The sequence below is a fragment of the Coturnix japonica genome, chromosome 5 (assembly GCF_054131305.1).
Source record: "Coturnix japonica strain WE chromosome 5, WE-NBRP24, whole genome shotgun sequence".
NCBI lineage: Eukaryota > Metazoa > Chordata > Aves > Galliformes > Phasianidae > Coturnix > Coturnix japonica.
This window is the reverse complement of record NC_140667.1, coordinates 56035953-56108041: the sequence shown is the minus strand read 5'-3', so window position 1 is coordinate 56108041 and position 72089 is coordinate 56035953. Positions and strand designations below refer to the sequence as shown.

General features: G+C 46.7%; 2 long non-coding RNA genes across 2 annotated transcripts; one reads left to right on the top strand and one right to left on the bottom strand.

Annotated features, from left to right (window-relative positions):
• Positions 1-53439: 53439 nt before the first annotated feature.
• On the bottom strand, positions 53440-63040 carry LOC146760869 (uncharacterized). The gene is made up of 2 exons (XR_014946212.1): positions 61965-63040; positions 53440-54360 (listed from the first exon to the last, which is right to left on the bottom strand). It is a non-coding gene; the product is annotated as an uncharacterized LOC146760869 (long non-coding RNA).
• On the top strand, positions 53994-55320 carry LOC116653535 (uncharacterized). The gene is made up of 2 exons (XR_004307587.2): positions 53994-54182; positions 54747-55320. It is a non-coding gene; the product is annotated as an uncharacterized LOC116653535 (long non-coding RNA).
• Positions 63041-72089: the final 9049 nt, after the last annotated feature.

The window sequence follows — 72089 nt, the reverse complement described above, 5'->3', positions numbered from 1 at the left end:
ATTCAGAGCACATCAGGAAACCCATTGCTGCTACAGCCAGGTTTCCTCTGTGAGCACTTGCTTTTGCATTGGTAGACATCCTGCTATCTAAAAATAGCGGTGCTTTATGTCATGCTTACCCAGGAAACATCTCCAGTGGCAGCAGATGAGCAGGGCAGTGGGAGGAGGAAGACACGGCAATCACCAGCGGGACAGGGCAGAGGCACCAGTGCCACATCTCTCCTGTGTTTAGCTCTCAGAAGCCAGTCAGGCTGGGCCGTGTGTTCTTGGCATCAAACTGAGGTGTAAAGATATTTATGCTGAGACTAAACAGAGATTAATTACATAAATTCAAGTTTAATAAATGATCTGGTCCCATAATAAAGAAGCTTATGACAGTTGATGTGAATGTAGGCCTACATACGTTGTATTTTTTCCCATAGAAATCCTTGGTTTTATTAAAGTCTTGGCAATCAAGATAAACTTGAATTGTTTTATTTATTAAGTCAAGTTATTCAACTTATATTTTGCTTTCAGTAAAGTGCTAAGGACATAGAATCAGTCCAGGTCCTTATCTCCATTCTGAAGCTTAGAAACAGATGAGCAGTACATAATTCAGTAGGGTTAGTTTACTCAAGTAGTTTAGAGAGCTCAGTGCCCTACGCAGAAGATCCTTATGAACATACCTGGCGTCAAGTCCTTTGAAAAGCCTCTTTTTCTTTCCTTCCACCTTATTCTTTTTTCTCTTCAATAGGTAGAAATTACTCAAAATCAATAATGAGAGTTGCAAGGTCAGGAAGAAGACCATCCCAGACCTGGGTCTTAATTTCAGGGCCAATTTGCCTCACATTCCAGTAATCCATTATTTGAGTTTTAGCAGATCTGACAGCTAATTAATTATAAAGGAAGATTGGACAGTGGACAGCAGCAGTGGCACCAGAGAATTCATCTTTTCTGTCAGGTTACTAATGTGTATCCATTCCCTTGGCATGGAAAGGAATACTTGTAGTAAATCTTTGTCCATCTCCCATCTCCAGAAAGAAAATCAAACATGACATAAACAATAGCTTCTGTATTCTCTGGGAAATTCACTCTTAAGAGCAAAACATGGAAATAAATTAACACTTCAACATCACATATTTCTTCCCAGCTATGTGGGTCGTGTTACATGGAAAAGAAGTATAGATAACTTTCTAACACAATCCCTAAGTGGACAGTGAGTTTCTGGCAGGGGTAAGTGCAGCACAGGGACAGGGCTATCCTGCTTCTAGAAGCTGCTTAGTCAGTAAGCCACAGAATTAGCAGCAGTATAAATCTGTGTGGCTTACATCAATTATGAACAAGTCCTGTGCATTGGGACGGGACTCTTTGCAACAACATGACAATCAATAAAGCTATCAAAGCAGCGTAGTAACGCGGTGACTGATCGTATCACTTGCTCAAGCTCTCAGAAATGCTGTAGGTATTTTCAGGCTCTGGAAAGCTGAACGTAGAGTGGCTGCATCCAGAGGCACTGCCACGTCTGCTGCAGCCTCAGCTTCTCATCTGTTCAGCTTTGCTCTTTGTGATGGCACATGGTAGTGGAGGCAACAGCCTCCTCCTGAGCGAGCAGCGAGCCCCTCACTTGCACAAACAGCACTGCGGCATTCCCCAGCAGCCAGCGCTGACTGCTATTGGATCTGAAGGGTTTCTGGTACTTTTCAGGAAATTCTCTCACACTTTATTATGAATAAATGAGGATACGGAGGTTTTGCAGAAGAATATATTGAAAACCAAGAGAAAAAAAAGGCGCAGCAAAAGCTTCACCAAGTGAGAGTTAAAAATAAGGGAGCTGGGTGCTCCCAGAGGTGTGTGTCCCTGTAGGCAAATGCTCAGTGGCAGCAAGAAGGATCTTTTGGACTCTCGGTCTGGCCATTAACTGGTGTGAATTCCTAACACTGGAACAGGAGCTCATCTTCTGCTCTAGGTCTGGGACAAAGAGCTTTCCTGCATTATCTTCCCTGAGGTTTTTATGTGACATCATTAATGTCCACAGAATATCTTGGCATCTTTTCACCCCCACGATCTTGGCCTTACTCCTTTCATCGTTGTCCAATATAAATTTTCTTTCCAATCTTTTAATGTGCTGCCTCGATATGAGACTCGGGTATCTTGGGACTACCTGCATCCCTAATTCAGCTGTGCTCACTGCTGGCAGGAGGAGCAGAGGCTGTGCTCCCCTTACAGCTGCTGGCTACAGATCACCCCCACCCCATGCAGCCCACAGAGCTGCACACAGCAATGCCCACAGTGCTGTGCCAGTGCTGCTGCTCCACTGCAGCACTCATCCCTTTTGCCTCGTGCTCCTGCTGCTACATCCCCACTCAGTCAGCAGTGAGAGGCTGAGAAATTAACCATGGCAGCAATGGGGAAAGGGAGCACCGAACTCAGCAGCACGGGAAAAGCCTTCTGCAAGACAAGGCAAAGGGAACTGCTGATTGAGCAGGTGTCAAAGCAAACACTGCTGAATGGAGGCAAAGGGCAGCCTGGGCAGGAGAGGAGCCATTAACTGTATGAGCTCCAAAACACTGAGTAGATGTTAGGCATTTCTCTTTCCCTCTGTTTTGCATTAACATGGGTGATGCTGCGGTGCACTGCCTCAATCCAACAGGATCTTTTTAACAGATGTAACTGGAGAAGGTTCTGAAATTCAGGGGAAAAAAAAAAAAAAAAAAGGAAAAAATAGATCTGATGTGAAAGACTGTCTGGAAAGTCAGCAGTTCCCTTCTGTACCGAAGAGAAGGCCAAAGGCTGCCACAGTCACCATTTTCTGTTCTTAAAAAGCGGATCCTGACTTTGATAGCCAATTTTTCAGTCCTCTTAATGAAGGGCAAAAAGTATCCAGGTGGGAAAGGAAGGTAAATGAATCCCTGTTAAAAATCCTTTGGGCTTCCAGGATAAATGCCTTTGTTTGTTTCTTTATTAAAATAATGAGAAATAACGTACAGAGAATTGCAATGTGTTATTTGTAAGCTGACCTGGTAAAAACAAATGAGATCTTATATGTTTAAAAGAATTGCTTACCGTGAAGCAGGAACATACAGAGAAGTTCTGCCGTCAGACCTAAATGGCAGGTAACTCTACATGCTCCCAAACAGGCCCCACAGCTTTGTGGCACATGTCTCTGCTGGGATGTGCTCTGCCTGCTGAAATCCTCAGACCGTGGATGAGGCACCACCAGACTTTTAACAGACCCAGGTTTGGGGGAAGCCAAGCCACGCTGGTCACCTCAGCCACCAAAAGGCCTCATGTGTAAGGCTCAGAGAAGGCAGCAGGTCCTGAGCTACAGTGTCCTGACTGTTGTCCATAGAAGGGACGAGTCCCCACGTCCCATGCTGCCTCCTTCACCCGTAGGAACTTCCCCCAACATCCAAAAATTGCACCTAACCTCTTCCTATGCAGGTCATGCTGCAGGTACCAGAGGAGGTTGTGTGATGGCAAACCAGGACCCATGAGAGGTGTTCTTTTCTGATGGAAATGTGAGCACTCTGGCTGGGCTATTGTAAAACCTCTCCATCAGCCTCCCTGTATTCTTATAATAACCTGCAAATACCAGATCGGTTTCATTTAAATGTATCAGCAATGGTTTTTAAGGACTCTGATAACAACTTGGCAATACAAAACAAACCAGTATTTGATCTGCTTGACAATGTATTGGGAATCTTAAGTTGATCTTAATTCATCATCGCTATAAAGTACAGTATTTATTACCTCTACAGATCGCTCTATAGAAATATCAAGTTCAGTTTCTATGACAACAAGAATCATAAATGCCAAAATTCTTCCTGTTCACTTTCTTTTTTCAGCTTGAGGATGAGTCATTTTTTTTTTCTTCCCAGTCTTTTGAATTAACCTTCTCCTTTCCCCTTGGAATTAATAACCCAGGCAGTGCATGCCTTCCTTCCCGTACATACGCTGCCCACTTGTTTCAGTGCAGCTAAGCTGTGCCTGGAGAATTTGGAAAAAATAATCTCAGATATCAGCAGTGATGGAATAAGTGGCCTCAGGGCCCTTCTGCTTCTCTCCCCAGGAGAGTCTGTGCTGAAGAGCTGTGCATCCATTCAACTACTGAAGGTCTGCTGATAGCACACAGGGCAAACGCAACGAGTCTGCACACTGTGGTCCCTATGACAGCTTCAGGGTGAAAAGGTCCTCAGGGAGAAACCTTTCCTCCATTCAGTGCTCAGATCCTGGCAGTGTGAAGAAAGGTGGCAAAGGAAAGCACAGCAGTAAACTCACAGCACCAGGGCTCCTCCAATGGCCCCGTCCCACGTGGTGACGCAGTGGTGACTGCGGGCTGGCCCTGCTGTTGGAAGCGTTGTCCCAGGCTTCTGCAGCTCATGTTCATTGCTGATGGCACAACCACAACCACAGGGGATCTCTGGAGCTTGGAAGAAAAATGCCTCATCAGCAGCTCTATCAGAGATGCAAGAGGAGGGTGTAAGGATGCAAGGATGTATTTCTTGCAGCTGCTTGGAGAGTACTGGGGTCAGGAGTGCTTTCAGGATCCACAGCTCCAGAACAGCAGCATTATGCTGGTGGAATTAAGTGGTCTGAAAAGGAATCAGACGTCTAGAAATGCACAGAAAAAAAAGCCCTTTATGAGCAGTTTCCCTGTTGTATAGAAGGAACTGACTTAGTTAAGCCACCCCAGAAGACACCTCATTTCAACAAGCCATGGTACCCCTTCCCCCCCCCCCCCCTTGTTTCAGAGCCCACAGCCCCACTCTGCAGCTCGTGTAAGCTGGGGTGCGCATCAGTAAGGAAACTTCACACACCAGCATTTCCAGAACATTCTATCCAAACTTCTGCTTCACAGAAAAAAATCTGGAGTACAAGTCAATGCAGCCAAATACGCCTGTTGTATTATTGCTCTTTTTGGACATTTATTTATTGCAATAATTTAAGGGAGAACACAGAGTGAGGTACCCCAGTTCTGAGCTGATGTGTTTATTCTTACGCTGTAGTGCAAATAATGCTTGGTCTGATTTGATCCAATGTTTTCTAAAGAACTATCTTCTTATAAAGGACAAACTTTGTCTTCAAGAGTCCCTGGAATAATTGGGGCTGTATGCCCCACCCATGGGCCATGCCCCAGCAAGAACGGACCGAGAGCATCACCATCCACGTCCAAGGGCCAGAGCACCAGAAGCAGCTTGCCTCTGGCCGAGCTGATTGTGGCTATGGGGCACAGCTCCTCGTTATGGTGCTTGAAGCTGCAGTGCCTCAGGACAGGGGTGGGGAGGGGAAGCAGGACCCTCCAGCATGAGCTCACACAGGCAGGTCTGAATCTCCCTGGGTAGAGAGGAACTTCTGTAGGGGCAGTGACAGCCATAAGCTGCAGGGGGGCATCGAGCTCCCTTGAGGGTGTGGTGAAAGAGGTGCGGGCTCCTTCGCTGAACAAAAGACCTTCATTGTAGGCGCTTAGAGCCTTTTGTACCCGTGCAACACAACAGTTGTCCCGAGCAACCAGGACTGGTTCCGTGTAAGGGCCGGGCGCCTTGTGCCTGTTTGTGTCCGGCTCAAGTGATTGCTGATCTTTCCCTCTCATTAGAAATACAACGAGCTTCTTTACCGCGCAGCCATACAGAAATCATTTGTCTGTGGTCCAAGAGTTCCCTTCGTGCTGTCGGCATTTCTTATGAAAGCCCTCTTGGCTCCAAAGAGTCCATGGATGCTGCAAACTCCCGCTGGGACCATGTGTGTCCAGGCTGGCACAGGCGCGAGCTGCCCTCTGTTCTAAGAAGCTGCACAGGCTGCGAGCCGCCCCACTGCGCTGATCCCAACCTCCCTCTCCCCCCACCTCCCGCTGCCATCCCTGGGAAGCTCTGCTGCTAGAGCCACAAAACCCATTTCCATCTTAATTATGTAGAAAGGCTATGCAAAGTACTGCAGCCGCGTGGTTTATGAGACCATACAGGACATATATTACATAAGCAGTGGCAGAACGGGGTCTCTTATTGCTTCTGCAGGCTGTAAATTGCAGAAATCATTTTAGAATTCCTCTTGTTCATCATTTTTCCCTCTCTTCTCTACAGGCCTGTCTTACTGCAGTTCTCCTTTCTGTGCACCACAAAGGCATTCCAAGTAAAACCACAGTATTTTCCAGATTTTGAGCGGAATACAGTGAGATATGGGGGCTCATAAAGCTGATACCCTTTACAACAGAGTTGAGCAACTGACATAGACCTTGGCACGGTGCTAAATCCCTTCCTTATATCATGACCCATTATTCGGATACTGGCTGTTGCAGCAGGACTCAGAATCACAGAATGACCTGGGTTGGAAGGGACCTCAAGGATCATGAAGTTCCAACCCCCTGCCTGGCAGGGCCACGAAACTTCCACATTTATTAGATCAGGTTGCCCAGGGCTCCATCCAACCTGGCCTTGAACACCTCCAGGGACGGGGCATCTCTGAGACTGCAGATGGTGTTGCACGGGTACTGAATTGTTCCTGGTCCTTATCTTCCTCTCTGAAACTTCTTGCCATTCCCATGTCTGTAATATTTTCAGCTGTCTCTTTCTTGCCCCTGGAAATATTTCTTCCCCTCCTAATTTGCCACTGCACTGGGGTCTCCATGGCCACGGGGCTGTGATTACAGTGACAGGGAACAGCTGCACTGTTCTGTTTGTTAAGTGAGGGTAAGAAAACTTGTTGGTTGTTTTTTTTTTTTTCCCAGTGGCTGTGTTGTTAGCTATGGAAACACAGAACAAAATGTTGACAATGTTTATATTGCAATTTACATCTTTATCCTTTCTTTGTACTGTTCTGGTCCACTGGCAGCAGTTAATTTGGAGCCTAACGAGTTGATTCTTATTATTATTTCTTATTCCCTTACTGCACTGAATATCCCAAGTTGAGGTGTTTCGGAATCATTGCGTGGAGCTATGACAAGCCTTTGAGTCCAATTGGTATTATCTCAAAATCAAACGTGAGATCACCTGTGGTGGCAGAGCAGTCCCTTTGCATACCCCTAATGCACTCTGGATTTCTGAGAGCAATCCTGGGCTGAAGGCAGGAGGTTTTCCAGGCAACCTCAGGGAGATGTGAGAGAGGAACAAAATGTGGTTTTGGAGTGGAGTGCTGTGTTGAGGAGAGCGCTGACAGGATGTGAGCAAGAACTCAGTGGTCCCGGGATTGAGGCTGCAGAAGGTTCTTCTGCCCAGGAAAGTCCACGTATAGGAATGGGATTTTGTGTTTCTGTAGGTTTAAGAATTGAGACCAATTGAGACTCAACCCTTAACTGATTTTTTTCCCCCACAAACTCCATTTTGGATCAGCTCCAGCTTACATTCCTGCTTTCACTGAATCTTCAGACTTATTCCAAAGCCTGGTCCGCATTGCCTTCCCCCCAAAATCCTCATCTAAAGCTGTCTGTGGTGCTTATCTTCATGCTCACAAAACTTCCTTTTCTTAACTCCCCTGGTAGGGATGTGGGATTTCACCACCCGGTAAGACTTTTATCTCTCTGCATTTCTTTTTCATCTCTGAAAAGACTGGAATTCGTTTCTATTGTTCTGCAGCTCCACTTCTCAGCACTGTTTACCAGGCATTACTGGATCTTTCCTTCCCAGTTTTAATAGTTGGTTGCTAATTGCAGTATCAGGGATACACATAATCTAAATCCACATTCAGCTTTATTCACAACAACACTTTCTCATTTCTCTTCCTGATAACAGAAGGGGTGAGGACACAGCAGGGCAATGATGTGCTCGCTGTTTTTATTCCGCTTTCCCATCCCTCAGTCTCAGATATCCCAACCCAGGCAGCAATGAGCTCCTGAAGGGGGATTTTATTGTTAGCTAGAGGGTGAAAAAAGTCATGCTTTTCTGGGTCTCAGTGAGCACTCAGCATATTGGGTTACATAATATTTAAAAATAAGCCTGAGGTGCTGTAAAACTGAAGAGGAAGGAATTCCCTACAGCGCATACACACCTCCCAGTGCAGAAAGGTAATGCATAAATTACAAGGGGGAATGGTTTGAAACTGAGACAGGGGAGGTTTAGGTTGGATCTTAGGAGGAAGTTTTTCCCCCAGAGGGTGGTGATGCACTGGAACAGGTTGCCCAAGGAGGCTGTGGATGCCCCATCCCTGCAGGCATTCAAGGCCAGGCTGGATGTGGCTCTGGGCAGCCTGGGCTGCTGGTTGGTGACCCTGCACACAGCAGGGGGTTGGAGCTGGATGAGCACTGTGGGCCTTTGCAACCCAGGCCATGCTGTGATTCTGTGCATGAAATGTCCCTATGGGGCAGAGATTTTAAGGTGCTCTGTTTCAGTTAACCAAAAGGAATTTCTAATGTTTATTATCAAGACCAAATCAAATCAATGAAGCCAGCAATAAGCATTTTAACTGAATAAAACCAATGCCCTTTTACTTCTAGGACTCTTTCTGGATCCAGAAGTGCAGCTGAAAACAGATCCTTGTAGTAAAATCAAAGCCAGACAAGAGCTGGCTAAGCCCAAGGCCCTGACTCTCACACAGTTGGAGTTACCTGTTCTGAGGGTGACATAGAGTGAGCATTCCATAGGAAGGACTCTCCATCACCTGCACAAGGGAAGTCCACTTGTAGGACCTTCTTACTAGTGGTGCTCTTGTACTATCAGCATGTGTGCTCAGAGGGCTTCTGAGAGATCGTGATGACTTTCTTTAGTATGGTAGAAAGTAGATCTCTGTATGTAGAGATAATTTGACCTCACAGTTTCTTGCCATTTGTAGAATGCAAAAAGATGAAGATAATGAAAAAGTATAAAAATGGGAAAAGAATGGATTCATGCCCGTAAGTTTTATATATGAGCAACAGATGTCAATGGAGATTGATGTTAATGTAAAATAAGGTGCAAACCTGGGAAGTGTGTCCAATCAATAACCTCCTTAGTTACTGAAGATAAATTGTCTGATGTATAGAATCCAAGAATGGTTTGATTTGGAAGAGACCTTTAAGATCATGTAGTTCCAGCCCCCCGGCTATATGCAGGGATACCTCACTCTAGACAAGGTTGCTCACAGCCCCATCCATGCTGTGTTCTAAGCAGTGTTTTGCTCCAGCAGTAGAGATTGTCCGTGCAGCTGTCAGCCAACATTTCAGGCTTTAGTTGTGCTTCATGGGGGTGAAGAGGACCTTCCCATGCAATGGCCATGGATAAGGTCTCCACTACTACTCTGAGCATCAGGCTTCCTTCAAGGCATGAGGGAGCTACAGAGAGCCTGAGAGCAGCATTAAGTATCACCAGGGCCCTTAAAGTTACTATTGATGGGGAAAGATGGAATGAAATATGATTATACAACCTAAAGATTGCAAAGAAAAGTAATAATGTTCTGCAAATAAGTAAAGCCTGATAGAAAGAGAAAGGGAATTTGAGATGCTAGATGTCAACATAGAGAAGAATGATGCATTTAATAACCAAAGTTTCATATAAACATTGTAAAAGCCTTCTGGTGACCTGGTCAGGGGTTGTGAGGGCAGGTCTCCACCTGCCAGGCCATTGGGGTACTTTGCTGGGGTCTCCAATGTAGGGGACGAAAGGCCCAAGGTAGCACAAGGAGCAAAATAATTCTTGTTTGTGGACGTGATTATGGTATCAACAGAGCATCCCCAGGGTGGGGATTATGGTACCATGAAGTTTATGACCACGAACATAAACGAAAGATATGTCTTTGCTCAAGAATTTTTACAATCCAAGTGAAAACGGTGATGAGGGAACTAGATTGAATTTAATGGCATAATCATTTTTATCAGATTTTGTATGTGTTATATCTCTCAATCCTTAAAACATGTTTACATCCTTAAATCATGACTACCAGAAGCGTAATGCACAGGCTGCCATGTGGCTGCCATGTGCATCAGTCTGAGCTTTAGGGTCAGTCTCAAAAGGGTTCTGAGCTGTACTTTTAAACTCTGTGCAAGAGCAGAGTCTGATCAAATGAGAATAAAGAAGCATTAATGTGTGAAAATGAATGTAATGTGAGGCTAAAATGTAGGTTGTGGATGCCCCATCCCTGCAGGCATTCAAGGCCAGGCTGGATGTGGCTCTGGGCAGCCTGGGCTGCTGGTTGGTGACCCTGCACACAGCAGGGGGTTGGAGCTGGATGAGCACTGTGGGCTTTTGCAACCCAGGCCATTCTGTGGTTCCGTGATTCTATGATTAAAACTTGTTTTAAATGGAAAATAAAGTGCTCATATAAATACTGCCATCAAAACAAAATCAGAAATTGAATTTATGGAGTTCTACTATGCTTACAGGTTTCAATGGAAAGTTTTACACATACCTGTAATAATTACCTGTAGCCAGATTGTCCTGATAGGATGTGATGGGATGAAATGGAATGGAATGGAATTAAAAAAAAATGTAGAATGGAATGGAACAGAATGGAATGGAATGGAATGGAATGGAATAGAATGGAACAGAATGGAATGGAATGGAATGGAACAGAATGGAATGGAACAGAATGGAATGGAATGGAGCAGAGCAATTGGAAGTCCAGCTGCCTGACCATTTAAGTGCTGACCAAAACTTAAAGCCCGTTATTGAGGTCATTGCTTCTTGAACACTGAAAGCCATGAGGCATCAGCCATCTCTCTGGGAATCCTGCTCCAGCCCTCTGCATTAATGTGCATGTTAGGTTCTTCACAGGGCAAACTCCATAGAAACAAACTATAGAAAAAAAGAGGATACTGCAGGGACTTGCCAGCACTGCCTGCCTCTTGGCTACACAGCCCTGCACTCTCAAGGAAGGTGAGGAGCCCAATCCCTGCCTGCTCCTCCTCCAATGATGCTGACTCTCCCTGCAGTCCCTCCAGCAGAACCCAGACTGTGTCACTCCATAGGATCCATGATCTGTAACATGCTGTTCTGCCATGGGAGGGGCTGCCAGGCACACGCACATAAAGGTTTGGGGTTATTTTTTCTTGACCACACAGGAATAGAAATTGCAAATATGCTGAGTATTTGAAAGTCGAACAGCTTCCTTTTAAGGCTGCTTACACAAAGGTGTGTTAAATAGGCTTTTCAGACACTGTGTCTGTAATGATCTGCAGTGGGCAGCCCTGGCTGCATCCAGGAGATTCTCTCTGTGAAACAGCTGATGGAAAAGAAAAACGGTGCCAGGGGATTTGTCAGGAAACAGTTCCTTACACATAAGCACTTCTGAACCATTGCACTCTTGCTTTTTGCAGCGGTGGGTGGAGCAGAAGGATCACGCATGTTCAAAACCACCTGACAATAAAGGTATTTTTTACTTTCCCTTATGCTGCAAGTATTCAAGGTCCACAAGACGCCTAAAAAAAGCTATCATGAAATGCTTGGGAAAAAAAATGAGCCAAGTCCAGGTTTAGTGCTGAGTAGTGTAGGTGGGAAATGCTGCCAGACAACATGGAGCCCACAGGTGCAGCAGGGAGCAAGGAGGGCTCAGCTTGGCAGTGTCCACTGGACTGTGCAGAGTGAGTGGTCCTTTACAGAGCCTCTCACTGCTCTTAAACATATCTCAGGTTAAGAGGCAGAGCCATAGGTCTATGGTGGTGACTGCACTGAAGCAGGCAACTTTCAAACAGTAGAAAAGCCCTGTGTGTAGATTTTCCTCATTTTTCACCTGAAGGAAATGCTCTTCAGTCCATGAAAATGGGGCATCAGGGACTGAGGGAGCTGCTTGGGGTGGTGACCCATATCCAGGCAATACATGGCCAAAGTACCTAGAGGTGATGGGGCGATTGGTCCCATGGCAGCGAGGGGACATGAAGAGGAGCTGCTCATCAGAGCTGGCAGCAAAGTGCCATTTTGGCTGAGTACTGAAGTGCAGAGATACTGAAACCTGAGCAGCTACCGCAGGAGCACCACCCCACTCTGCACCTCAGCAGGGCACCAGCACTAGGGTCAGACATGAGACAGAGCTGCTGAAACTGAAGCACTGGATTGGAATTTCAATGCGGTGGCATTTGATGTGCCACACATCCACAGGAGATTCTTCAGGAAATGTGGCTCAATTGAATGTTAACTGAGGAATTTTAGTGAGCAGAAACCCAGGGGAAAGTGTGGCAGAGGCAGCAGCACCACGAGCAGAGGGCAGGAACTCCTGGAGCCCAGCAGTGAGCTCGAGCCATATAAGAGCCTTGACTGACTGTGAAATAGGAAACGTAAAATGAAGAGCACATTACCCAAAACAGTGAAATGCAATGCTGCTTTTTACAAGACACAGGGCCTTGGTCTTCATTTTTATAAAGATTTATTCTGGCAAAGAAGATTCTGGTAGGATGACACAATGCTTTAAAATTATACATTGCCTTGCATGACCTGCGTGCGCACGTGCTGCATACATATGGCATGGCATATATTTAACATGATGCTCTATCTTGGTGCTTTCCAACATCAGAGCTGTGAGCGTTGCTGTGCACGACGTGCTAATTGCTGCAGCTGTGCCTTTGGCTGTTGTGTGACAGGACATGATTGCCCAGAGCCAGATGGGACTTCATGGCTTCCATCTCCACCCATGGACAAGCCATGGGAAACATTGAGACACGCAGTGCTGAGTTTTAGTGCTACCAGCTTGAAAGACCAAGTCTAGCGACTACTGCTGCTGAAAAAGAAGAGCTGAGCATGGCAGCAGCAGCAAGCAGTCACCAGCCCTCAGAAGTGAAGATGCAACTCAGAATCTCTCTCCTGCTTCTCGCATCCTTGAGAAAACACAATGTCAAACCTTCTGTCAAGAGCTGCTGACCCTCGGGCACGGAGTTGCCTGGAATCCAATGGGGAAGGGTTGGACCTGGGGCTGGGGAATAGAGCCCACAGGCAGGGCTGCCCCTGACCATTCAGCCCTCCCCTCCTGCCCAGCCCCTGGTTTGCTGCCCTGCCCAGGGCTCAGCATCTCCTGCCTCCATCTGGAATCGGGGCTGGACGTGCAGCCCTGAACTGACTAATAGCTCTGGAAGGAGATTTATGAGCCCTGCCAGAAGTCTTTCAACCTGTCCGTTATGACAGAAACCTAAATAAAAAAATGTACTTTAATACTGTGCTTCTTACCGCCCTATTATGCAAAACTGCTGCGTGGCTGTTTGGAGTGGGGGATGGAGGAGCAGGGAAGGAAGGCACTGGGACTCTGTGTGGGGTAAGACGTGGTTCAGTGGTCATCCCCTCTCCTGAGCAGAATATGTACTCAGGTACATCCTGAGTCCCTTATATGTACCTTGAGCTCCTTCTATGCACCCCAAACCCATTCTGTGCACCCTGAGCCCATTCTGTGCACCCCGAGCCCCTTCTGCCACCTCCCACATCCCGGCTGCCCCTCCTGCTTGCTCTGCACACAGAGAGCCCTGGGACGTGGGGCAGTGGTGTGTAAGTGACAGCAGCTCCCTGGGATCACCGCTTCCCACAGTGCAGGAGCAAAGAAACCTTGTTATTTCTGCTGGGAGGGTGGGCAGGGTGCTATGGAAGGAGCACCCAGAGCTTTGTTCAATGCAGAGTGACACCAGCAGGCACATATCATATCAATCCAGCACAGCAAGGAGAGGTTCTGCTCCTGGTTTTCTTCCCAGTGCCCAGATGCCCGTTAATGCTCACCCTGTGGTGTGTGCTCCTGGAGCCTGGAGCCACCATGCTGGGGAGGACTCCAAATGAACAACCACAGTTTGTATTAAATCTTCTCTGTTCTTAATGCTGCTTTTTGGATGTGTTTTTCTTTTTTTTCTTTTTCTTTTTTTTTTTTTTTTTTAAACTTTGGCCATAAAGGACTGTGAACCAACAACTCAGGCCAACAGAAATACAGCAGTTTTTGTTCTTGCATTCCTTCAGAAGAGGGAGAGACTCAGCCGGGCTGCAGTGAGGAGCAGCAGCACTTCAGTGTGGGAGCCAAGGGAGCCAAGGGATCCCAGGAGAGCAGAAGCACTGCTTGCTCAGGCTCTGAGATAAATGTATGTCAGTCCCTGTGCCTATGTGCCTGCCCTTATGGAGGGGGTATCTGCTGCATCACAGCCTTCAGTCTTTTGTCTGTGAGTGGTTTTTCCTCTCCTGTGAGTCTTTCTCAAAAAGAAAACTTCTCCTCCTGTGCTTTGCAGTGCAGTCTCAGGGGAGTGGTGTTGCTCCAGGGATGATATTTTTACATGCTCCAACCCCAACAATATGGTGTCTGCTTTCACCTTATTTGCATATTATGAAGGTGCTATTGAGTGGGGAATTTAGTGCTCTGACTCCATCCTCGGTGCTTTTCCATCTTCTCTGCATATGCAATAATTTGTACTCTAAGAGATGTGCCATGACCTCTTTTTTTCAGTGAGAGAAATGTTTTCATTAAAAATAAAACAGCAGATACATCAAGACATTTCCTCTCGTAAAGCCTCGTGTTCTGAATGCAAAGTAGGAGTAGCTGTCCCTACAATGCTTCCTTATCATGCTCTGCAGCTAGGAAATAAAGAGCAAGTGAGAGAGAGAGAGATTGGAGTAGTGCACAGAGCAGATAAGAGAAACTTTTTAGGCAGCTCTGCAATTTCCATAAATAGGTAATTAATAGCAGTAATAGTCGTACAAGCGGGAATGACAACAATAACAAAACCTTTCAGGCACATTCCTCCTTCCAGCATAGAGCAGAGCCCAGGACCTGCTGGTGTCCACAGCCCAGAGCGGTGCCCGGAGTGCTGCCCCACATCGGGCATGGCAGCGCGATGAGGTGTGCTGTTAAATAAGGCTCTCCTGTCCAAGTGAGCAAAGGGCAGAAAATGCATTACGAAGTGCTCATGTGAAGCAGCTTGCAGGGCATGTCTGCAAGGCAGAGGGACCAGGACATGGCTCTGTAGTGACTGGTGCTTACTTTAAACACATGACTAATTCCACTGAGGTCCGATGGAAATATTTATGGGAATTTTGGTTTTATGTTTTGGGGTTGTTTTCTTTTTCCTTTTTTTTTTAATTTATTTATTATTTTTTTTTTATTTTATTTTTTTGAATAATATATGCTGAATCTGGGCCTGGATATAATTTAGGCATAGAAGCTCCACCTTTGCTCACACCACACAGTGAGCGCTCTGCAGCCAAAGGCACAGCGCCGCCCGTGCCCCACAGCTACTCATAACTGCGAATTTCAATCATCTCCTTTTCCATAAAGCAGCTTAATAGTCTGAGGTGGTTAAACCATCCGCCGGAAAACATTCACCACGTGAACACAAAATGGGAGCAAGAACAAATTGACGGAGACGTTCAGAAGAGCGCATGGAGAATGCCGAGCAGCCCGTGTGATCAGCTGCTGTCCTGCTGGTGCACCCACCAAGCGGGAGGCGGGAGGCATAACAATGAGACTTCCTCTCCATCTCGAGGGGCTGACATTAGTATGCCGACACCAAACTCGAGGCTTCTGTAACTAATATGCCTTGTTGGTTACAAATTGCATTTGAAGTATTCTGAAGCGTTCGAGTTGGCTGAGTTATCAAAAAGCAGAATTGTTAATATTTTTACAAACAGAAGCTGTCAGGTTTATTCAGGATGATTCACAAATTCCTTATCTGACGGAATTCAGATCGCTGCCAAATAATGGGCATAATAGCTCACAACTCCCAGAATTTTCCATTAGTTTAGGGTAAATAATAATTCAGCTGAAAAGTCATACTGCTAATTACTCCAATCTAAAGAGCATTTCAATTACCTAACTGAAGAACAGAAATAGTGCACTCAATTTAGGCGGTCAGTCACAGTTCAGAAATAATGAATAGTAAATGATTAATAGACTGCACAGAAACAGTCATAATCTGGAAATTATTCCTTTGAATAACCCAATGGATACTTGCAATCAATTAAACGAGCTGGCTACAAACTTTCCACTGGAATAAGGATTCAATGGCAAGTGCAGTTGTTCCGTAATGTTTCACCAAAATTGCCTTCAGACCCCAAGGAAGGTCACCCACATGGCTTAATGTAGGCTCCTTTACCCCAAATCCATGTGTTTGTGCTCTTGGTGGAGGACTAGGTTTGGTGATTGTTTTTGTTTTACAGTGCAGGACTGTTAATCAATGGAAGACTAAGTACCATGCATTGGTATTTAGCTGAAGCTTTGGAGCAGGGTGGGTGCCAGCCCAGAGGAGCTGCAGTGTGTGTGTGGGGAGACATGGCAAAGACACCCAAAGGCAACCACAGGAGTGAAGGGAAGGTTGATGTGAGAACACCCCCAGCAAGGGCCCTCGAGGAGGAAGGAGGCAGAGCTGGAAGCGTAGGATTTGTGGAACAGAAGCATAGAATCATTAAGGTTGGAAAAGGCCACTAAGATCAAGTCCAACCATCAGCTCACCTCATCACAACAACCAACCACATCCCTCCTTCATCCTCAGAACTTGGTGAAAACCACAGCCCAGGTCCTTGGGGCTGTGCAAAAACAGCATTGAGCCCAGCCAGCCTGCTTTAACTTCACGCAACTTGGAGAAGTTTAGCACCATTTTTACCCAAAAGTGAAATTTTTCCAACAATTACATACCATTGAAACTAAAACAAACATGGGTGTTCTTTGCCATATTCACCTGTGGACAACATGTGGGTACTGGTGCAACCTCAGTCTCACTGGGTATGCAGGAGCAGCCCTGAGCAGGGCTTGGCCAATGCTGCCAACAGCTCCAATATGAGGAGCTGAGGTCCAGATGGAACTCAAAGCATCCTGACGAGGAAATGCAAACACGGTCTATCTACTGTGTCATTTTGTGATCACAAATGTAGTTATTTTATGTTTATATGTTTAACGGTTATAATTTCAGTGTTTAATGTCCAGTATGCCAACAAAATGCACTTGAGCTCCTTCTTTCCCCATCAATTCTCCTTTTCCATTTTTCTGTCTGAGCTAAAGAACAGGAAACTGTCAGGGGAGGATGCTCAGGGCTGGGCCACGGGGTGCCATGAGCACACATGGGATGTCACACCAGTGCTGGATGCTGCAGCACAGGGCTGCCTGCCCACAGGAGGGGACGTGGGGACGGCCTTGTCTCTGTGCTGTGTGTGGGTCCTCCTGAACAGAACTCCCTGCTCAGATGTGACAGTGCAGAAGGTCTAAACCAGAGGGAAGGATGCAAAGCTTGTTATCGGAGAGGAACATTGCTATTCAGTTATGGGAACGTTTGTTTTCATATAAAATTAAGTGATTTGAGGATGACAAAAAAAGCAGAAGTCTGTTTTCTAACTGCCTGAAGTGACAGCATTTCAGAATGCCAAATGTGTTAAGGGAAAGAGCTTCAAGGAGCTGAGAGGAGACCGTTCACATAAGCCACCAAATACCTTTCCCTGCAAGCACTGTGAAATCCTCCGAAGTAATCAGTTTGTCATAATTAATACATTTGAAGCTACAAACCTTGCAGAGAGTGAGTCACTGTTTAGCTTCAGCTCCCATTCACCTGTTACACTACCAGACTCCTGAACTCCAAAATTACAAACACTGTCTGAAGAATTACTCCACATTCATGGAATCCCAGTCATTTGGGTTGGAAAAGCTCCCTAAGATTCCCCAGCCTCACCATGTCCACTGCCCACATCCCTCACTGCCACATCCCCACGGCTCTGAGAAACCTCCTGGGATGGTGCCCCACCACTCCATGGAGACACTGTGGAAATCACTTGCCACAAGGAGAGGGAAAGCACAAGATTTGCTGTAGAGCCATCCTGTTTCCCATCCTCGCTGCTCTCCTTTCAATGGCTTCATTCTGCAGCCCAGGTGCTGAGGTCCCATCATCCCGGGCAGTGCCTCTGCTCGAGTCCTGCTGCTGCAGCATCCTAGTGCTCATGGGCAGGAGAACACCTGGGAGAAGCCCAGTGCTAAGGGCTGAGATCAGCAGGGGACGTGATGTGAGCAGCATGGAAACACGTAGCTGAGGTCTATATGCAAGAGATGAACATGCTCAGAGGCAAGTGTTCTGTGGAGTTTCATCGTAGCCGTTGAGCATGGTGGTGATGGGCTGATGGTCGGACTTGGTGATGCCAGAGATCTTTTCCAGCCTCAATGACTTTATGATTTTATAAAGTGCTAAGAATAAACAGAACATGAATCCCATTCATGCTGTTGCTGCCCTGTGCTGTCTCATTCATAGAAGCAGAAAAACACTTTGTTTCAATGGGCACCACTGCAGTGGTGGTGGGGACTCAGCCCCAGCACTGCTTGGCTTTCCCCAAAGTGTCTCCTGAATGGAGCAGGTGACTTGGCATCCTCAAAACAAAGCAAGGTTCCTCTCATTAAAGATTCACAAGAGATGCAGGTAACATTTTTCACACAGCACTCTGCTGCTTTTTGCATGAGTGACAGGAGAGCTGGAAATGCCCCATTTGTCTCAGCTGTGCTCAGAAAAAAATGTTGCTTTTGTCTTTGATGTACCAAAGCCCCAGACGACACTGGCGGCATATGTTAACTCAGCACCATAAAGTTCAGGAGAGCCTCAGCTGCTCCCTCCTTGTTATTAAGCAAGCAGCACAGCTGATGCTTGAGGTGCAGCACTGCTATGAGTCATCGTGAGAAGAGAACCAACCTGGCAATCAAACTGCTTTTTCTTTGCTATTCATGCTGATGTGCATGACAGGTACACAAGGAATTTGCAAGCAATATGTTTCCATCTAACTGAAGGGCTCCATCCTGCCTTCCCTGTGGCAGTGGGGATAGCCCTGGGGCAGGAGCAGTGGGGATGGAGGCAGGGATGGGGTGTAACACTCCAGTGGGTATTTCAAGGTCCCTCGCAGCCACCACCAGCCTGGGGCTGGGGGCACCAGCTCACCCAGCTGGGGGCTCATGGCTTCTTGGTGCCAGGAATCCGTCTTTCCCCACCCAGATTACTCAGGTTCTTACAGCAGATATTTACCCTTCTGTGGGCACTTTCAGTTTTCTTTTCTTTTTTTCTCCTTGATTCCTTAAAACAAAACAAAACAGAACAAAAACAAAAAAAACCCTGCTCTTCCTTTTGATCATTTCCATCTAACACTGGACTTTGTGAGTCACTGTTCCAAAATGAGCCCAGTGATTAATAGTCCCCATGTAATTAATGACTGTGTGGCTTTTGAGGTGCTTTGCTCTCCCCAATCCACATCACTGGCTCTTTCTACCTTGTGCTACTAAAGCAGGGCACTTTCAGCCATTGAAATCAGAGGAAATCACCACAGATGCTGATCAAAGTGAACAAGCAAGCTAATGCACTACAGCCAACCGTGCCGCACAGCTCCCTTCTGGTTTGCAAGCACAGCAGCCCCTCGCAAGACCGAGTGATGTCAGAGGTGTGCACTGAGATAAAAAGGGGATGGGAGCCACTGTCCCACCACAGCATGCGTGGCACTGTGGGGAGCGGGCACAGCCCCCAGCCCGCAGTGCTGAGGGCTCCTTGGGAGAGCAGGCAGCTAATTGAATCCGGCACTAATCGAGAAGTGCGCTCGTTGCTCCTAACAGCTCTCCCGGTTCCTTATGCACCACCATGCTTAAACTCTAATGACACCGGTGGCTTTGAGACTTCAAGGAAGGAAATTTTAATAAAAGCTTGACTTGATGTTATTCCACTGCAAGCTCCGTGCTGAATTAAACATAAGGCAGAGGAGACGTGTTGACAGTACATCAGCACGAAGTCCTGCTGGCCGCGGCTGAATACGGGTAAATAGTTTGATGTCATTTTCTTTAAGGCTCATTTCCAGCTTTCAATCAGTCTTACGTGTAACACGGCTGAGGTGCTGTGCGAGGCATTATCATGCCCAGCTCTCTGAAACGTGGGGGTGTTCCGGTTCTGAGAAATGAATCACTTGTCTTTCCCATTTCCATCATTAGGGTGTCAGCCTGTGCTGAAGTACAGGCATCCAGCCAGAGCATACGGTGCCTAATGTGCACAGAAAATGGCTACAAGAGAAAGAACAGTGGCTTAATAAGCTGTGCAGCCCATCGCTGATGCACAGCTGAGCTGGAACTTTCTGAGCGCTCACCTCTAATACCACAACTTTATTTGCTGATAAAATAATGTTTTCCAGACCAAGTGAATGCCCCAGGCTGGGTGTGCCTGAAAGGAAAGGTGTGCGGGGTGTGATGCAGATTGCACCAGGGGCTGCAGTGGGGATCCTGCTGTCAGGGCATAGGAAACAGCCTGAGGAGGGCCAAAATGGAGGGAGGGAAGTGTCTGGGAATGGGGCGCTGGGGTTTAACCCTGCAGCAGCTCAACACCACATGGCTGCTCACTCATTGCCCCCTTACAGTGGGATGGGGGAGAGAACAGGGAGAAAACAATGAAGTAGAGCTTGTGGGTTGAGGTAAGAGTTAGTTAATAAGGCAGAAAATGAAGGGAAAAGGAAAATAATAACAGTAATGAATGTAATATAACATATATTTACAAAACAAGTGAGGCATAGCACAATGCTCACCACCTGCCCACCGATGCCCAACCAGTCCCTGAGCTGAGCCCGCCTCCCCTGGCCAGCTCCCCTCAGTCCTGCAGTCACTGCACACACTGCCATGTGCTGTGCCACATCCCCGTGGTTCAGGTTTCTGTCCCAGCTCCATCCACCCCAGCTCCACGTCCCCCAGCCCCTTGCCAGCTGGGGAGTGTGAGAAGTAGAGAAACAGAACAGCCTCAGCTCTGTGCAGCACTGCTCAGCAACAGCTGGAATGTCAGTGTGTTATGTGCGTAGTTTTTCTTACAACATCACACCAGATGCTATGAAGGGAAGCAGCTCTGTCCCAGCTGAACTCAGGGCATTGGGCAGCACTGAGGGAGCTGCAGGACAAAGGCTGGAATAAGACAGCACATATCAGTTAGAGGAAAGTATTGCATTTCATGTCTGTCAGACGCAGCATGACGTTGCATTTGGCACAGGCAGTCTCACCACTACCGTAGCCCAGTTAATTAATAACTGATCGATTCGCAGAATTGATAAAGCTCTGCCTGCACACAGCAAGCTGTGGCTGCAGGGCTGGCACTGGGCAGGTGGGACAGCCGTGCTGCCCCATCAGATGGAGGGGATTGGGTACTGCACCCACATCACCACCCTGACAGGAGAGCTGCAGCCCAACCCAGCACACACACACACAGATGGAATCCTCATAGGCACAGAATGCTCTGGGGGTCCCCACCTCCAGCTCTGGGGGTCTCACCCCATGGCTCCCATCGGCACACACTGAATGGGTCACTGCACCAAGGGAGCACCCAACTGGTTCTGAAGCATCTGGTTGTAAGCAGGCATTGTAGGGCTGGGAGCAGCGCTGAGCACGAGCTTGGTGAGGTGGCAGCAGGGAGAGAAAGATGCTGACAGCGATCATTACTGAATTAGCAAAAAAAACCAACTCTCCAAACATGAAAGTTGATTAAGATTTTCCACTTGACTTAAAAGGTTCTCTCCTCTCAAGGATTAAAATACAATTGGTTTGCAGGGACAGCTCTGCTGAATTAAAAGCCAGCTTTTAGGAAGGTTCCCTCACTGGTGTTTTCTGGAAGGAAAACATCAGCAAACACTTTCCTTTCCCTGCACGCCTCCCACGAAGCATTGCTCTGCAGTGCATTACCCTCCCAGTTACTCACAGCAGCGAACTGAACCGCAGCACCTTAACTCCCACCCAAAGGCCTCTTTCCTTCAGTCTCCATCCCTTCATATTTTGCTCCCTCTCTGTAGCAGATTTATTTATTTATTTGTTTTCATAGGTGATAAATTGCACCGTATTAAGATAATGGCGCAATCATTTGTAGCTATTAAAAAGTATATAACCAAAATTTAAATGTAATTTAATTTTAAGTGGAAAATAATGATTGCTATCGAGACGCCCAAAGACAAAGTATTACTCATCCTCCATCAACATTTCATTAAACAGGAGTTAAACAAACAAAAAGAGAGAACTGAAAGCCCTGGTAGAAGTATCCTGAACGTATCCTGCATTAATGGCCATAGCAAAAGATGTACTCAAGGCTTTTTAAAACCGATCAGTTTCGTATGCACAACCTCATACTTCCACACCAGTTTATCATCAGCTGCTCGGTTTTCTGTCAAAATGATTTGTTCAGTTTGAAGTCTGCTTGCTGTAAATGCAATTATCGAACTGCATTGCAATGTTCTGATTCAATTTAGCTAATTTGGAGTCTCTCCACCTAAATTCTCTCCCTGCAGGAAGCCTTGGCTTTGCACACAGCGTCGCCTTGCTGCAGCCCCCGACACGAGGAGGGCCCTGAGGCCCCATGGCAGGGAAGGCACCAAAGGTGCTCTCCTAATGATGAGCTGTACTTGCTGATGTCTACAACCACCACTTTTTCCCTGAATTATTCAATACACAGACAGATAGATGGAGCATTTTGATATTGATAATGGCCCAACAGAAGATGGAAATAAGAATTGTAGGCTTTGCTCCGCCGTTAGTATTGATTGGCTTTATATTATGTAGCACGGCCTTCACTGATGAAATAACGTATTCATTTAGCATGGTGTCACAGGGGGGGCAGGTGGGATGGCTGCGAGAGCACAAACACACACAGTCCAGCAGTTAACTATCAAATTGGGCATCGCAGCAGAGATTCCTTGGCCCATTTCTGTTTGGGTCAGGCCCACCTGGACCCTCGTGCCCCCCAGCTCTGCGTGCAGTGGATCCACACATGGCATCTGCCCCACACCATGCACACGTATTGAAAACTTCATCCTCATCAGTACAGCCTACGCAAACACATTTGGCTCCAAGCCTTGTGACACAAGTGTTTGGCTCTTATTTCCTTGTCCTTTCCATACTTCTTGAATAAGCTTTGCTCTGAACCTCTCGCCTGTGCTAAATCCACAGCACTTCAGGTCCTTGCTCCCCCTGATGGCGCTGATGCTGCGCTGCATGTAACGGCAACAGCCAGACCTCGAGATGCAGAGGAGGGGAAAGCAAATGTACTGCTTAGCTGCATGAGTGGGGTGTCAAATTTGAGGAAAGAAAAACAGTGATGAAAAACATCACTGCGTTCACTTTATTTGTTCATTAGCTGCAATTTTGTGCCTTCTTGAGTGGCATTGCACCCTGGAGCTGTGGGATGGGCAGGCAGCTCTGTGACCCTCCAGCCCCCCAGGCTGCCATCACACAGGACACACGCAGTGCCTCTTCCACTCAGATGGCTGCCATGCCCAGTGCTGGCCCTGAGCTCCCAGCAGGGCCATCCCAAAGGCAGCACACAACACAGCACTGCGAGCACAGGCCGTACTGATGGGTTTTTCACATGGGCTGAATGTGAAACTGAAGTCTCTTAACAGACCAAACTCTATTTTCTGATTTTCTTCCCTAGGAGCCACTAAAGATTGAAATGGAGAGGAGTACAATGACCACGGTGTGAAGTGGCAGAAGGAATTACCAAGCTTGGGTGGTGATATTTGCAAGATAGTTTTAAGAGAAAAGGACTGGATTTCACACTCTGCGCAGGCACTGCAGGCAGCAGGGCTGCAAAGAGCCCGGGAGATTGCAGTAGAAGATGCACAGTGAGCAGCAGCACTCCATGCAGTTCCCACTCCTGCACAAAGCACTGACATCCAACTAGGAAGCCCAGCAGCCTGCTTGACATTCCCTGGCCTGGCTGCCCCCATCAGCCCTTCCCCATCCCCCTTTTGTCATTCATTCGGCACCTGCTGGCACTCTGAGCACACAGGAAAAGGGACAGTGTCAGGGAAGGAGGGGCTAAAAGAAAGCAGTAAGTAAAGCCACATGCTGTAACAGCAGGAGATAACTTGGCAAATGAAGTGAACCAGCAGTGAAGAAAGCAAATCGTGAGAAAATTTTCAGCCAGGTACATAGAGAGAAAAAACAAACACTTTTCAGACTGCTCTACCAAACCTGACAATCACATCCTAATGTGCACCCAGGGGCTGTGAAAATGTTATCCCCATTCACCTCTGACTTCACTCCAGGATAGGACGCCAAAAAGGCATCCAAGAGGCACTGCGCACAGACAGGAGCCCAGGAGCTCCCCCTGCACATTAGAAACATTCCTGAGCCGAGGGGGTGCTGGAGTGCTGGTGCACTGAGCACAGAGCGCGTAGGATCTCCTCTTTGGGGACCTCCAGAAGTCCCCGGCTGTGGTGCTGGGTCAGAGCTTCAGAGGATTCCAGAGGTGCCTCCAGTCCCTGCTGTGCTGGGACTCCACGAGGACACAGCAACCAACGCAGCACTCTGCAGGGAGGACAGGCAGATTTGCTACTGCAAGGTGATCGTGACAGAGAGACTCAACAAAGTGCCAAGGCAAGTTACTGGCTTACTGATGGTAACTCTGCAGGTCATGTCACTGCTCAGAAACTTTTTCTCACTTGCAAATACCGATATGACGCCAGCTATATGGTGACTGTTTCTCCACCAGCTCAAACTTCTCATGAGATTTTGGGATGCCTCATTGCAACCATCGGTACCAGCAGCTGGAAGGGGAAGACGATGCCAGCCTGGAAGAGGTGACTTTTCTATTTCCATAGCTTCCTACTGCATGACAACTTGGATTAGATATTGAAAAGTTCTCCCTCCACCAGCCCAGGGGAACCAGTGCTCTATAGGCATCTGCAGTACTGAGCACACTCCTTCCCCTCCTTTATCTTATCTTTCCTGTAGCTGTGGAGTCTTTTCAGTTTTTCTGGCTTGAAACCATTGAAAAGCTTTCTGCAGACAATACCTCCTTCAAAACAAGTGATCCGTGCAGCAGGTTTGGCACAAACCCCCCTGGTAATTGCATTCTTCGCCTTTATTCTCCCTGTCCCAGCGAGGGGAGGGGAAGATGTGCTCCGGCCAAGCAGGCAACAGGAATGTGGCCCCAGTAGAGCTCTGCCTATCATTTTGTCCTTCTGTTGGCACTGAGAGGATCAACGGTGGTAATGACTACAAGATGCACAACAGCCCCAAAGAGCCCTCTTTCCATTTTTCTTACACTCCTCTAAAATGTCAAGTTCTTGAGTACTTTTTTCCTCCTTTTCCCAAGACCCTTGGCAGTCTTTCAGGGAGATATATGGTATGACACCACTTGTGCCTGAAAATTGAGCTGTACTTACCCTGCTCTGCCATTCAGGATTTAAGCTCCTGAAAAATTGCAGATGAAGAATCGCGTCTCAGCAAAAAAAAAAACAACCTGCCTTCCTGCAGACTCTTTATGCTGCCTGAGCTCCCTTTCCATTGCAGTTTCTTGGGGAACAAAGGATGCCTCACTCTCCAGTCATGAAAAATGAGAACTGCTGGTGCTTTGGAGCCCTGAAACCCAGACTGTGACCACCACCAACAAAAGCAATGAGCAGCAGCTGAAATAGAATGGCCTGGGCTGCCAAGACCCACAGTGCTCATCCAGCCCCAACCCCCTGCTGTGTGCAGGGTCACCAACCAGCAGCCCAGGCTGCCCAGAGCCACATCCAGCCTGGCCTTGAATGCCTGCAGGGATGGGGCATCCACAGTTGGGCAACCTTGGGCAACCTGTTCCAGTGCGTCACCACCCTCTGGGTGAGTTAAATAGTGAACTTGTTAGAGGAATCAGCCCTTATTTCCACTGACAGTTAACAATACATGCAGGGTTGGTATTGCTACAGATATGTTTGATAGAAATGTTGCACTTCTGAGTAAGAAAAAGGCTCCATTTTACAGCAGAGCTGCACTGTGTACAAATGTGTCAGTATTATTTTTGGCTATTGACATTTCTGAAATGTTACCAATTTAGGAAGGTGAAAAGAGAAAACTGTTGTTATTTGTAAGCAAAAAGAAAATTATCAAACCTGGAGTAAATGTGACTGGAATTCTGCTCTAGAAGGAAGTGCCTGCTAGGAGACAATCTTGACAAATTAAAATGCTGCTCTATTATAATAAAATTATATAGAAACAAGTGCAGCACAGCACCGAGCATCAGCTGCAATTCCATTCGCGTCATAAGGAGACACATAAGTGTAGGACATAAACCTCAGTTGCCTAATAGCTGCAATTTTAAATCTGGAGCATCTACTTTGAAATAAGCATTAACCTAAAAGGTATTTTCAAGGACTGAGGTGAAGATAAGATTCTAAACCACACTCCTCAGTAATTTCATTAATTATTCAGCTAGAAAACAAGTAATATTTTCTTGCTAATTTTAACACAGACCTTAAATATTTGCAAATCGGGCCCATAAAACCATGCAGGCAGATTGAGGGGGCAAGGAAGAGGCTGAACAGCATTGGGGGCTTTATGCTGTCAGGCAAATAATCTCCTGGCCGTGAGCCCAGAGTCAGCCCAGCCTGGTATTGAGCTCCACATCACAGCACTTCCCAGCCAGCTGGTAATTTAGGCTTTACTTTATCCCAAGGAAGATTAAAGGCTCCCATAATGTGTGAGCCATCAGCTTGAAATATTGTCATGGACTACATTTTCAGGTTGTTTATATATATAAATATATATATATTCCCCAGATAAACTGCTCTGCCAGAGCAGAGAAGAGAATTGAGGGGAATAAGATATAGGTCAACACAACTGTGAAGGGCTGGCAAGGTTAACAGGGAAGGGTACTCTGTCTTTCCTGGGAGCTGGAGGAAAATGCTGCTCTGCAGGGGAGGTGCACAGTGAAGCTGAAAGCAGCACATCCCCATGTCACACAGCTGGACTGAGGGGTCCTTGCTGCAGCAGCTGTGGGTATCCAGAAAGCCCCACCAACAAAACATGAGCCGATGGCTGCAGAACTCTTTGATCTCAGCACAGAGAAGCTGGAATTCAGCACAGCTGGAAGCTGTAATTCTGAAAGATTGCGCTGTGTGCTTTCCCTGCCCTCACACTGCTGCAGGCACCAGGTACCAGACTGTGCCAAGGATGTGGCCTGGGCAGACGTTCCCTCTGGTCCCTAATGTCTGTGTGTGAGCACAGGATCATAGAATCATAAGGTTGGAAAGGACCTACAAGATCATCCGGTCCAGCCATCCTCCTATCAGCATTACTACCCAGTAAGCTGCTAAACCATATCTCTACTAAACCACACCAGCCTATCTGCAAAGGAACACGCAGTTAGCAAGTCTGACAGGCAAAAAACCTCTTCCTCCTTGGCTTTACAGAAGCATGAAAATGTGACGGGTTCATTCCTCCCTTCAGTTCCCAGGCACAGCTCCAACACCAGTGACACCGGGGATGGCACAGACCAACAGGGCTGTCTGGCAATGAACAAATCCTCCTCTGCAGAAACATTCACACCTTTTTTTTTTTTTTCCCTCTGCACTTTAGATTGAAATGAGACCTTTCAAAGTCTTAGGAAGTCTCAAAGTCCAAAGAGGAAACAGCAGAAATAGCAGCAGCAACACCACAGAGTCAGGCACTGCTGTGGGTTACAGGCACTGGAGGCACTGTTCTCATGGCAGGGTCTGAAAACCCATGAGAAACCTCTGGGCCCGGGCTTCGATCATAAAGGACTCCTCGTCCAACCAGGGGATTTGGAAAGCAGACTGTGAAACTGAAGTCTCCCCTTCATCCTCTGCTCGACAGTCCAGCATCCTGACCACCCTGTCCTCTCTTCTGCTTATTTTCCCCAACAACCACTCCTTCCTACACAAACCATAGTTTGCAAGGAAATATATACTACACCTGAAAACATCTCAGTGTGGGTGTACACACAGATATTCAGGGACCACGCAGATCTGCACAAGTGGAGCCCACTTGCATCAAAGCCTTCCAGCCACCCCCCTGAGAAGGATGAGAAGGATGCTCCTGCAGCACCGCGCTTTACCTGGGACATGACAGTCTTGAGCACGGCCAGCAAGTGCCCGTGTCTGCAGGATGACACAGCTCACATTGAGGATCTTATCACTCCAAATACAAATTCAGCTAATTCAATTTCTAAAGCACTACCACATGCAAAGCCGATGAAGGTGAGGGGTGAGGAACGGTTGTTAGAGCTTTCTGAGCACAGAGGCTGAAGACCTTTCTGGAGGCAGATTTGCACTGGCAGCAATTGCAAGCATTTGTTACTGACTGACTCTTTTTCAATGGCAGGGTCACATTTTCAATTAAAGCTGGTTTTTTTAACATTACTTTTCTATGCTTGCTTTGTTTCCCAGGTGTCAGCCATGCATGTTTGAAGCTGGCTGCAGTTATGGCGATGTAGATGGATGAATATCATCAATTCCAACAACATACAATAAGTGCTACAAACTATTTTCAGAAGGGAAAGTTATCATAGAATGGCTTGGGTTGGAGGGGACCTCAAGGATCATCAAGCTCCAACCCAACCAAAGTTATGCCTGTACATTTTCTTCCAACTCATCAGAAGCCTACGTAATAGGCAATATGCTGCACACTTACCATAGATGTAAAACTAACTCTCATTGAGTTTATGAGCTTTGATTTCAAGCATTCTTCTATTAAAGCACATAGAGCCCTAAACTGTCACAGATACCACAAGCAAATCAGAGGAGCACATAATCTTGAAGGTTGCTGGGGCTTCCTGTGCGTGTGCACATACGTATCTTTGTGGATAGAATTATATGAATGGTACTGAGATGTTGCTAAGAGTGGCTTTTTCTGGGCAAGAGTTTTGGATTAGGGGGGTGAAGTGCTGAAGAGAAGCACTGTAGGCACCACAGAAGTGTGGGTTGGATATTAAGGAGAGCAGAAACAAAAGAGAACAGATCAAAGTTTGTTTCTTGTTGGGTGGTGGGTTGTTTTTTACCCCTTCTTATGCGAAAATTGCTTTTTGGTGATAAAAATGTGTATATATAATCACAAATTCTGAGAAAGCATTGCAGAGCAGTATCTTAGGCTTTACTTTTGTAGCTTTCTTTTACAACAAAGTGGAACCAGTATTTGCCCATGTGTTAACTTCTGAATTAGTGCATGCATCACCAACAACGTAATTACATTAATAGCAACAAAATGATAGTTTCTGATTTGAATATGGTATTAAGAAATTGTCAGGCAGACAAAATAGCCACCTCTTTGTCAGAAGAATGATGAGAATCACAGTATGGCCTGGGTTGCAAAGGCCCACAGTGCTCATCCAGCTCCAACCCCCTGCTGTGTGCAGGGTCACCAACCAGCAGCCCAGGCTGCCCAGAGCCACATCCAGCCTGGCCTTGAATGCCTGCAGGGATGGGGCATCCACAGTCTCCTTGGGCAACCTGTGCCAGTGCGTCACCACCCTCTGGGGGAAAAACTTCCTCCTAAGATCCAACCTAAACCTCCCCTGTCTCAGTTTCAAATCATTCCCCCTTGTCCTATCACTGCCCACCCACGTAAACAGATGAGTAGGAAGTATAGAAAATAAAAGCTAGAGTAAATAGATGAATCAGAATTACATTACAGTAGATGTACCTTAGACCAGCTTCATATACATCTTCCCAAACATCTCCATGCTGGGAGCAGGCTGGAAAGCAGGTCAGCGCGAGGACACGCATACAAAGCTTCTCAGAGTACACCCTAAGTGCCCATGCATCGTGTTTTCAGCCTCCCAAGGGTGAAATGTCTTCAGTTGTTGTCATCAGTATCAAGCCTCATTCTGGCTTAGCCATAGACTCTTACTGGGATGGGATTTACACCTCTTTGGTCGTGCCAAATGCTTCACAATACTGAGCAGCAAAAATCACACTTCAAAACGGTGGAGATAAGTTTCCTTTTTCCCGTGAGAACTTTAATTTTTCCTTTCTAACATTTTCCTCCTTTTCTCGAGTTAACAGGAAATTCTGCTCTGTGTGCAAGGCAGGTTTCTGCACTATCAACTGCTAAACATTGTCCCTGCTCACCACCAGCTCCCTCAGATTCTCTTTGCATCCAGGCATGTGCCATTTGCAGAGCTTAGCGCTGAGAACAGTTTGCCACAGACCCATCTTAAATATATTTCTGCTTTATGTTGCTAATATTGATTTTTTTTCTCCTTTTCCCCTGGACTCCCTCTGCAATATTTCCTTTCTTTCCCCTCGTGAACAGGCAACAGAAATCATAGATCAAAGTTTTGTTACACATAAAATTGGTCTTTGGAAAAGCTACATTTTTCCATTATAATTGCATCTGCAAACAGAATGTTCTAAGAAACAAACATTACCCGGAGCCCATGGGCTCCAAACATTTTTCTTGCTTGGATTTCCCTCATTTGCAGAACCCTGGAAAAACAACAACAAGAAAAAAGCCAACAGTTTTTCTTGTTCAATTTCTTTCAGTAAGTAAAAATAGGTTATGCAACCTAATGTTTGCAGTTCTGTAACTTGGAGAAAAAAGCAGGTTATCCACCATGACAATCCCCGTTAAGTACTTGGGGAAGGAATCAAAGAGTGAATGCATACTGAAAGGAAGTTCTGAATAATGTCTTGAATCTGGAATAGCTCTATTTCTTAAAATACTCAAAGATTTGTTGTTTTGAATATCTGTCATCCAAATCATTAAAGTCTTCCCAAAATTAATATTAATACTTCTCATGTAAACTTACCCATAGCTGCCCAGCATAGACTTACTAGCTGCAGACACAAATGAGAACCTGGACAGGTAGAACCATTCACAAGTTCTGCAAGAAGGACTGTTTTACAGGGACAAAGAGATGGAAGATATCCTCTTAATCTTCAGGTTTTCTATTCTAAATGACAGGAAAATCTACCTATGGATCAAAGAAGAAGTAGAGGGAGAGAAGGGAAAGTGGGATTAGAACATTCCTACGAGGTTTTAGACCCATGACCAGGTGAGTTTGGATTCACTGGGTGACCCTTTGGGTTCCAGAGCATTATCAGATTTAGGTTGGATGTCAGGGGGAAGTTCTTTACTGTGAGAGTGGTGAGGTGCTGGAACAGCTGCCCAGAGAGTCTGTGGATGCCCCGTCCATCCCTGGAGGTGTTCAAGGCCAGGTTGGATGGGGCCCTGGGTACTGTAGGGGCAGGCTGGGGCACACATGGTGACCTTACTGCTTTTCCCTCCGGAGCTCTGGTGCAGCCCTCCTGCTCTGCTTTAAATTCCTCAGAACTGACAGATTTCTGCCAACACGGAGCTGCTGATGAAGCGTCAGGATGGTGACAGTAACCTGCCTTGTCAGGATACGTCTGACCTGCTGCATCGCTCTGACAAGAGCAAGTGGCCGTGCCCATCAGAGCCCACATCCCTGAGCTGCCGGATCACTGGGTGCCACATGGAGCAGAGCAGAGGAGGAACACAGACACCCAGCACTGTCTGTGCCCGCCTGGGGTGACAGAAGCTGTCTGCTCTGCTTGTCCTGCTGCTGCACAACATCTCCACAGGAAACTGGAGGAAGACATTGTTTTTCCTTAGCCATAGAGCAAGCTGAGGGCATAGGAAGTTTTGCAAAGAGGTCCGTTCAGGTAGCAGCTGTTGGCTTTGCTCCTGTTAATCCAGAGCTGCAGCATGCATGATGCCAAAGAGCCCCTGTCACATGTCCTGGGCACTGATGGCGCTTTGCACATACAGGCTCCCTCCTCTGAGTGAGCTGACGTCCACCAAGTTATACTTTGCCTCCAAATGCAAAGAATTTTGCTGTGAGTATTTGCCACCAATCTAAAGTAATTTCTTCCATGCTTGAGCTTGAAGTTTGAAGTTTTCTCTTATAAGGGAAGGCTGAGGGAACTGGGCTTGTTCAGCTTGGAGAAGTCTCTGGGGAGACCTCATTGTGGCCTTGCAGTACTTGGTGGGAGCATATAAACAGGAGGGGGAAAGGCTGTTTACATGGGTGGGCAGTGATAGGACAAGGGGGAAAGGTATTAAACTGAGATAGGGGAGGTTCAGGTTGGATCTTAGGAGGAAGTTTTTCCCCCAGAGGGTGGTGACGCACTGGAACAGGTTGCCCAAGGAGGCTGTGGATGCCCCATCCCTGCAGGCATTCAAGGCCAGGCTGGATGTGGCTCTGGGCAGCCTGGGCTGCTGGTTGGTGACCCTGCACACAGCAGGGGGTTGGAGCTGGATGAGCACTGTGGGCCTTTGCAACCCAGGCCATTCTAGTGTTCTAGTAAGTAAAACAAATAATCCAATTACTATTTAGTTAATGCCCCAGTTTTGCAGGTGTTCTGAGGGGCAGCACCAGACTCCTGACCCTTAAGGTATGAAATATCCCAAATATTACATGGCTGTGTCTGCATGCTATTTATACTGTTACTTCCCTCCTGCTGTCTTCTTAATTCTGACTTTGACAGCAGAAGAAAGGATCATTTCGTTTTGCCAAGGTTTTTGATCTGTGCTGACAACTCTATCTTTGCAGAGTGCTGATGTCTATTCTGCCCAGGAATCAGCCAGTATTACTTGTAAAACTTCCCGTCACCAAGCTCTGCTTTGATGGATGACCGAAGTAGCTGCTATTCTATTCAAAGGTAAGCAGGAAACGTATGAGAAATTACTCAAGAGAAAGTGAGAAAATAATGTGCAGCTTCAAATGGCATGACAGAGCGATCTGCTTAAGCTCAGCACTTAGCTACAGCTGGGAGCGAGAGGGAAAAAAACCCTCATCCATATTTGAATAGCTGATCACGTCACCACCTGTCAGACCATTTATATGGTCAGATGAAATCGCTGGATCACAAACCGCAGGCTGCGTCCTGCCCTGAGCTGCACCTTGTTCTCCTTGGCTTCATGGGGCCACAGAGTGAAACAGTTTGCACTGTGTTCCTGGCTCAGCAGTACTGCAAGGGTCTTCTCCTGCTAAATGTGGAAATAATGCACCCAACAGATGGATTTAATGGATACCTTCCCGGACCAATAATTACAAGCTGCTTTATGTTCATTTGTGTAACAGATTCCATTAATAACACATGCAAATCTTAAGGAAAAAAAAATAGTAATGGATGTCAATATAATTACAGAGCTATCATCTTAAATTCAAACGTAAGAAATAGAGAAGCAAAATCCAAGCAGGTTTGCAAACTGCAGGAAATAACAAGATAAGTAGCAACCAAAGTAGATTTGTCAAGAGCAAGTCCTGCCAAACAAGCCTGACCTTCCAACTGAGAGCAGAACTGCTCAGAGGGAAGCTGAGTGCCACTTATCTTGATATTAGCAATGATCGAGACTGGCTTATGAGAATGACTCCTGAATAGCCAGATAAATGAACTACGCTGGTTGGAAAATGGATGAGGTCTTTCTGCTTTCAGGTCAGTGAGCAGCAGCGTGGAAGGCTGCACCAAGCATGATGTTGGAGGGGCCAGGTTCAGCTCAGCTCCATCTGCCTGTCAGGTGTGCACACAACAGAACAGCACACTTCATTCTTGTTGGCTGCAATGAATCTTTGTGTTATTTAAGCGAATGGGATTGGAGTGCATGAGAAATGTGAGAAAAGGCACTGGGAGAACGGATGGTGCAGGAAGCCACACGTTGTGGAACACAGCCCTCCTTCCCCACAGAAGCTCCACTGAAGCAAGTGTTGTGCTCAGATCAGATTTGGGCTGCCCGCTCTGTGGAGTCTATGGAAGTTTCAAACCAGCAAACCCAAAATAATTGCATCTTTTATAGCAAGAATCAGACTGTTCTTGTAAGTGCTACAGAAACCCTGAATTTTATTGATTTATTATGCATGTTTATCTTGCTGTAATGAACAGAGCCTCAGATATTACATAAAGGCATGAAAGTGACATTTAATGCTCTTACACAACATTCTCTGTGACAGTCGGGTACATAGAAATATTAACACCTCGGTTGTAAAAGAGCACACTGAAATTCAAGTAAAACTAGTCTGATAAAGACACAGACACTGAAGATCTTCTGTGCCCCTAAATGAGGCTGCAGAACTGTTTTGAACTGCCAGATAGGAATTTACTTTAAGCCATCAGCGTTGCTTAGTCTGCAAAATTCTCCCATGTAATTAGGAGTTAAATTCAACTACCCTCAGCAACAACAGAAAAGTACTGAGAAAACTCATACCTGTGTATACTCCAGGCTTTTAATTCCTTTTCTATTCGAGTCTAAATGACTATATTCTATTACCAGAGGAATATCGAGACAGAAAATAAATGCAGAGGGACTCTCACAAGTAGGCAGCTGTTCAAGAAAACAGTTTAACAAAAATAGCTGCTGTGCTTCTTGGATATCCTCCAGAGCTGAGCTGGAAAGCTCTGCATGCACTCAATTTAAGGAAAAGGGAAGACTTCCACCCACCACCTCCTTTGGGTCTGTGCTTTTTCTTTGCTCTCCCACCCTTGAGTGACCTCCACTGTTACACACACAGTTACACACACAGCCCCCCTCTCTCGAGTGGAGTGAATAGCAGAAGGACCTCCTAAGAAATTTAACACAAGTCAGAGGCGTTTTCATCTAGCAGATAATAAAAGGTATGCAACCTACTAGCACCAGGTAACACCAAGGTATTACTGGCTTCAAAAGTGATTCAAGGAGATTTGAGGAGGATTGGACCACTGATGACTATTAAATCCAATGGCCGAGAATCTCCCATATCACTGACGGCTGAAAGCTAAGAATAAAAGCTACAGGAAAGATGACCCTTTCAAACTACTTCTCATGTTGTTTCCTAGTTACCTACATCCAAGCAGTCACCAAACCTCCCTCAGTATTTAATACATGATCAGCGTTCCACAAGCATGGAGGGAACCTCGTAGATGATGGCTCTCCTGCTGGATTTTCCTCCTATTTCCTCCAGCAGGAGCACTGAGTGTCCACGCAATGCTTTGCCCCCATTTATGGGGGAATGTTATTTCTGCCATGTTCCTTTGCCCTTCAGCAGAGTCCTCAGCCCCAGGAGGCCTATCCCTATCAGATCACTCTCATGACAAGAGCACAGTGTCACATATTTTGTTCATGGCAGGAGAAATGAGTTCTTGGTCCTTGCTCAGAAGAGTTTTCACTACTGCTGGCTGCTATTACTTCCAAGTTGAAGAGAAATGGTTTCCACCTGGTCCAAATTAGAGCAACTCAGCTGCAGAGCCAAGAAGGAAAGAACTGCTTTTGCCCAACTCAAATGCATTTCAGAGCTTCCCTAGGTCTGAATTCCTCCCTCATTACACACATGGCCCAACCACAACCCACACCTCTACATGTGGGCACACTCCTGTGCCTGCAGGGCTAAATGCAGACTCTTAGATGTCTCATGCCTCAACCAGGACTGCGAGTACTTCGTAGTACCAAACCTCCACAGACTCTGTAATGCCCCACCGTTCCCACTCTGGACCATACCATCTGGAACTGAAACCACACATCTCCCAGTCATATCAAAGCAAGCCTGTCATTCAGCTACTGGGAAGCATAGAGAAAGCAACAGGAAGAAGTAATCTATGTTTTGTACATAAACTACAAAATCCAGTCCAAAATAATAAGAAGTAACAAACCTGAAGAACCCATACCATAGACAGGTTTTTTAGGCATTAACACAAGGCTGCAGGCATTGGGATGGGTTGTGCTACCCTCAACAGGCTGCAAAACACCAGCCGTGCATTATTCACCTCTGCAGGCAGTAACTGATAGCACTGCTTTGGATACAGCACTGCTGCTTGTCTTATAAATCTCAGTTCAGTCGTTTGGCAAACTTGACTGGGCCTCAAGCCGTGGCTGTGCACAGCAGGCTCCTGAGCATCTTCACACTTGTTGCCATGCATTTACCCTCAGTCTACCTGTTTGATGATTCCCTGCAAGACAATGCTCAGTAGCTCCAAGGCTGCTCTGGAAGGTCAGTTTTGTACAGACAGCAAGGTGAGCACCTCCTGTGTCAGTGCCTGAGCTCCCATTAGTGTCAGCTGTGTGGTGTTGGAAGCTTTCACACACAGATGCCTTTAATTGGTGTGTGATCAGCATTCTCTACTAAATGCACCAAGGAGCATCTCTCCTTGACTATCCCTAAGCAAATAGAAGTGTTAGCTGTTGCAAAGGTGTAAGTCGTAGCAAAATTCAATGTCATCTATTGTTAGATGGTAAGAGCTAGTTAGTTCTGGATGTCAGAATGCCATTCTGCTGAATGAGACTGTCTGCACGTGAAAGCTAAAATCAGTGGCAACCTACGTGCCCAGCAGGTACAGCCTGAATTGCATATTCATCACTTGCTCTGCTGAATGCAGCTTAACTCAAGGATTTCCATAACGAGTTATTACTTTTGCACAATTTTTTTTTCAGTCTGTCCATTCTGACGTCTCAGGGAATTTACCAAAACACCAGTTGGAAATGCTAATAGAGATGGCTTATCTAAAAAACCCAGCTCTGTCAAACTACCCAATTTCCAGAGCTGCATCAGATCAAAAAAGGAACAGTTTAGAACTGCTCTTATCCCACCTGAATGAATGTATGGTTCTATGGCAGTCTGATCTTGCTGTGCTGCATTTATCCAGCTGGGGACAGGCAGTAGGACACCTCTGCTCCCTCAGGGCTCAGCGAGGCTGAGGCATCCCCACTGCACAGCCCTGTGCTGAGACAGGCACAGGGCATCGATCCCTTCTGCCATTGCCACCATGGCATGTGTGGTGCCTGAGCACCCACCTGCAGGCCACAAGATTCATTGCCCTTCGGTTGCTATTGACTGAATTTCCCCATTTTTCCTCTCCAGAGACAGTGCTGCAGTTTCCGTGGGCAGCGATGTGCTCTGAGCTCACAGCCGACAGACGCACCCGGAGCCATCTGTGCAGAGAGGTTTGTGTGCAAAGCACGGCTACCTTCTGTTTGCTACCTTCAGCAATGAGACGGCGCGATGCAGGAACAATCAGAGGAAATGTTTCTGTCATCTTCACTGGCACCCTCAGCTCCGCGGCCTCCTGAATGTGAATTAGCGTCTTAAGCAGTTTATTCATTCATGGCAATCTGTTCATTTATTTTCAAGAGATTGCGGAGCTCCAGGAAGCCTCATCTGATTTTTCTTTTCCTCCCTAAGCTCTGACTGCAAAATATACTTTATTTTTCTCGGGTCGTTGCTGCTTCCACTCCGCTGGGCTGAGGTGCCATAGAGTCCTGGGCTCAGAAATGGAGAAGGGGAACGCTTAGAAGTGATGCTGGGATTTGGAGATCCTCGAGGTCTTTCCCAAGTTTGATGGCTGTAATCAAAGAGCACAACAGCCACAGGGGTCACCAACACTCAGCCCGTGGCTGATGGGGAGCTGAGGGCAGGATGCAGCGATCTCAGTGCCTGGGAGAGGGATGGGGAACCTCATCCTTGGGAAGAGGCTGCGATGGGAACAATGATGAGGATCTCTTGGGACAAGAAGCTTCCTGAAAAGCTCCCAGTGCCTCCTGATCTTCACAGCAGAGAAGCACTGCCTACTTTCTGCAGCCAGAATTGGATCGCAGCCCCATTCACTGAAAAATTTCGCTTTGAAAAACGAAAAGCACAGAGCAATAGAAAGCTTTCCAAAGCACAGATAAATGTTTATTTCACAGAGCAAACACCATCCAAGTGCGATTTTGAGGGAGTTTTTTGCTGGGTTGTTTTCTTTTCCTGGTGTTCTGGAAAAGACTCTCATTAGCACAAATGTGAAAAGGTACCACAGACGAATGGCAGGGCAGCAGAATTACATTCCAGGCACACTTGAGAGTAGCACAACATTTGTCTTTGTGCAGGAAGCCAGAGCAGAGCTCGCCAACATCCGAGTTCCAGCAGAATCCTATTGTACAGCATTAGCAGGGTGAAGCGGCGCAGCAGCACAGTGCCTGCCTTGTGCAAACCGCCCTATTCCTTCCCCATTAGTTTGGCCCTAGTGCCATAGACTTTGCACAGCAAAAACCCTCATTAAATCCGTCCTTGTCTGTTGCTCTATTTCTTTTTAAGTCCTCCTTGCTGGAGCTCAGAGGGGTTGCACAGCACCATGGGAAACACACCATAGGTTGATTTGCCCAGCACTAAATGTGAGTGCTACAGAGCAGGGCTCTGGCAGGAGGCTCAGCCGTGTTGCTTTTGAAAGCAGCGTCCTCTGTGGTCATCTAATACTGTAGCAGAAGCCTCCAAAGCAGATCATTCTGTTTCCAAAACACAAGGTGTTATTTGTATAGATAAGACAGTTCTTCAGCGTTCCTTCTCTCCTGTGACTTTATTAACAGGCAGACAGTATGAAAATGAGCAGCAGCATTTAACATGATATTTTTGAGCAGACATTTCAGGTCTAGCTTACACTGTTTTATCCATTAATCATACAGAGCTCTAAGTCTAGAAATGGCAATTAAAAAAGCCTATGTAGTTACAGGTTACCAGGGTAAACTGGTTTTCATAATGGCTTTACCCATTTCAGCCGTGTTTACCTGAGACCAGTCTGGCCATTCTCTCTTCCATCCAGTAATTCGAGCAGACCAAACCAGATATTCCCCATGACTCCAAAGGGTTCTCGATGGATTTTAGAAGTACTTTTGATTTCACAGTTATTGAAGAAATTACGAACGTCTGATGAAAATACCCACGTTCACTTGCAAGCCCAAGAACTTGCAGTTTGTAGCTGTCAAGGATTAGCTTGTGAAAAAAAGCAAGTTACTACTCTATGACATGTCAGTCAGATTATAGCACCATTCCCTATTGCCCACAGCAAGGGGAGCCAGCATTAAATTGCCAGGTTTATCAGCTTTTAAGATATAAGTAGCTAACTGTTTGTCCAGGCCATTAGCTCGTGTTGGAAATCTGACTTTTGACTTCAAATGGAATGGATTCTATCCATAGATTACTCAAGTATTAAAACCAAAAGCTGATATTAAAACTAAGAGTATCAGAAATGTAATGTGAGAGATTTAAAGTGAGAATCCCGCAGAAATAAGATTATTCTTGTCTAGAAAAGCAGCCCACGAGTCCTCTGGCATCCTGTCCAACATGAGGCAGCAAACACATTTGAAGAAATGACGAACAGATCAGAAATAACCCAGGAGCAAACGCTGAATCCGCAGCAAGGAAAGATTTCAGCCAGTTCTGCTGAAAATAACAAAGCTGAATGGGACACATGTGGGGGGAGGGAGGAGGAACAGAGGAAACCCTGAAGGAAGAAAATCAGGAAAGAGCAAGGAAAGTATTTGCAAGTTCCCTTGCTTTTGTCATGGCCACCAGGGCAGCATTAAGGGACAGAGGGACTGAAACGCTGATGGTCAGGTCCTGTCTAAGCCCCCAGCTTATTTGCCAGCCACTCCATTGATGCAGATGAAGGGTTTTCACAAGTTATCAAGCTCCTATTAACATTTTGCTTATTTGGTTCATAAGGAGTTTCTGAAAAGCCGGATTTTTGTGGTAAATACTGTATATCCACATCTTGTTGGAACAGCGGCAGCAGCATTTCTAATCAACACTCTTTGTCCAGCACACAAAAAATAATGATAACTGTAAAGTTTTAATACTTTCTTTGAAATAAATCGGTTTTTACAAAACAAGTTTCTCAAAGTATAAGAAAGGTTACAATGGACAGAACAGCAACTTGCATTTCCATGTTACCTTGGCTCATCTTCATCCATGAGGATGTGCTCACTTGAAGCATGGTACCCACAGTGCTGAGTTTTGTCATTAGAGCAATTAGAGTTTGTGTCAGTAAAGCACCAAAGCATGCTGTGAAGTGGGCATGAGTGTGCACCAGCACGAGCACAGGTATCCTGAACTTCCTTCTGTGTTACAGGCTCTCCTGGCCTTGTTCTGGATTATTGAAGAAGTTCATTTTTAGCATTCAGCTCCATTTGATATCACCAGTATGAAAGCCAGAAGCCCAAACTTTCAGATTAGATTTGGGTGACAGATGTGTAATAGAGCAAATGTGAGTCCACCACGATTATTAGAGGGGAGTATATATATATATTGCATAATGTTTATGATGAACACTGTTCAGACTGTCGTGTACCCTTCTTTGGCTGCCATTCAGCTGCTCTGCCAAAAAGCTCCTCCCCCACTCCAAGCAGCATGATGAATAATCAGTGTGAAAAGGCACCAGGGTTTGTGATAAGCTTGGAAATGGATGGCACTGCATCTGGATACCTCATCACACATCAGCCATGTAGGGTCCAACCTTCCTCCAAAGGAGCTTTGTGGAGGCCCAGTGCCATCCTGATGTCCAGGACCCCGATGGATTGGCACCAGCAGGGCTGCCTGTGGGTAACAAAAGGTTGAGGGGGTGAATGAAAATAGGCTTCTGGTCTGCAGACACACTAACAACCTGGGTGCTCTCAGAGCAGCCTTTGAAATGCCATGACAATTATCCCTCACATTGCCAACCCATGTTGCTTTCTCTTATAACAACCCAAACTACAGCTTCCTTTCGACAGAATCTGCTGATCTCGAGCTCTGCTGGAGTAGAAGGCAGCTGTTAATTAGTGACAAGTGGCACATACCACTGACTCCATGTCCTTTCAGCAGGCACAAATTCCATACCCATGGCCGGCGATGCTGTGCAATGCAGCTGTGCAGACTTCATTACTATTACAGAGATTATTGCACTGGCATTTTCTCTCCTGTCCAGCTATATTAGCTGGGTAACCTTTGCAGACAAAGTCACTTGCAGTGTCAGTAAGCCAGGCGGGTGCACAGAGCTCTGCTTTCAGCCGTCCCTCTGCCAATCTGTGGCAGATGTGGGGCTCTGTTGAATGCTGCAGACGTCACCAGATGCTCAGAAGCAATCCTCCAGGCCTCCATTTGGTTAAAAATTATATCCTTAGCTCAAATACAGGCATATCAAACAAAGGGTAATAGGGGCTTATTAGGCAGAGAGCCGTCAGTATTACTTAATTTGTGAGTTAGTTTAAATTTTTTGAATTAAAATCACCACAAGTCATCTCTGAATTAAACTAGGGAGCACTTTCTGGGCATTGACTTACAACTTAAAAGTAGGAAACACTGATAGATAGAGATGATGCCCTGAGAATCTGCACAGAGGTTACCACCCACTTCAGCAAGTCCTGCTGCTGAGAGGCTCTGCTCGGTCAGGGAAGCCAACAGGGAGCTGCTTAGGGGCACATCATGGAGAAATGCAGTGATGGAGAGAGGTGTCAGCCCTGGGCAGAGCTGGGAGCAGCTGGCTCTGCCTGAGCTTAGCAGAAGCAGAGCAGACAGTAGCACTTGTTCTCAGGAGCATGAGCAGCCAGCTCTGCAGTGAAGCATTCATTGCAGGAGAGGCTGACGGGCTCTGATGCTTGTTTCCATGACTGCTCTGCCTTTTAAAGGAAAGTTCATAGAACCCACTTGGACTCTATGGGAGCTTCACATCTTATGACTCTATCCCTGTGTCCAAAGCTCTCTTTGGGATGATGCAGATCTGCAAACTGCACAGCAGACAAGGCTGTGAACCAACAGATTCAGCTGCTGCTGGTGAAGTATCATCAGAACATCTCTGCTTGGCACCTGGGAACAAGCACGGTGAGGCGGGGAGCCCAACACCCCTCTCTGGGAGCAAGGGCAGTGAGGGCTCTGAGGCCCTTCACAATAGCTACTCCAGTTACCCCCCTTACCCTCTGCTTCTTATGTTGTATGGGCTTCCCACACAGCCCCTTGTTTGCATCACCTCAGTGTGGTATTTAAAACACCACACAGCTAAGACAAAATTAGTTCAAAGCAGCTTTGATTTCACCCAGCCTTATCTGGCCCAGTCAGTGCTGCAGTGCCTTAGCATGGTGGCCATGCCTCAGTACTGCAGCACACGTTGTCATCACAAGCAGATGCAGCTGGCCAGCAGACACCTGCCCCTATGGAGGACAAGACATGAGAAGCAACTCCACACAGGTACTGTGTTCTAGTAAGAGCCTGTTGCCTTCAGGGCTCATTTTGGCTAGAATACAAAACCTCATGGACTGAGGTTATTAGTTTCCAGCATTAATTAGAAGTAGAGATAGCAATTAAAAGTGCAAGATGGTAAGGGATAATGGACAAGCCTTCAGCTGGCTGGGAAATTCCACTAGGGAGAGCCAAGAGTGAAAGGAAGAGGGAGCAAAGCAAGCAGCACACACAGCAAAGGCCATAAATCTTCACAATTCTATGTTATAAAACATAGAACAGAGCTGTTCAGATTGGCCAAGAGAAAGGATGCCCTGGTTCAAGCATGGCAGAGCCTCACCAGGAAGGATCACAAGGAGCCGAGTCCTAGGGAACACAACCAGCAGCCCAGGTGTGTACCAATTTCATAGAAATGGAAGCAGGAACATAAAACAGTGACAGCAGCCGAAGGCAGACCTGAGCCATGCTGCTTCCCACAAGCTGAGGTACAGCAGCAACAACAGAAAGCAAGAACACTTCTTTGTCACATAGATCAGCAACAGCTTCTTTTATTGTGCCTCCAAGATGTTACAGATTTATATTGGCTTTGGTAGTTTCATGCTAGAAAACAAAACACTGTGACACTCACCTTCTGCAGTAAGACCAAAGCACCAACTTAACCCAAAGGAGCAGGTCTGTGGTTCAGTTTAAAGGGGACCTTTGCCAGATGATCCCCATCAGAGATTCCATAGTTCACACCTACTCTGACATTTCCTCATTAAAATAGTTCAAAGAGATCAGAGCACTACTGTTAATTATTATTCTGAAAGACCAGGCAGAAGGTATAACCTTATTTTGCTGGGTTCTGGGTGGATCTGGGTCAGAAATACAGTACTGGTCTAAAGGTCAGGTTCATAGGGCCAGAAATTCATGGCTGATATTTTGATCTCCAGCACTTTAGAAACCATCTGTCTCTTCTCTGATGGTTCACATCTGCTTGCTTTCAAACCCTGCTTAGTGCAGACCTGGTTGCCTTCATCCCAACCTGAGCTGCATTTTCCCCCCAGGACACAGCTGTGCCTCTGCTCCTACAGAGCCAGTAGCAATAGAACAGCAGAATCACCGCTGTACAAAGATGATCCCCAAATCTCCTTTTTGCTGCAATTTTTTTAGCTTGCTCTTTTTATTAACGCTCAGACATTCCTTCTTTTCTGTGCTGTATTTCTCTCCCTCTCACTGATAATGGATCCTGAGCTTCTTTCTGTTCGGTCTGAGGCAGAATGCCTAAAATAATTCCCCCCTCTTCCTACCTGGAGTTTGGGCTTGGGAAGTTGAGTGTTTTCAGCTTTAAAAATAACACCCGGCTGCTGCACAGCATTTCAAGGAGCAGCCCTGGAAGAGAGTGTTTTATTTATCTGCAAAACCCCAAACGGTTCAGGTTTCCAGCCGGCATTCTAATTTCCTGAGAAAAATCATCACTTGACTTCTTTCACATGGTGGGCTATAAATATTTTAAGGCGTGACAAATAATGCCATGGAGTTATCTATTGTTCAAAAACAAAAGTAGAAATAAATATGTCATGAAAAAAAAAACAAAAAGAAAACCCTCCATAAGGCCTGTACAGCTGTGGCTTTACAAAATACAACTGTGTGGAGGAAAACTCTCAGCTCAGTGTACTTGCCCCAGAGAGGTGGTGCTGCCCCATCCCTGCAGACAGCCAAGGTCAGGGGGTGGGCTCTGAGCACTGATGGAGCTGTGGGTGTTCCTGTGCATTGCAAGGAGTGGGACCAGATGGACATTATGGTCAATTCCAACTCAAGCTATTTGGTGATTCTATGACCTAATGATACTCTGCTTGTGTGGCTTCACCTTGAGCACAGGGTGCAGCTTTGGGCACAACAACATAAGGACATAAAGCTATGAGAGAGCGTCCAAAGTAGAGCTATGAAAATGGTGCAAGAGAGCAAGATGTATGAGGAGCAGCTGAGCTCTCTTGGTCTGTTCAGCCCAGAGCAGAGGAGGCCTGCAGTTCTTCATGGTAGCCCATAGTTCTTCATGGCAGCCCTACAGCTCCTCATAGAATTATAGAATTATAGAATTACCCAGGTTGGAAAAGACCCCAAAGATCATCAAGTCCAACCGCAGCCTAACCATAGTTATGGCACCCTACAGCTCTTCATGGCACCCTACAGATCCTCATGGTGGCCCTACATCCCATAGTGGCCCTACATCTCATGGTGGCCCTCGTGACAGCCTATAGTTCTGACGTAGGGTTTGGGTGGTGCTCTGTGATCCTTGTGGATCCCTTCTGACTCAGGACCTCCAATGATCCCATGATATGATATAATGAATGCAATGCTGATGTCACTAACAGTGTAAAGGAAAGGCAACAAGATATATCCATCTTTGAAACTAAAGATGGGTACAAACATTCCAGTGAGGTTTTTGCAGCCAGATAGACCCTAAAGCAAAGCACATCCTACTGTTTTTCAAGGGAGCACTTTGCTGAGCCTTTCATCAGCACCACTGCTGGAGATGTGGCGCCTGCTGGGGCCTTTGGGTTCTGCTGTCCGGTCACCTCAAGGGGAAAAGCAGCCAGGTTTGTGGGGACAAGAAATGCTCCCCGGCACACAGTGCCTGACAGAGCCTGTAATTAGAGCCTGCAACAGCAGAGAATGTGGATGAAAAGTAGATGTCATTAACTGTGATTGGATGGGGAGGACTTTTTCAAGCATTACCATGTTCTGTTCAGATTAACTTATCTCTGTTTTTCCACAGAAACCCGAAGGGCTGCAGGGAGGCAAGAAGGAAACCAAGTAAATAAATAAACAAGTAAACAAATAAATAAATGGCAGATGATTAAGCCTTTAAATTCAGATTTCACCAAGAGCAAAAACAAAAGGAAATTTTAAATGTTGTTATGCCCCAACAGCTCCACTAAAGCAAATAAAATACTTTTAAATCCATGTTATCTGAGCGGCTGCGGTTATAAAGGAGAAAACTCACAGAAAACGCCTTTGGCGCAGCAGGAGGCTGCAGCCATTGCCTCAGCCACGCAGGGATGGGGGCAGCTCCAGAGCCCCGCTCCATCTTGGGGACCCGGGGTGTCCTGCCCTGTGCTGGGGAGCCCCAGAGCCCCCATGTGCTGCTACCTCCAGTTGGGCATGGAGAGGGGTCAGCGGCTCGATGGTGTTGTGGGAGCAGATGGGATTTTAGCAGGGCATGTAACAGATATGTTACAAAATACACCTATATACATATCCACACATGCATAGGTTGGAGGGTTTGTACATAAATACTATGTGTTAATAATGCACTAATGCATTATTAATCCACTTTGGTGGATCAACTGGCAAGAGCAGATACATCATCTTCACACACAGTGATGATTCTTTTGACAAAAATCATGTTAAACTGATCTAACCCTATTTTTACCACCTGTCTGTCCTCACATATATCCATAGGCTGTTTGGCAACACGTGGTGCCAGTTCAGAACCTGCACCCAGATGCCCCTATGGATGTGAAGGCAATAAATGCAATGAAGTGACGTACACAAAGTCACTCTATGACATATATATGCATAATGAGTGTAGCTCTGATTTAAGCTAAATGACTGACTTCATCTTTCAGTACTTGCTATCTTGTAAACCTTTTACCTGCTGACAGAACATTCGCTTTTCTCATTTACTTCATTCCCTATTTTAATAGCATTAACTTTGCCTCTTCTTTCCCAGCCAGAGGTTGGTGCTCAGTCTGCTGGCGGGCTGCAAAACCCCCCTGCAGCAGGGAGGCTCAGAAATGCATCCTGTCTTCAGGGATGATTTCAAGTGATAGGAAACCCACATCACATTGCTCATGATGATGCAATGGTTTGATTTGTCTGTCTTCTTTCTGCTCCAGGCCTGCCTGCCTGCTGCTCCCAGCCATCAGACCTCGTTGTACCTTTGCCTGATCAATTTAAGAGCCCTTCTGCTATCAGAAATCTTCTCCCCCACACATAGAGATGAAGTCAGTTCTTTCATTATGTAAACTGAATGAATTGAGCTTGTTTGGTTTTCCAATGTAAGGTAAGGCTTCTGGACCTCAAATCACTCTTGCCACTCTTAACCTGGAACCATTCAAATGCATTGACACTCAGGATCTGCACTGTTCAAAAAAGCCTACAAGAACAGGAACGGCAGCAGCCGTATCCAAACTGGTCCCATCACCACGATTGGCTCCACAGAGAAGTTTTCCATTCTGTTATCACATTGCCAAGCACTTTATTCTTTGGCTGTGTGCTGAACACTACTGCATGCCTTCTGCATTACAGTAATAATGTCTTCAATCTTTCTAATACATTGCTGAAACACCAGGCAGAGAATTTACTTACTGTGTGACACATGCGCACTTTTCCAAAGGGGAAGGAGCAGTGCACAGATCATTCAGGAGCTTGAATGGTTCCAAAACTATGTGCTGTGAGCTGCCATCACACAGAGATACCACACAGCCCTGGTGAGCAGACCCAGGCGCCAGCAGGTACATGCACATGCACAGTGTTGGTGTGTACTGGTTGAGCAGAGGTCTGTGCAAACAACTTACATTGGATGCAGAGAAGTCCCAAATTGTGAGCATTGCTCATGGAAGCTGCTCAGAGAGTTGCACCTGTAGCACTGTGGATAATTACAAGCAAATATTCCTGTCTGTCTCTTTCCATTTAGCAGCTTTACTGACAGCAAAAAACAACCACTCTGAGGAGCCAGTAGGTTTGCTGGTACTCGTGGGTTATGATTCTGCAAGGATGTGAGCAGATTACAAACTGCAGACCCGAGGACAAGTTGTTAGTTGTGTTGCTCAGCTCCTGCCGGTGCACGTCGGGCTCTCCATGGAACACAGCCAGCAGCAGATGCTGCTGCAGACACGTGGAGCCGTACCACGTCTTGGCTTCCCATTTCTGAGAGTACAAGATGTAGAAATTACAGCGGTAACGATCTTCTTTGTGCGACTCAAAACCCTGAAGATTTTAAGAAATCCTCATGGTCTAACAAACGCTACATAATCGGATTCTTTCCTTTTCTAACTATGTTTAGAAAAGCTTATAAGTGTCTCTGAGATGCAGCTCATGGCTTAAGAAGAGGGATGATGTAGGGGTGTCAAAGCTATATTGCTAGCAGCTGCTATCAAATTAAGATATAGATTTGCAAACCTACCAGAAGCAAGTGGTCCCACCGGGGAAGCTGTCTGCAGGATTCTGTGAGATAATCTGCTGAGAGGCAGCGCTCGCATAAATCCAGGGGGTGCTGGGGGCTCTCAGCACATCGCTGTGCTCAGCCTTCAAATATGTGGGGCTGCCGAGTGTATCCCTAACGTTACCATTTGGCAGCAGAGTAAAAGTGCTGCAGATGTTGCTTTATGTCTGAGGGCTGGGGAAGCAGCATTGCAAAGGACAGTCTATAAGCTCCATTTGGAGGTCTGCTGTTTTTTTTCACATGGGCATTAGAGGTGGCAGAGCTGAAGCTCAGTGTTGCTGACCTGGGCACTGCAGCCCACCCTGGTCACAGGAAAAATGGAGATAGTGATTCTCTAAGGAGCAGGTCAGGTCCTGCACTAGCCAGGAGGTGCCTGTTGGGGTGGGGAGGAGTTTGATTTCCAAGGCTCTGGGAAACTTTGTGCCAAGGGCTTCACCCAGAGAGCACAAGGCACTTCCTGGGCATCCATCACACCCACCCAGGTACCACCCCCTGCAGGACGTGCCCTGCAGACTGGTGGCCTCAGCAGCATTCTGCCCGGGCTCCAGCTCTTCTCCATCATGGGCTCTATGTGTGATGCAATGGCTGGGATGGCAGCAAGTGCCACTGGGGGCCAGCACACAGCTGGAAAAAAACCACAACCCACCGACTTTCCTTTTCATGCATGGATCAAACAGATACATGCAGATATTAGCACGGCTGCTATTCAAGCGTCAGTATGGGAACAGCCTCACAATCCCAAACTCACCAGAAATTAAATGAAAGGAAATAGAAGGATTTATAAAACTCAATAAAAGAGAGCAGAGGAAGCAGTAGAGAAGAACAGATGAAGATACCATTTTTTTTAATAATAGGATTATATTATCTTCTATCCTGAGATATCCAAAACCCAATTCATTTTTCTCTATGGCTTGCCATACTAATCCTGAGTCACTGAGGCTGACAGAGAGCTTGCACGCTCTTACAACACAAGAATCCATGCTCAGCACAACATGAGCAGTGGGCTTGTGCAGCAGAGAACTCAGTCTGTATGGCAGAAGAACACAGAACGCTTTCATGATAGCACTGGCAGCAGATAAACTGCAGGGATGCCACTTTGTGCTTTAAATTAAAGGAGATTTTCCATATCTTGCAGGAACGGCACAGTCTCTTAATATCAAAACAGTTTGGTCATGAATTCAAATGTGCCACAAAGTATCAATGCAACCTATTTCCTATGTCACATCTGCCCAGTTAATGCACAGCTTGTTGGGAAACGCTATCACAGCTTCTTCACAGCAACACTGTCCTGCTGAAAGGACCTTCCTGGAACCACACCTGTAGCCAGGAGGCTGGCAAGGCACAGTGATAGTAGTAGAGTCATAGACTCATAGAATCACAGCATAACTGGGTTGGAAGGGACCTCACATTATGGTGCGGGGTGTGTGTGGGCATGACACACAGCGGACTACCAGATGTGGTGCTGCATATAAGGGTGCCCCACATCCCAGCCACCCACACACCTTCACTGGGAGCCCCCAGGGACCCCAGCCCCCAGGAGGAGAGATGGCCTCATGCAGAGCCAACACTGAGTGACACAAGAGCGGTGACACAGGAGCCACGTTCTGCCACACTCTGTGCATCAGCCAAACTGCATCAGAGCTGCTGGTAACTCTAAAGGGTTTCTGCACTGAGCATTCACATCTGCGTGCAAAGAAAGGAGCCCATTCTCTGTCCCATGTTGTGCTGTGAGCCTTAATCATCTACTGCCATAATTGCTCAAGAAGATTTTTCCTGATGCATTTATGTACTCCACCTGATTAGCAGTCATATAACAGCAAGCAATTTGAAGTAATATTCTGAGAGCGCTTAATTTTCTCTTTGATGAAAGAGTTGTAAATGTAGGCACCTGTGCTCAACAGTTCATCTGATTACTTACTTCATTATTGTCATGCTTTCCATTATTATTTGATATTTGCAAACAGCACTATTAGTGTCATCCACTGCCTAGTGCCCACCAAAGAAAGCACAGGTGCTTCTCTTATAACTACCTCATAATGTATTTTCTATAGACCCTCCTCAAGCCAAGGTGTTATTTTAGATAATACAGCTCCGTGATTGACTTTCTATGGGAAAGGGCTCCTCTTCATTGGGCAAAGGAGAACACAGGTGAAAATAATGCAGCAAAGCAACCTCTCACGGGCTGTGCTCACAAGTTGTTCAGAAGTTCCCCATCTAAAAACTTTCTGCCACGGCTGCGTTACAGATTCAAACAATTCACAAGGATCAAACCCAATCAAGTCAAGGGGCATCTATTGGCACAAGTCATTGTGCCGATCTCTGGAGCACCCTCTGCAGTTAGGTACAGTCTGAGGGCTATGAAAGTTGTCTGGCTCAACACCACCTCATCCTCTTTCTGCAGCACTGACTTCCTTCGCTGATTAGCAGGAAGGCTTTGTTTTCAGAAGGCATCTCATCCAGCACTCGGCGCTCCAGCAATGCTGTGCTGCAGTGCTGATGTCTGGAAAGCAACACAGGCCTCTGGCAGGAGGTGCTGATGCATCTACCAAAACTCCTCCAGCCTTGGAGCTTTCACCCCCCCACAAAGGCCACCAGCACCGTATGATGGCTCACATGAACATGTCTGCTCACTGCTGCTTACCAACACAGCCAACTCCTCTCCTTGCTGTGTCCTTCAGAGAACACTGAATTTGCAAACAGAGTTGGAAAAAAAGTTGGAAAAAGATGGAATTCAGAATTTTTCGCACGATGAATTAATCATTAATAGGTAGATTTATCTATTTCCACCCCTAACATCACTCATGTATGAAAGCTGTTTCTTGAGTTACAAACACTGAAATAAATTCATATGAAATTTCTCAATTATGATTACTAAGGAATGACTTTCCCTGTGGAGGATGCTCAGTACCGGCTGAATCTTGAACTCTGCTGGCTAATCCATCTGTTTAGCCTTTTGCCATCTCTTATTGACAGAAGAGCACAAAGATATTTTAAATGTCTCCATTCATATCGACTAAAACTTCCAGCTGAGTTATTTCAAAGGCTTGGGCAGTTCAAGGAGCATATAATATTCATTCAGATGTCGTGCTTTTCTATCAAAGAGATTCTGCAAAAGGCAAAAAAATAATAATGAAAAAGCCAATCAAAGAAACAACAACAGAAAGATGACGTTATAAGCACATTGTTCCCCAGAACAGTTGTTGGTTATAAACATGCAAGGTATGTCTCATACACTACTGAGGCACAGGAATATTCACCTTTTTCCAGTATGTGTCGATTCAGAGCTTCAGCAAGAACTGAGCCAAACCAGTAACAATGCAAAAGGTTTTCATGGCTCCGCTCCAAAATGCCTTTGCATGGAAGGATGTTTTTTGAGGGAACCTCACAAGTCAAAGTCGACCTAAGTTAGGATGCTGTAGAGGTTGGTGGCCCTGCCTGTGGTGGGGGTTGGAGCTTCATGATCCTTGGGGTCCCTTCCAACCCGGGCCATTCTATGATTCCATGCTGACTGCACTGGCACAAGGTCCTGGACAAGCTGTGGATCCTCCCTCTCTAGAAATGCTCACGGTACCAATGGATAAGCCCTGGAGCAGCCTGAGCTACCCCTGAGGCTCACACTGCTCTGTTTGCCACAAGCTAAGGCTGGCTCAGCCTGGTTTCCTGCTCAGCAGAGCCCTGCCCCCACTGCTCCTGCCCATAGCCACCACTACTGCAGAGGATTTCAGGGTAAGTGGCAGATGCTCAAGGGTGTATTTTCCTCAGGCTCTGATCACTTGAAAACTTCTAATTTATCTAAATACACTTTCACCATCCCTGTCCTTGCTATTCTCTTTGTTACAATTAATTGCAGTAACTGTTTGGTAACAATTCAACTTTTTCCAAAGTCTGAAATAATAAGGTATTGAATTTTAGCCTTCATTTGTTTCCCTTCACTGCTCCATGCAAGCGCTATGCGTTCCTTTGTCTTCTTATTTCTGATGCGTGTAGAGATGTCATTCCTCGTGCCTTTTATGTTCTTGGCCACTTTTATGCCTCATGTGCTTTGATTATATCCACATAGTTGAGAGATTATTCCTTGCTGTTCACCCACAGCCATGTGTCTCTATTTCTGGTTTTGGAGGATGCCTTTTATTTGGCCTGGGGATCACCTGTGTTGTTCCACGCAGTGACACCACTCCACCACTTCATTGTGCCCTACAGAGACCCTCATTGCTGCCACCTGATTTCTGAACTCCATCACCTTCATTCAGTCCTTCTCACTTTCTTTAGAGTACCAAATTCCATTATTTTATCATTTTTTAATGGTCCTTATCACCCAAATTGCCACCTGCCTTCACTGTCCCCACCAGCCTTTCTTTTGGTAAATATCAAATCTAAATAAGCCTTTTACAGTGCTTTTCCAATAGGCTCTCTGGCAATTTATTTCTCTTAACTGATTAAAGTCAACACGTTCACAGGACTGAATGCAAATGCAGGGGTTGACCTGCACCCCTGGGACTGCGCTGCTGCATGTGGAGTGAATGCGCTCTCCCAGATCCCAGCAGGTCTGTGGGAGATGAACACAAACCGCCATTCTCATAGGCCACCAGCTCTGTTCATTCTCTACTGTCTCTTCCATTAATTCCAAATTCACGCCCTCATGATAAAGTATTTGTATCACACATAAGTGCATCATTACCCACGTTAAGCCAAACTGTTTCCCCCTCTCATGTTTTGTGGGAACAGTTTCTGCTTTAGCAATCAGAACTGATCTGCAGATGCTGTCAGCACTCACTTGTTGAATTGGAACTCAGTCTTTTGGCCACTCGGTTCTGAATGTTTTACCAGCATTAATTACCCTTCTCTGTACACCACCCCTCTTTGCTCTCAGACGGGACAGTCTAAACCCCAACACTTCAGTTCTTGGGTAGATACATTTCTTGCTTTGGTTCCAATGTTCCAGTCCTTGGATGACTCACTCACAGAGGATGAACGCCTCCCGATGTTCAGGTTGTTCTGAAACCAAACCTCACTGTGTGCCTAAATACGAGGTCGAGGTCAAGAGTCAAGTATTTGGAACGTGATTTTGTAAAACAAAGCACACGCAGCACAGAGCACTCCATTCTTTCCCTGTTAAGGAGGAGGTTTATTTAATTACAAGTACTTACATTGCCTTCATCCAGTCTCCTTCCACTGTACTGATGCACTGCAAAATCAAATAGTCATCGTGTAGCTTCTGTTGGAAGGGACCTCAAGCATCATCAAGTTCCCATCCCCTGCCACAGGCAGGTTTGCCAGCCATGAGGTCAAATAGTAGATCAGATGGAAGCGTTCAGCCCTGGGTGAGAACTTTTAGTGAAAGCTTATGCCAGTATCCTCCAGCATTAACCATGGAGCATTTCTGGATGCTCACTGTGATGTGCAGTGACCCCGGCCATCACACCTCCCAGGGAAGCAGTTTTGAAAGTTTTCAGTCCGTGCAGCCCAGTGAAGCCAGGGCAGCTGCTCTCACAATAAGCCATCACTTAGAGGACTTCAGAAGCCCAGAAGGACACACTGCACACTCACCTCCCCTCAGTTTGAGACCCTCAGGAAACCCAGAGCTCCAGCCCAGGGAGGGCTTCCATTCCAGCACAGCTGTGGGCTCTGTTTCCTCCTGTGGGGTTCAGCGAGGGCTTCCTGCAGTCCCTGCCAGCTGCTGCTGATCCCAGTGGCTTCCTACCACCAAGCAGCTTCAGATCTATCCCCACGGGCCTCAAATAAAGTGAAATGGGATTAAGGCTCATTTTGCTCCTGCATAAATGCTGCCTGACACAAAATCTTTACAACCCAAGTTGGGAGCATCAAACAAATCACAGGATCCTCATACCAAGAGATTAACTTGTCCAGCACGGAGCCAGTCCACCAGCAGCCTCTCATCATAAATCAGCTCCTTTCTTTGGAACTGAAGGTGCCTGCCAGAAATAGCACTCCTCCGGAGCTCTGCCAGGTGATGCTAATGGCACTGCCCCGATGCTGTGGCTGTGATTGCTCCTCTCCCGCAGCTGCTCCATCAGCACCCCACAGAGCTCCCACCCCCTGCCAGCAATCAGCCACAAGCCCGCGGAACAGATCCCAGCAGTGCCACGGATGGCACCGGCTGCCTCTCCTCCAGGGTCAGTTCCTCTCCTTAGCAAGTGAGGGAGGGCTCCTGTGTCTTGTGGAGTCACTAAATTAGGAATCATTTCTCCAGTGTTCACAACTGCAGCATCCAGGAGTCTGCTGTCTGACTGCGCCATGTGCTACAATGCTACAGGGGCGGCTGCGGGGCGTTCAACCAGAGGGGAGCAGTTCACAGGGCCGGTTTGCTCCGCAGCATCTCGGCAGGTGGATGGTCCCTTTGCAGAGCTCTGCTGGGAGAAACAGCCCCCAGAAGCTCTGACTTCAATCAGTGAATGCTGTGCTGAACCTCACTTCAACCTCAACATTAAACAGAAGCGTTTTGTGAGTCTGTAAAGCAGTGCCTGAACTGCAGCCTGTTTCTCAGGCCAGTTCAGTCTTGTGGTCTCGGTTCCTTTGGGCTCTCAGTGACCGTGCAGCAGCCAGCGCCTTCTGCAGCTCCCTTCCACCCTGGGCATGTTTGCACAGCAAAGCCGATACAAGCTGGCGGCACCACAGTGCTCATTAATTTTTGGTTGCATTTCTAATAATGGTGCTCAGTAATTAGCGTTACCGTGTGATCTATTCCAGTTTCATCAAACAATGCTGAATCCGCCTGTATAATGAAAATAGGCTCCGTTCTGGATTTTTGCAGCTCGACTACTACATAAAAATCTGCTTTTATTAACAGTAATATTTAACAGCAAAAGCAAGAGGTGTTGATGGAACCAGGCACAGCCCTTAATACTTCCCGCAGCAATGGCCCAGCCAAAGCACCTCCCTGATAAACTCTGACGTGAGGGAATGTATTACGCACCGCACAATTACTATTTATAGAGAAAAGAACTAATGGGAATAAAACAAGAATATTATGCTGTGTTTCTTCTTCTGCCCCAAATGCTTCATTTGTTTCGTACTCCTGAGTCTTGGAAGATGTGGCTCAGTGCAAATACCGAACAGTAATTCAAGCCAGTGTAAACCACACTGAAACAGGAGGTGCCCCAGCTTTGCCCATCAGTAAAGCAGGCTCTCCGTGCAGTCTGCAGTCACAAAGGACAAGGCACAGAACATGGGAGAATCGAGTCCTGGAAGTAGCAAGCACCGCAGTTGGAAAGTAACGTTACATGATGGTAAGTGATTGGGGAGAAGGAAGACGGGTGAGCGGCAGTGCCGGGGCTCACAGTGCTTCTCGTCCACCAGGAGGCACTGCAATAAACGCTGCCTTGTGCAGGAGGAGCCCGGAGCTGGAGCCTGAGGCTGGATCCATCCCACGCGGCTTTTCCCATCCTACTTTAGTCACACTTTGCTGCTACAGCAACAGGCAGCGCTGCCAAGGAAGGTGACCCCGGCGTCAGCATCGGGCTCGTGCAGGGAGTGCGCGCTCAGAAGGTAAAACCGCGGAGGGACAAAATGGAACAAAGGGATTTAATTATCCGAGCTGTACAAGAAGTCCTTGGGTGAGGCAAGAACTCACCAAACTCATCAGTCACGGTTCAAGTCCTTAATTTCCCAAAACCTCCCTCTTTATCATGAAAAATGGGCTTGTTACGTTTCTTCCTCATTTCTTCTGCAAAAGAAAAGAAAGAAAAAATAAAAAAGAAAGAAAAGGGAAGGGCAGGGAAGGGAAGGGCAGGGAAGGGCAGGGAAGGGAAGGGAAGGGAAGGGAAGGGAAGGAAAGGGAAGGGAAGGGAAGGGAAGGGAAGGGAAGGGAAGGGAAGGGAAGGGAAGGGAAGGGAAGGGAAGGGAAGGGAAGGGAAGGGAAGGGAAGGGAAGGGAAGGGAAGGGAAGGGAAGGGAAGGGAAGGGAAGGGAAGGAAGAGAAAAGCTGCCATTGCCTGCAGTTTTGCTGCTAAAGAAAGTGCACATTTTGGAACTTCCTAAACACTACCAACAGGCAGCTCTCAGAATCTGAAAACAAAACTTCTTTCTTGGCTAATTTTAGCTTTTGTTACAGTGAATTCCATGTGATAAACGAGAGAGAGGCAGAAAGGTGCAAACCCAGGCAGCCCTGTGAGTCGAGGTGCCCACATTATGAACACTGGCACCTTATTGGCCAAGCCTTCCTCTTCTGCCTGCTCCCCATCCAGCGTTTTTCTTCAGTGTTTCAATGGCAAGAGGGAAGAAGAAATTAACTGAAGTGTACTCATGTGAGTCAGCTCTGGCTGGAAAGCGGGACCCAGAGGAGAAAACACGATGGTGTAGAGCTATCTTAGTACAACAAAATTGTTAACAGCAAAATAATCGCTATTTGCTTAGCTGCAAGTAACTGGGGAGCACTGTGGCTGCTCTCATTAATACCCTATTAACACAACTGGCTGTTGCGCTGCGTGGCAGTGGTGTTAAAGCCATGGGGGAATGCAGGCGGGTGATGATGAGGGGTGAGGAAGAGCCCAGTTCTGCCCCACCACACCCTCACCCATGTGTCACTGCCATCCATGTGTGATGCACATCAGACCTGCCTGGAAGTGGCCAAATTCCACCTTCATCCTTTCTCAGCTGAATAAAAAACAAAACTGTCTGAAATGTGATTGAGAGGAAAGCTTCTTCCCTTTAACCTCATGCAAGGCATGCCCTCTCTCTGCTAACTGTATCCTCGGCTACATTAAGAAAGGGGTGGCCAGCAGGGACTGGGAGGTGATTGCCCCCCTCTACTTCACTCTTTTGTGGCCCCATCTGCAGTGCTGCATGCAGTATTGGGGCCTCAGCACAGGAAGGACATGGAGCTCTTGGAGCGGGTCCAGAAGAACCACTAAGATGGTCAGAGGGCTGGAGCAGCTCTGCTGTGAGGAAAGGCTGGGGGAACTGGCCTTGTTTAGCTTGGAGAAGTCTCTGGGGAGACCTCATTATGGCCTTCCAGTACCTAAAGGGAGCACTTAAACAGGAGGGGGTACAACTGTTTGTGTGGGTGGATAGTGAAAGGACAAGGGGGAATGGTTTTAAACTAAGACAGGGGAGGTTTAGCTTGGATCTTAGCAGGAAGCTTTTCCCCCCAGAGGGTGGTGACGCACTGGAACAGGTTGCCCAAGGAGGCTGTGGATGCCCCATCCCTGCAGGCATTCAAGGCCAGGCTGGATGTGGCTCTGGGCAGCCTGGGCTGCTGGTTGGTGACCCTGCACACAGCAGGGGGTTGGGTCTGGATGAGCACTGTGGGCCTTTGCAACCCAGGCCATTCCATGATATGATTCTACCCTCTGCCCAGGAGCTGCAGCTGCCATCCAGGAGAGCTGGCTGCCATCAGTGTGCAGCAAACACTGCACAGTAGCTGTGCTGCCATCCAACCAGAAGGCAATGAGAGCTGTGCTGGGTGCTTGGACCACATCTCACTATTGCCAGTACCTCCAAATGGCTTCTGTGAAGCAAAACACTTCAAAATACTTCTCTCAATACTTGGCTCATCTGATTTTCATCCTGTGCTGCAAGAAAAAGCTAAAATACTGCCTGGAGGGAGAATGAAGATGAGCAAATTAGTGAGTATTTTGATTTCTTTCTGGCAAAGAAATGTAGAAAAGTCAGTTACAAGCATCTTCTCAGAGCCCTTCTCCTCCCACAGGGAGACTGAGGACACTGAGGCTGAAACATCTGATGTATAACTGGCAAAAGAATGAGGAGAAAGCAGTCAGGTTTGTGCCACATCATGGGATGGAGGCGGTGCAACTGAGTCAGGTCACTTCCCCCAGGCATAGGAGCCATCGTGCTGCTTCACCCAAAGATGGTCAACTGCTTTACTGCTTTCCAGGTGCCTTCACAGGCAAGAAATATTTTAAAGATTTATTAATACTTATATATATATATATATATATATATATATATATATATATATATATATATATATTTTAGAGCTCGCTGCAAAAAGGGTGAGTAAAGAAGTCAGTGGGATAATGCACACGTATACATTTAGATACACATTTAAATATAGAGAAAAGTGCAAGAGGCCAAAATACATGTCAGTGTTCAAAGAGGCAGATTGGAGTGGAAATAGATCTGTTGGTCAGAAATAAATCCCAGATGAAAAACTGAAAAGCAGCAGTAGGGTTCAAGTCAGTGAACTGAGAGTGCGGTTATTATTTCATGACTCTAAGAATTAAGAAGGATGGCTGGGGCATCGGGTGGGTGCAGAATTTCTCAGGGCTTTTGGCTTTGTGAAAATGGGAGCCCTGAAATAACCACTGATGAAAGACAAACTCCACACTGAGAAGGAATGGGGCTAATGGACATGAAGGGGTGTGTTGGGGAGGGACCTGCAAGGACCAGCACCAGCTGTGGCTCAACCATTGCCTGCCAGAGTGTGAGACACGGACTGAGCACTGGTTGCCTGAGTTACAATGGGGAGGATGGGACGTGGACTCAGTGCTGGTGTTGTGGGTGACAGTGGGGAGGATGTCAACAGCAGTGCCATAAGGGATGGAGACATCCAGCTTTGTAGTCTGGAATGCAATGAGTTTGAAAGATACCTGAGGAGGTCTGGACAGTAATAACAATTAACACAAATACCTCTCCTGCACTGGCACTGAATACCAGGCTGGGGGCAGCTCTCCAATGGGCTTCGAGAGGCTGTGACGTTTCCTGGCTCAAGGAGATCTTGTGGTGCATGCTGTGCAACAAGGGCTCACTGCAAAACCATGCAGTCCAACTTCCCCAGTGCTAAAAAGCCTTCAGCAAATTAGAGAGAGGGCAGAAAGGAGCCGCAAAAATAATTTGGCTATTAGAGAAAGTTCTTTACCCAGAGAGACTTAAAGAGTTTAATCTGTTCAGTCCATCAGAAAGACGATTAGGAGAAGCCTTGATTACAGTATCTAAGTGCTTTCACAGGGAGAAAACAACAGGTATTAAAGGTCTCTCTAATCTAACCGAGGCATAACAAGAAGCTACGGGCAGGAGCAGCAGCTGGGCAGATCCCGGTGGGAAAGAAGTTTGGGGAGGTTCTGTAATGAACTGCAGGGAAACAAGCAGAAAGGAAACGGGCTAATTGGCCATTTCCTCTTCTTTCAAAATAAATAAACCAAAAACAAAACAAAACCAAAAATAAATAAACCCACAGTAACGGCGGTGAGACACTACACAGACTGCCCAGTGCTGGTGCCCTAAATATCTCCTATTCGTGCCCCTGCAGACCGAGGAGTCTGCAGCTCGAGCTTCACTCCCCCTCGCCGTTCTTAGGGATGCCTTACGGAGCAGTGACGGTAAATTATTTTGCTAGATGATTATAGTCTGTACGGTGGAATTGGAAGCAGATAACACAATCACTCTGCCAATAAGCAGTCAATGCAGGCACTGTGGGAGGTGTAATAGTTTTTCATGGCAGTTCCTAGAGAATTGATTAGCACTTGGCTCATTAGCTCAATAGCAATCAATGACTCTAAACAGCCTAGATACTATTCTTGCACGTCAGAATTGCATAATAAAAGTCCTGATGACAGATTTACTCCTCACACATTCGCAGCACAGGGCTCCACAAAGGAGAGAAGAAACACATGGGGCTGAGTGGGGGAGATGCAGAGGGGGCAGTGGGGCTCAGTGGGACAGAGCCCATGGGGAGCAGCTGTGTGCCCCGCGGGGTCAGAAAACCCTTCTAAAGGTCCATCAGTGTAACCAAAACAAAAGCATTGTAATCCCCAGGAGCTTAGTGTTGTACCTGTCATCATTCAGAGAGATTAAAAATGTTTTCCAAACCTCTTTAAAAACATTAAACTAAAACAAGATGGCTGATGAAGTATAAGCCTTCACCATCTTCCTGTAGAGCACAGTTCCTATTTTCCTTCTACTGACGAAGATAGGATGACTCTTCCAAGAAACTGAAGAACAACTGAACCTCACTGCTCCCTCCTATGGAGAGGCAGCTCTGGATGTCTCACAGAGAGTGAGATTAAGGGTGGAGTGTGTTGGGGAAAAGGCTGAGGGCTTCTCCTACACACAGCACACAGTGCTGAGTTACTAGAGGGCAATGGCAGGAGGTGAGCCCAAAGGGTGGCATCAGGAAAGATGGAAAACCAAGGGTCATAAGACATCTTCTGGTCCCTACATAGAAAGTGGTAAAAGCAGAAGGTCTGAAAGACCTGCTGGGACAGGCCAGAAGGAGAACTGTGTCACATCAACTCATAAGCAAACAACTTAATGAATAAATCATGGAATTGTAGCATCACCAAGGCTGGAAAAGACCTTCGAGGTCATCCAGTCCAACCACCCATCTACCACCACTATCTCCCCACCAAACCACATCCCTCAGTACCACATTTAAAGAGTTCCTGAACACCTCCAGGGACAGTGAAATACAACATATAAATGTTAAGTACGAATGTTGCGTATGGTTGGAGTGTGGCAGTACCTTAATGGTGCAAGGCCTTGGGAACAGGATTGCTGCTGAACTTCTGAGCTGTGAGTGATAAGAGGGTAAGAGACCCAGCAGATAGAGCTGCTGTCAGGAACTGCAGTATCAAAGGAGCGAGAAAATGCCAGAGACCAGATCTTGGGTAATGCCTTTCTGAATGGCACCACTCATCAATCACAACAAGGCTTTTGAAACCCCGAATTTAATGCAAACCATCATCCCTTCATCTGTAAATACAGTAATTATATAAAAACGAAACCTAAGGATGGAGACCTTGGTGAAGGGGAGAGAAAGAAATCTGATGCATCACTCGTTTTATTCATTTTCATCAAAAAGAGAAAACAACAGGAACTGAATGAATGAAGTTTTGTCTCTTTTGTGCTCTTTTGTTTCCCCCACTGACACAGCTGAGCTAATGGGGCTGTGGCAGAGTGATCCCATTGGGCTGATGGAGCTGTCTCCCGGCCATTTGATGAGCTGTGATAAAGTCCTTGATAAGGGATTGAACTGAGCTGCTGTTGGCTGATTAAGTGCCAGAAAGCAGCTGATAGATAATAAGAGAACAGAGCAGAGTTTGAGACAACTGGGAAGCGCTACCAGTGAAAACACAACCTTTGTATTACCAAAAACTCATGGTGATAGAAGGATCCACATTTAAATACCGTAGCTCTGATAGATAAATATTCACTTCAACCAACTGGACAGGAATTCACATCTGCTTTTCTTTCCCTTGTTCTCCTCTCCCCCACTAAAAGCTGCAAATTGCCATTACACCAAATATCAACATTATTGATTGTGACAAACATTGCGGAGGTTTTTGCAAGCGTTTCAATACTGAGAATTAGTTTTAATTCATTAAGTCATATGAGATTGCTACAATATCAGTGGAAATTCAAGACAGATTGTATAAGGGAAAAATTAAGTTTCCATAACTGATAATATACTTAGATGTAAATAACATTTCATTTTGGAGCAATTGCTTTATGAGTCTCTAAGTCTTATTTAATTAATCAATGCACTTTGCATCAGTGACAAACCACATACTCAGCAGATTTAAAGATGCATATTCTATTATGGGAGCATTAAGCATAGCTTTATCAGGGATTTAATAAATAAGAGCAATATTCTGGTGCGAAATACTCATAAAGAACTGGGCTCAGGGGGGCATAAATTGTGACCCGGTGGCATTTTTAAATCAAAGTATGTGTATTTCTTAGAGTCTCAGGACATGAAAAGTAGTGCCATAAGTGCTGTTTAAGGCCCCAGAATACATTTTTATAACCATGGGTAGGGGTATAAAAAAGGCCTCACAGAATGAGCACCAGGAGAGCTCCTGAGGAGAAGGCAGGTGGCATGGAGCTGGATCAGGGTGTGACCTCGCTCTGCTGTAACTGCAGGGGGAGAAGTGCTTGGCAACACCTGAACCCTCAAAGTGGTGAAATGGCAAAAATAAGAGCGTTTCAGCACCAATACTACATTATGGTAAGTCATTGTAGGGCTGCTCCTTCATAAGAGAGTGCGTGAATGACAAACCATGGAAAATGATCCCTCTGGAAGAATAGAAATAACGCTCTGAGTTCTGCAAACTGAAGTTTGGAAGCTCCAGCACAGAAATTCAGAGCTCAGAAATGCTTTGATTGGTTTCAGCCCCTTTGCACCCTCTGGAGGTCTCCTTTGAAGTAGGAAAAAAATAAATAAATGTGGTATATCTGGTTTCCTTCCAGCTACAGGGTGGTTATCTCTGCCTGCAGCCCTGAACGGCTGTCTGTGGGATGTGCTTATAGGATACGGATATGGGATGTGCACATGGGATATGTATATGAGGTGTGTGGGGGGGGATATGTATATAGGATGTATATGTGGGACACATACGTAGGGTGTGTATATGGGGTATGTATGCAGGATATGTATACATTCAGATCCCTGAGTAGAAAGTTTTCAATTCCATCTGTCTCCCATCTGTGTCTTCAAGGCAGCTTCACACACCCAGCATGAGCTGGCCTCTCCCTCCCCAGCTGAGCAGAAGTGCTTGCTACTGCCTTTCAATAATCATAGAGTGATAGAACAACCTGGGTTGCAAAGGCCCACAGTGCTCATCCAGCTCCAACCCCCTGCTGTGTGCAGGGTCACCAACCAGCAGCCCAGGCTGCCCAGAGCCACATCCAGCCTGGCCTTGAATGCCTGCAGGGATGGGGCATCCACAGCCTCCTTGGGCAACCTGTTCCAGTGCGTCACCACCCTCTGGGGGAAAAACTTCCTCCTAAGATCTGATCCAAACCTCCCCTGTCTCAGTTTCAAACTATTCCCCCCTGTCCTATCACTGCCCACCCATGTAAACATCCATTCCCCCACCTGTTTATCTGCTCGCTTCAAGTATTAGAAAGCCACAATGAGGTCTCCCCAGAGCCTTCTCTGAACTAAAACAGTCCCTGCTCAGCCCTATTTCAGATGCAGAGAAACATGGCTGGCTGTTCCAAGCCCACTCCTTGCCCTCAGTACACACACCCCAGCTCCTGGTAATGCTGACAGCTGCAGGGCAGCACACACAGCACCTCTGCAGGGCTGGCTCCAGGGGCCTCAGGTGTGCTCTGCACAGACACAGCTGTAGTCTGGCCACAGTCAGCTCTCAAAAGCCAAACCATCCCATCATCCAGCAAGATTTTTTGTTGCTACTCATTTTGGTTTTTAATAGTGAAGCTCGTAGCCTGGAAGCTGCTGTGTGCGCTCAGCACCTTGTGGTTAAAAATACCCAAATTTGCAAAGAATACAGAACACATGCTGCAAGCCACTGAGAATAAGGTTCCTACATAGTGCTGCACCAGGAGTAGTCAGTTCTACACTGCTCACCTTCATGAAAATTTGCTTTTCTCTGGGTGGCAGAACGGTCCAGAGTGTCCAGAGTACAGCTTCCATCTTAGCTTCCATCTTCTAGACAAGAGACAAAGAAAACTATCTCAAATCAAATGCATTTCAGCAGCATTAGCACTGTCCTTAAACCAGAAGGGAGGACACAAACAGGCAGACAGAAGATTACAGCTGAAAGGCCATTTAATTGTCTCAGGACAGGGGAGTCTGAGCTGCCCCAGCTCTGTGAAGGTGTGCTGCTGTTTGCAGGGATCACCCTGAGAGTGGAAGCCTGCTGGCAGAGCATGGGCTGAGCCCAGCCCAGCTACAGAGCTCTCCATTTGTGAGGTAACTTCCATACAGTTTCTCTCCCTTTCTGTGTCTGTTTTTGGAAGCATTAAAAGTTTCCTTAATCCAGTCTCCACAGTTACTGATGGGCTGCTACTGGTAGAGAGATGGTGTGTGTTCTCACAGCTGCCATTGCAGCAGGAAGAGAAACCCGCAGGGAGAGGCAGCACGTTTGGTTGGCCAAGTGACATCAGGTCAGCTTTTAGATGTACAAATATTTTTATCACATCTATGTAACGGGTTTGGGACTAATAAAAGATACAACCTACCCCTACAAACCCTGCCTCTTCTATAGCCCTCCATCATCACAGCTGCAGCAGCAAATTACAACTATTGATGTGGTATTCATAGATAATGGTTACTTCCATTGTATCATTCGTATTTATTTATACACCACATATTACGTCTCCTAACAGCAGTCTGTGTAGGACACCTGCAAGGCCTCATTCCACCATCAGGCCTTGTTTGAAACACGGTATCACTGTGTGCACGGTGACTCCTGTACTGGGGGTTCACAGAGCACTTCAGTGTCCGGGGATGGAGGAGAAACATGAAAACTCCTAAGTACAAATCACTGTGAACCTTCCAAAACATTATGCCCAGTTTGTTAGCTTCCCCCTCAACCCTTTTTCCTATACCTACAGTCTTCCATTTCCTCAATAATGCAATATTAATTGCAACTAGACTTGTTACCAAAGAAACTTGGTCTCCTTCCCTTTCCTACCCTTTTTTCTTCCTCTCCCCTTTCACTTTCCCCTTTCCCCTTTCCCCTTTCCCCTTTCCCTCTTTACTCTTCCCCTTCCCTTCCCTTCCCTTCCCTTCCCTTCCCTTCCCTTCCCTTCCCTTCCCTTCCCTTCCCTTCCCTTCCCTTCATCTCTGCTCTGCTCTCTCCCCTTCCCCTTTCTTTTCCTCCTTCTGGATGATCATTAAAGGAATAACCTTATTCTCGGGAGATAAAAACCATTTCATCCTCTAGTCTCATTCTGTAGCTGATTGCTGAATTCGGTGGATATGAGGAATGGTTCAGCATCATTGACTCAATGAGAATTTGGCCAGTGACTCGTGTATCAATGCAGATTTCTTTTGTATGCAGTAGGTACGTATGGTTTCATTCCAAAAATTACAAATAATAGCCATAGTCTTTCTAAGTCAGCCCTGCACAGTCTGGTGCACCTGTATAAATCCTGCCCCAAATAATCTCTGCTGTAGCAAAGAATCGATGTTTTCCAAATGTACTCTTAGTCCCCAAGTTTCACAGAGCTGCATCTATCAGCGCTGCCACGTAGCACTGCTCCTTCCTTTCCTATTTCTTCCATTGCACAAACCTCATCACACATTCTGGTCTGCCCTGCAGCCAGACCTGTATGTTTTCCTTCCATTCTATGGGATTTCTCACTCACTGCTTTACAGCAGAGGTTACGAGTTATTCTGCACTGTTCTTCTCCCACGGAGGAAAGCTTTAAATGTAGGTCCCCCTGTACTATGGAGGTTACATTGTTAAAACAAACAAAGCCTTAAAAGATCACCATAAACTCTCTTGCAGTTTGACCGGGAAAAAGAACAACAGGGTTGAAAAATCAAACTTTCTATAGTGACTTCAAGGCTCTGCCCACTCATTCCCCATAAAATGGAAGTAGTCGGTAGGCTCTGCAAAGGCCCATCGCTCCCAGTGTCAGGGCAGGCTGGAAGAACCGGCATTGCAAACAAAGCCCATCCGGCTTTATCTTCAGTTCCTCCTGAGAAAAGGCAAAACAATTACTGCTGCTCCTCTGAGCACATTGTCTCGTACCAAGAGGTAATTTTGGCAGCTCCTCACTGCAATCATGTGGAAATTTTTCTTTTAAAGAACCTCAGCCAAGGTGGTTACTCTTCTGAATAGTAATCCTGGGCAGAGAAGCTATTTGCAAGCAAATGCTATAGAAAATATATTCTGCAGGTGATGAATGGGAAACGTAGAGCAGTGTCACAGCCCACAGAGAGATCACACCGTTACATTTCTTTCCTCCTCCTGCAGGATGGATCACGGTGTATCTTCTCATCCTTGAGTTTGTCATGTTCCTCATCCTCTGAGATTAAGCTTGCCAGGTTTGTAATGAAAAGCAAAAACAAGGGACAAAATGAAAAAATCACTTTCAAGCGTGCCACCTCGAATCAGAAATGAGTCTGGAGATGGCCTTGTCCAGCAGTGCCTTCCACGTCCTGCTGGCTCACATAGACTGCAGAGACCCTCTAGCCATTCTGTTGTTTGTTCTGTGAAAACATGAGCAAAAAGTGAAGGAATATCTGGAAAATTGAAGAGGCATCAAGGTGATGTGTTTATAGAATTACTGAACCATGGAATGACCTGAGCTGCAAAGGCCCACAGTGCTCATCCAGCTCCAACCCCCTGCTGTGTGCAGGGTCACCAACCAGCAGCCCAGGCTGCCCAGAGCCACATCCAGCCTGGCCTTGAATGCCTGCAGGGATGGGGCATCCACAGCCTCCTTGGGCAACAGACCTCTGCAGGCAGCCAGCACCTGAGGATCCCAACTGCATAGTGCCACCCTCCCAGTTTACCCAGGGAAGCTCATTTGTGCCCCTCATGGCCTCTGCTCATGGATATCAGCAGACTTTGTTGAAAAATGTTGGACCTCCACACCACCAGCAGCAGCAGCACAACAGTCCTTGCTCAGGTTTCACAGGTAGGGTCTGAGATAAAACAAACTGCATAATACCATCAAATCAGCAGCCACAAAATACATTATTATGGTCAGCTCTGGGGTGATGAGCAGCAGCACCGATCTTTAAATGGGATGTTTAACTGAAAGAGACAAGCAGACACCTCAGACAAGCAGTGGGATGATAGAGACAAAGCTGTGCTGAGAGATGAGTGCCTTAACGTGAGCTGCATGCAAGCAGCACTCATGGAGATGGTCCTCCAGTTCCAGAGGTTTGAATACACTCCAGCAGCACCCAAGCACCACATGTATGAGGAGCAGCCAGCAAACCAGCGCACCATGGAGCCTTTGTCAGTGCTATAGCAGCAACAGGCGGCTCCCAGCCCAAAGGTGTTTGTTGGGCTGCTGGCCCTGCTCTGTGCACAGTGTGATGCTCAGTGCTGAGACACAGCGTGGGAGGCAGCAGCAGTGCTGAGCTGCCCTGCAGCCCTCATCCATCTGACATAGGTGCTTGCTGAGGGCTTTGCTCTCAAAGAGATTTGGCAGCTCTGCTTCCCACCCCCTCATTACTGGAGACCCAGAAATCGAACAAACTTGAGATAAAAGTCACTTCTTGGCTGGCAGTGCTTGGATCACCTTCACCAGTCGCCTGTGAGCCTGCATTGCTCAGCTCTGTCTGCATCAGAGCTCCTGCCTAATGAAGAATTTGGCAGCAGCAGTCTCAGTAGGGGTTTTCCTCATGTTTCTTTTCCCATGAGATGGGAGTGTGGGATGGGGCTTTCTGTGCTGGCGTGCCAAAAGCAGTGACAGACATGGGGAAAGGCTGCTCACTGGGTGCTGTCAGACAAGCCTTGTGACAAGGCTGACCCACGCCAGCCCTACATAAAGCTGGGGCAGCAGTTTGCTATGGCTGCTCCTCGAAATAAGGTACAGACACAGATCGTGCTTGGTTTGCAGCCTGCACTGGGAAAATCAATCACGAGCTTCAGCTGCAGCACACAAATGTAACAGTTCTGTGTGCATGGCTTCGTATCAAGCACTTCATTTATTTTTTGGCTTGAAGGATTCTGATATTTTGGAACGTCAATTAACTTGTTTCTATACCTCTGAATATTTAGGCTTTCAAATCAGCCATAATACAAAGAGAAAAATGTTTAATTACAGAAACAAATATAGCAAGGGAAAGAAAAGAGTGGTAGCAGCCCAATCCCCCCAAGTAACTGGAAATTGTGCTTTACTGGTGCACATCGCAGTGTGACTGTGGGTGCTGACTGGTACAACACCGTGTGCTTAAACCCCTGTGCCCATCAGGGTGCACTCACATCACTGCTCTTCCAGCACAGAAAGGCTGCTGGGTCACCTTCCCAAGGACAGTTCCTACTCTAGATCAAAAGCAGAAGTAATTATGTCATAAATTGATAGACTTTGAGGTAGAAGGTGTCCCTATCTTCGTTTGTTCTGACAGCATTAACCTGTCTGCATGCCACTGACACCATTACTCCTCCTGCTGCAGCGCAGGTCTCAGAAGGATGTCACTCTTATTCCGGGTCCAAAAGCATCCAGGTAGGAAAGCCAGAGCCCAGCCATGCCCTGTGCTAAAGCACTGCAGCAGGTTCCTCTGCAGGCTGCACTTGCTGACTTTCCTGTTGCATCACAGGTTCCTCTCTGCCTTTCCCTGCCAGAACAAAGCACACTCTTACAGACAAGATCCTCTTCCCACAATGATCCCAGCAGGATATACTGAAGCCTTTTCAGCCTTCTTAATAAATTACAAGGCTGTATTTCTGGGTGTGCTCATTTGAGACACGTTCCCCAAGCACTCACACGGCCATGCAATGTGCTTCTTCCCTTATAATCAGGTGGACATGGAAAGCCCTTGGAGTTGGTCCCAGCAATCTGACGTGCACAATGGCAGAAGGAGGGCAAGAGCTGCCCCCACTGCTGATGCTTTCCAAGCAATGACCACATTTCCCATAGAACCAAACCCACATCTTCTTCCTGTCCCCAAAACCAAGATACAGCCACCCATCATCCTTGCGGAGCCCCAGGCAGGTGTTTGCATTTGCTTCAGTACAAATGCATTATTCCAAGTAGCCCCAGGTTACTGCATGATCCTTAGTGCTCTGACCGACTCCTGCTCAGTGTTAGCACAGTGCTGGCTACCACAGCTTTGCTAGATTTTCTATTCATTTTAATCAACAGCAATATCCTTCAAAATGATTGAATCAAATGCTGGAGAGGCCCTACAGAGTCTCAGTGCAAACATTTCTGCACAGAGATGATTTCTTGCATGCAGTTATTCCCTTTCATTGCTCTTAATTCATTTAACTCCCGCTTTCATAACTTCTTACCCGGTACACCAGAGGATTTTCTATTGAAGCCAAGGCTTTAGGAAAGTCTTTGTACATTACACAGGTCACTGGTGTTCTTCAGGTTTGCAAACTCCATAATATCCACACCCATGATACTCTTCTCTTGCACAAGAACTGGTTAAGAGCTGAATAAAGACTTCAGGACTTGATTCTGAGCTGAGTGCCAATTTGCTTAACATCCTCTATATGGAATGCAAACCAACAGCACTTTAAATTTCAGGAGTTTATTATTCTGGAATTGTATCTACTCTCTTCTTTCTGTCTTTCTTTTCTCATAGAAATTACAGAATGGCCTGGGCTGGAAGGGACCTCAAGGATCACAAAGCTCCAACTTCCCACCACGTGCAGGGCCACCAACCTCCACATTGATACCAGCCCAGGCTGCCCAGGGCCCCATCCAACCTGGCCTTGAACAGCTCCAGGGATGGACGGGGCATCCACAGCCTCTCTGGGCAGCTGTTCCAGCACCTCACCACTCTCATAGTAAAGAACTTCCCCAACATCCAACCTAAATCTGCCCTCCTTCAACTCCAGTCCATTTCTTCTTGTCTTGCTATTCGCCTTTTCAAAGAGCTGACTCCCTCTAAATCACTTTATCAGCATCTGGCCAGCTTGGTGCACATGAGAGGTGATGTGGACACATCAGCAGCTCATTACTGACAAGCATAGATGTACTGTAATGATACACATTACTAAAAAGACAAGAGAGAAAAACACATGTGCTGGAGGGAAGTGAAAAGAATGTGTGACCAAACATGTAAGCAAAAACATGAAATGTCAACAGCTGTTGTGCCTCTTATTCCTGTCCTGTAATTCAGGCTCTGAGGTTGTGGGGTTTTGATCATTTTCCAAAACTGAAATTTCTGATCAGCCCGTGGTGGGCTCTGAAATGGTGCTTCCTTCATACACAGACCCACAGGGGGAGGAGAATCATTTTAAATGAGGCAATTTGCTAAACAGCCCTTTTTCACATGGAGCTGTTATGCCCATGTCCTCACACACCTTCTTTTGTGTAAGTTGAGGTAGCGCTGCTTTCAGCTGAGAGTGCAGCGATCCTCCCCCATCCATGGGCACGTACTCTGAAAGGAGATTACAGTGCATTATAGACATGTCAAATTCTAAGATATGTTTTTTTCAGTAATATAAATGAGAAATAAATATTTATAAGTTTTACAGGCAGCAGAATTAGGGCTCTTTGCAGTATCTTTTTGATTGAAGAGCAATTAAACTACAGAGTGATTTAATCCTACTTAATCCCATAACACAGCTCCGGGGTGCTGACTTTCTCTTCACCTACATGCAGCCCATCTCTTGTGTAAGCACAGGTCCTGCCCTGCAAAAAAAAAAGTGGTGGTGAGGAGCCACAATGATGCATTGTGCAGAACTTCACATTTCCAGCACCTCTGTGTGCCTTGTCCTTGCTCTGCCCCAACTGTGCTCCCAGCCTGGCTCACACTCTGGCAGCAGGGACACCCTTATGGGCATTCCTTTAGTCTTGCAAGTTATAACATGGGAGCTACACAGCATCATAAAGTCATAGAACCATAGAATAACAGAATGGTTGGCTTGGAAGTGACCTTACAGCCCTACCAGTTCCGACCCCTTGGGGACACCACTGATGTCCATCCAGGCACTGTGCCATTGGCTGCTGTATCTATGTATGGGTCTATCAGCAGTTTGCTCGAGCAACAAATGTCTTCTCCAGTTGTTCACATTTGTTCTGACAGGTTCCAACCAAAGCACTTCAGCTGCAATGCATACAGTTACCGCTGCTCTAACCTAATAGCACACAGAGCGCTTCCTGACCGCATGCAGAAGACATCTTCCATGTGGGATCACAGCTGTGGGAGCAAGCAGCACACGGTGCTTCTGGACAGCCCATGCATTTATCACCTGCAAAGCTGTGACCCCATGCTGCTCCACTCTGTGCCACCAGCAGGCACTGAAGTCCTGCACCCATTCACCAGCACAACACAGGAAACAACATGAGCTGAGAGAAATCCCATTTCTAAGGGCCGAAGAGCTCAGAACCAACACTACTTCTGTGTATTCAGTGCTGTGATACATTCAGCTATTGCTCAATAATCATTGCCATATAATGTTTGTGTAATGCGTGTGATTCTGCGTTAGTGAGGAGCTTGCAGAGTACAGCCAGCCGTGCTCACGTTCCCTCTGGCTGCTTCGTGAGCTCTGGAAAACAAGGTGGTGGAAAACAGCAGAAGAGGACTTTTGGAGGCAGGCTTCAACTGCACTCAGCTTTAATGCTTGTGTAGAGAACTGCAACAGCACTGCAATGCCCCAATGTTCTCTTTTGTTTCAGGGAGTCTTCTCATCACTTCCTCTCCTCTTACAAAGTACAAAAGGCAGATTTGGGCTTCCCAGCTTTTCCCCATGCCTCTTCATCCGTGCATTTCATGCACAGGTTAAATTCATAAAAACCAGGAAAACCTGAAGAATGGAAATGTGAAAAAATAATAAACTCCTTCCAAATGCATTCACCAAAGGAGAGCCCTGCAAGCCCTGCCTTCACTCTGATCTCACCTCCACACTTGAAGGTGTAATTATCCCAGTGCTTCTGAGTGCCACCAAAAGACAACGTTTTTTAGGACCTTTAATTGGGCTGGGAGCTCACCCTGTCACCAAACAGGTGAAAGTGAAGTCCAGGTGCCCAGACCCCATTATCACGTTTATAATTTGGAAGGCCAATCAAGTGACAGTAAAGCAGCCCCAAAGCCCCGGGCTGGGAGTGCAGCTCCTGGGATCAGGGATGCAGGTGGGGCCCCACAAGGACAGAGCAGAGGGGACAGTCTACCCTGCACTCATCTGTTGGTGCATCTCAGGATGCAGTTGGCTTCTTTCCGGCAATGTGGGAGACCTGCAGGATGTGAGGGCTCTGCCAGCCTTGACTTCCCCATCTCCTGAAGGAGCCCCCCCCACACTCCTTGCCTTCTCTGCCGTTGGTGTCAGCAATATTTCCCCTACTCTGAGGTCTGTAAGGGAGGTGGGAGCCCCCTGCCTCAGCACGATGCCTGGAGCTGTGTGCAGATCTGCCTCGTCAGCTAATTAGCCCTGACAACCCTTTGGCCTTTCTTACCATCTGCTCAGGTGCTGCCCGGAGACAATTAGAATGAATAAAAATTATCTGTGATCCAAACATTGTTAATACAAGAAAAAAAACAGTTTAAGTAACGGAAAGGCTGGAAATGTAGCTACATAATTAATTTGAATAATATAATCAATGACAATTAACTCCAGCTTGTGACCATTGACTATAATCTAAGGACTCTCCTGTTTGCAGGTTACCTGATTTTGTTGATAAACGGATCGGCCCTAAGACAGCACACCTAAAATTCCAGTCAGCACCATTCAGTTTCTTAACTAAGAAAGCACAAAGATACAAAATCAATGCTGCAGTCTTTAAGCAATTAAACACAATTGTAGTGATTGGCCTTAGGATGAAAAGGCCGCAGAGCAGCCCCAGCCTGCTACTGATGGACACACAGCTCCTGCGGGGCAGACAGTGTGCTGGAAGGGCAGGCAGGCCAAGCACGTCGGGGAGCCTGCATTAAAGCCCTCATGCTGCTCAGCTGAACACCATCCTGAGGGAAACATTTCCACTTTGTGAACTCGCTGCCCACAGGAGACTGAAATAACGAGTGGTGTTTACTTATATCCAGGGCATGAACATGGGAGTCCTCACGTGGCTTTTTTTCACTTCCTTTTTATAAAAATGGGGGGTTTGAAGCCACTGAGAGGCCAATCGTGCTCATCCTTGTGAATGTAACAATAGGGACAGCCCTGGAGCTCCCGTGGTCAGTGGAGGAGTTGGATAGATGGGTGACTTGTGATGCTTTTAGTGCCTTTCTAATTTCTCGTTGCAACTTGTTCAGCAATATATTTTAAAGAGGAAAACACTCCTAGCGACCAAGCCATATATTTAAATCGTACAACAGGCATTTAGAGGGAAGCAAACAGCACTTTTAAACTCTAAAAGCAAAAAAAAATCGCCATCTCCTATTCATCTAAATGTCACTTCCTGAGCAGTTATAAACATAGATTGCTCAAACTCGGCAGATTGCTGCTGGCAGCAACGAAACATTATGCAAGGCCAGGAGCAATTAACAGAGCAGGGAGCAGCAGCTGCAGCCCTGCATGCATGCAGCTGGGCAGTCAGCACGGTCACGGCAGCTCTGGGGTCCCTCTGGCTGTGCCCACCCACACAAGGGTAAAGCGAGTGGCACAAGCCCCAGCAGTGCAGAACTCAGCTGCCTGCCTGTGGTGCTGCAGTGCTGGGCAGCTGGCCCCTGCCACAGGAACACTTTGTTCTAGGAGAAAATGAGCAGTTTCCCTTAGTTTTGTTTAAAAACATTTAAATTTGACAAACAGCTTAGTAGGAAACCAGCTCAGATAGATCTCTGAGCAGTCCTGCACCCTGAAAAGGAGGGTGGCCAGAAAGCAGCCCAAGGGGGATGGTTTGAAACTGAGACAGGGGAGGTTCAGGTTGGATCTTAGGAGGAAGTTTTTCCCCCAGAGGGTGGTGACGCACTGGAACAGGTTGCCCAAGGAGGCTGTGGATGCCCCATCCCTGCAGGCATTCAAGGCCAGGCTGGATGTGGCTCTGGGCAGCCTGGGCTGCTGGTTGGTGACCCTGCACACAGCAGGGGGTTGGAGCTGGATGAGCACTGTGAGGATTCGTCGATATGGTGACCATGGTCCCATTAACATCCACCACGAGAACTGTCAGTGATGGG